The sequence below is a fragment of the Sceloporus undulatus genome, chromosome 3 (genome assembly GCF_019175285.1).
Source record: "Sceloporus undulatus isolate JIND9_A2432 ecotype Alabama chromosome 3, SceUnd_v1.1, whole genome shotgun sequence".
NCBI lineage: Eukaryota > Metazoa > Chordata > Lepidosauria > Squamata > Phrynosomatidae > Sceloporus > Sceloporus undulatus.
Window position 1 is genome coordinate 227,964,355 of NC_056524.1, and position 69,574 is coordinate 228,033,928.

At 38.9% G+C, this 69,574-nt stretch overlaps 1 long non-coding RNA gene across 1 annotated transcript; it reads left to right on the plus strand.

Annotated features, from left to right (window-relative positions):
- Positions 1-29,115: 29,115 nt before the first annotated feature.
- On the plus strand, positions 29,116-58,069 carry LOC121927012. Its single transcript, XR_006103124.1, has 4 exons — positions 29,116-29,231; positions 36,830-36,962; positions 44,149-44,269; positions 57,397-58,069. It is a non-coding gene; the product is annotated as an uncharacterized LOC121927012 (long non-coding RNA).
- The last annotated feature ends 11,505 nt before the right edge of the window (positions 58,070-69,574 follow it).

The window sequence follows — 69,574 nt, forward strand, 5'->3', positions numbered from 1 at the left end:
TGTCTGCAGTGCTCACCTGGTCACAGGGTGCATTGAGAGAAGCATTTGTTAGGACAACCAGCACAGCACTGTCGGCATCATTTCCCAGCGCCTCAGTCTGAGGCACCTTGAAAAGCTTTTGGTTGTGGTGTTATCTGTCTTAAAAAGTAGCTTTTTTGTATGTGACTTCAACATACATGACTATGATGATAGAGTTCTATCATTGTGGTTATGTCTAAAGTTGCAGACTATTGGCCACAATTTTAAAATGTTTTTCACAAGTCATAAGAGGTGGCAGTGGTGGTGGTAAAGACAGCCAGAGTTTTGTTGTTGCTGTGGTTGTGCTTGTTTTTATGAACTGTTGTCAAGTTGGCTTTGACATATGGCAAAACTATGAATAAGAGAGTTTAAAGAAATCATGTTATTAACAGTCCTGCTCAGGTCACACTTACTTAGGGCTGATGCTGTCTTGATTGACTCAATTGACATATAACATCATCTTCATACTTTTCCTGTTTTAACATTATTGGTCAGTATTCTGTATCAGATTCTGAGAGCCAGAACAGACCAGCTCTAAAAGCTTGCTTCCCGGTAGCTTGGAGCTGTGGTGTTTATATGCTGCACACCCCTAAGACATCTTGAAGCCGGTCGGCTGCCTACATGGGGCCCAGCTTCAACACACTTCTGCGGTGTGGCATTTATACACCGTACGCTACCTGAGCACCTTAAAGCCAGCTTCTGGCCATAGCGTAGGCAGAAATCTTGCTTTTAGCTAACCCAAAACACCTTTTTTGGGTGAATTGAAGGCAGATTGGGGCCACAGCAGTAGTTAGGTTAATTCCTAACAGCGTTAGTTAGGTTAATTAAGTATACTTAATAAAATAAACTTTCCTAGCTCAATTGATTCTTAATAGAGACCAGTGACAGATTAATTCTAGATAACTTTTCCATATTCACAATTGCCACGGCATGACTATAGCCGAGACACACCAGCCAAAAGTGATGTGCCAGCGCCGAAACTAGGGTTCCAGAGCGTGCGGCAACCGCATGCTCCAGAACCCTAATCCATACGGGTGGAGGCATCATGGCAGCATCCTGTCCAACATCTGCATGTCACTGCTCATTGTGTACATCATGAGTGCGCCAATGGTGCACTTGTGACGTACACAACATGCATCCTTCTGCAATTAAAACGGGCAACTCTAGCCCACCATTTTGGGTCGGTCTCTACTGTACCCAAGATACTATTGCCTTGATCATAATCTCCTGCCACCATACTTTACTAGACATCAGCTGCATGGGGTGAATGAGGTCAATTGTGCCAGCAATTGGAGCATGGGTAGATGACATTTCCATCAGTTTGGGGGCAAGTGTGGGCTAGGAGAAGTACTCCCTTCCAGTACCAACTTTCTTTTATCCCCCCTCCCCTTTGCTGACAGTTTTCTTCACTGTCCTACTTATACATCCCTGTGTGTAAAATTATGCTGTGGATGATTGTTTTTATAAAAACATTTTTGTAAATACCAGAGATGGACCTCTATTTTTGGTATGGTTTCCCCCTTCTTTTGGTTCCCAAGGGGTTCCAGGGCAGATTCCAGGCTTCAGGTCTCTGAACTCACTGTACTTGTCCACCTCATCTAAAAGGATAGTAAAGGACATTATTGCATGCTGGAGTTTTAGGGCAGCCTATATCAAAGTGTAAAGATCAATCTATCCTAGAAGGGATGACACCTGTATATTTATACAATTAAAAAAAAACCACACTCAAGATAGCTACAAGTGAATAATCAGCAGCAACCATTTAATTGAAACATGCTTATGTAGCACATCTAATCTGCTTGGTCCATAATGCGATCAGCTGTGAGATCTGACTAGATGACCTTGACTCCCTGCTTTTGTGCTGTCATTTGGAAAAATTTACAAAGTAGGCATGTATTATATGCAGAATTGGATGAAAAACAATTTTATCAATTTGTAACTTAACCACTCACGGCAGTGTACATACTGAAAACATCCCAGCAGGATAATTCATAATATAAACATTGGTAAATAGCAACTATTGCTTAATCTGAAGGCTGCCTCTTTCTCTTTCAGCCCAGTAGGGGAGAAATGTAAACACCACTAATTGGAGAAAGTAGAGTGCCAGTGATTCACAAGCTGAACAGGGGACATTTTTTGTGGTAATAATGGAAGGCTAATTAATCTGAGTCTGCAATTGGACACCAGGTGGTCTGCCCTGCTCAAAAGGCTGCTATAGGGAAGAAGAAACTAGCATGTGGTGTTGATGATGATGATGATGTTATAGCTGGAAGCACTGGTAGGTTGAACCAAAACAAATGTTTTCCATGTTTGTTTCTGTTGTATTTAACAAGGTATTGGCTGAAAATGTAAAGACCAAGAAAATATCTCACTGATCTAATTTGAACATAACTCTAAATTATAGCTAGCTAGTGTGTTTTCCACCCTTCTTCTAGCATGGCTTCAAATAAGTCATATCCAACAGTGTTTTCCTCCATTTGTAAATTAGCCACAGCTTTCTGTTTTATTCAAATCTGTACAAACTGTACTTCATCTTAACTACAGTGAAAATATGGTGAAAAATACCAACTTCAATCTATAGTTTATGAAGGTGGATTGTTGCAATTAACCATAGTTAAGCTTTACCACAGTGTAGTTTGGTTGACACACAGAGGCCTAAGTTCTTTTATTTGTCCTGACTAAAGAAGAGCCATTCAATCTATTGGTTTTTCATGTGTGTTCATTCACCATTCAACAATTGATTCAGTGGGTGTATGCTACTTGGAACTAACCAAAAGGTTGCCAGACTGAAACAGGAACTGAAATGGAAACTATGGCAGGATCCAGATGGCGCTTTGCTCTGGCATGGCCACATACTAAGGTTGCGCAGGGGCAGAACGACTGCATGCCCCGCAACCCTAGTACATGGTGGCAGTGTAATAATGGCGGTGCCCTGTATACATGGGTGCCGCCATTGTTACGTAAGTGCCGCATGGCATCCACATGTTTCCGTGCTGCGCTTACATAACCAGTGTGCCAATGGCACACTTGTTACGCCGCCCCTGTGGCTTTAAAAGAACCCACTTTTCAAGGGCTCTTTTTCTGCTGGAGGGAAGCTGCGCGATTTGGTGGCTGTGGCTTCCCTCCAGAGGAAAAACAGGTGCCAGCAGGCTGCTGTTTTTCGGTGGTCTATACTGTGCCTTACATACTTCTCACAACAGTGCTGGGAGCTAGAGGGTCTTAATGGCTCCTTATGACAATTATATCATGATTTAGTGTGGATCAGGTCACTGTACATGATTCTTATTTTTCTTTACTGTCCATTTTAGTTGTATTTTGCAAAATCTTCTTTGAGTGCATTTAAGTGCTGCTTCCTTTTGTTGACAAAACAGCTTGAATATCCAGCCAGACTGTTGTGCTAATCGAAGGAAATTAGAACAGAACAAAATGATGGTGCCCTCTCTTATTTGTTCATATAGCTTAGAATTTGAAGGAACTTTTTGACCTTGAGTGTCACAACTTCTGTCCTCATGCACATTCTTAGAAGCTGCTTTTCTATGGTGGGTGGAGTTGAATCCAAAGTAAGTGGGTCCAGAGGAAAAAGTGAGAAAGACTTTCACAGACACAGGCAGGCTTTCACAATAACACAAACTTTCTTGTAGATACTATATGCATTTTGTGTTTAAAACATGGAGGAGTAAAATTATATTTCAGTCCATTTAACTTGCCATTGCAAACTGCTGTGAGAATAGTTGTGTGGAAAAGTGATAGATAAATGTCATATATTTTGCACTGCTGCCATTCATCTCAGGATACTGGTTCAGGGGGTTGTGCCTTTTGCCTTCAGAAGGACATTGACATAATACTCTCATACTTATTTCTGATTTGATTTACAACATCAATTTGTAAGGCAGTTGATGAGTTTAAATAACACATATTTTATTCCTTCTGGGATGTAAAAGATTAAGCCAATGAAGAGTAGCTATCCAGGAACAATTACCAAATGATAAATCACTTCATCCTATAGTATTTCATGGATGTAAAAGGAAGATTTAAATTAAAATGTCATGCCATGGCTCTGTGAACAGGGCTCTCGTCATCTATCATGAAAAATAATTTTGCTTTTTGTGGGAGGAGAAAAGTGAATAGTGCTATGTTTATAGATATTTTACAGTTACCTTCCACTTAAGACTAGAAATTGGAGATTTGCAGTAGCAGTGAGCTGAAATAGCGTCATGTGTTATGAACATTTTTGTCTCCTCAAGCCCCCCAAAACCTCTTGTTGTAGGCAACAAAATATTTGCCTAGTACAGGGCATCAAGCCAAAAATAGTGCTGCCTACTTTCTGGTCTTCTTGTTGATTGAAGCAGTTAGCCAAACAGTTCCACCTACCTGTCTTTGTCCACTGCAGAGAAAGGTGGTGGCTTGGTCACTTGTTTGGCCCAAGGCAAAGTAGTCTAACCATCACATTTCACAACCATATTCCTTATCCTGGATCTTGGGAGAAGGTAGGATGGCTACACACTCACTGGGATAATTCCTACCTACCTATCTCACTCCAAGACCTTACATACACCGCATATAAGACAGACCACGTCTCATTTTGGGGATGAAAGCAGAAATATGGAAGCCTCTGTCGACAAATGTGTGTCCATTTCTGAGGCAATCAGTGTTGTACCATTCCAGTTATTTATAATGTATAGTTGGAAAGTAATATTTATGTGGATGTACATTCTAATGTGCATCAACATTTCATTTCATTGCAAGGTAGATGGATGGTGCTCTGATTCAAATGTGCAAAGCTACATTTTGTCCAATACGTTATGTATTATTGCTATTTCATGATCATTAATAGTCAATCCTATAAAGGAGATAAGCTTTATTACTGTTTAATTATCTCTTTTTTAAAAATGTAAAGAATGACAATCAGTGGAGGAAGAAGCGGAAAAGGAAGATCTGGGACAGATGGACACAGGTTGTAAAAAAACATAAGAGGTGGTTTGACATGAAGGACTCAGAGGATTGTTAGTGTACAGAGGACATAATATTGCTACACCTCCAGAGAAATAAATGTTGATGTAATTTCCTCAGAACTGCAAACATGCCACAATGAGACACTTATAAATGTTCTCTGACTCTCTGCTGATGACTGGGTTTAAAGATTGACTGTGGTGGTTCAACTGAACATCTCCTGAGAGGCTCCCAGGAGACCAAATGAAGCAACATTATACATGAGCTGTAAAATTACATAAATTCTTTAAATCTTGCCCCTGTCATCTTGCTCCTAAAAACCTATTTCTGAGTTGTGCACTTCCTTTTAAACTTCTTAGTTTTATTAAGAAGGAGAAAGGATAAACGGACAAAGCAGAGAAGGTCAGAGCAAACTATGTGCAAGAAGCTGCGAGTCACCACAAGAACCACAACCAAATTTTTAAAGTGCCTTTTTCTTTTCTTCTGGAGATTTATGTTAAAAAGAAGAACCTAATATGGAACAAGAACTATATCCAGCTACAGATTCTAAAGCTCTCAAAATGTAAAGAAATCTAAAGCAATGAACTGTAAGTAAACACAAATAGCTACTAAGAGGAAAGTGTCATAAGCTGCATGGAAGGACATAAAACTGTAATGGAAATACCAAAGAAGTGGTAAAGACATGTATAATAAGATGGTCCCAGAATATATATAAAACAATAAATTTAGATCAGTGGTAGAAAATGTGGAACAAGACCTAAAAGAAAATAACTATAAGATGTTTCTTAAATGGCATCTATCATTGCATAGAACTGCCAACATGTATAAAGATGTGAGGAACAATTGTTGTAAATGCTCCAAGAATCTAGGACTTTATTATCATATGTGGTGGATGTGTCCCAAATCTAAAAAAAATGGGTATTAATTTATAAAGTAATAGGGGAGGAGTTAAAGTTACATATGCCATTTAAATCAGAGGTTGTACTATTAGGAATGATTGGCGATAAGATAGAAAAAACAGATGGTAAACTTTTATTTGCTGACAGTTTCATGAATACCTACACAAAACTGTGGAAAAATGAAGAGATTCCAACTGCTGAGTTTTGTTTAATGGAAATATATGAGATGATTGAGTTAAATAAACATACTGGTTGAATGATGAACTATGGAAACCCTTTGGAAAAGACTGGACTATAACAATATGAAAAAAGTTTGTGGATACATGGTGGTTATGGGCTTTAGAGAATAAAAACAAAAGAATTAAAGAATTAAGAATTATAGAAGAAAGGAATTTATATTTAAGGGGGGTATAGAACCCAGCCATGTAACGCTCCCCCCACAGACATATATAAGCGAAGGCTCTGCCCACCATTATTTTATTATCATATTATTGTTTTTAGATTTTATTGTTTGAAATTTTTAATGGATAGAATTGTTTAATCCTTTTCTAAGGGGGGTTTGTATATATTGTATTTTTTAAAGGTTGTACACCACTTTGATTGTGGTAACAAAAAGTGGGATATAAATTAAAGTTTTATTTATTATTTATAAAAGCAAGTCGTGGTGAAATAAACACTTATTTGTGTAACGAGGTGCAAAAAACATGGGTATATGTATAGATAGCTATAAACAAATAAAAAAAATGCTATAACCAAGATTCAGAAGTTTATAAATGGTTATTTTATATATAGAATCATAGAATCATAGAGTTGGAAGAGACCACTAGGGCCATCCAGTCCAACCCCCTGCCATGCAGGAAATCCAAATCAAAGCATCCCTGACAGATGGCCATCCAGCCTCTGGATATATGTGTATAGGTAAAGCACATATTTGGGTTCAATCATACAATTGAACAATTAATATTTAATAATGAGATTACACATGCAAAAGGGTTGACAGACGGAGAGAAGAAACTGGGCTATTCCAAGGTTTTTCCGATTCTGCTGTAACCCGTTGTATGGCTAGCCCCCTCTAAAGGCTGGCTGAACACCCATGGGCAGCTGAACCACATGGCATCAAGTGGTATCATTTTGTTATTTTCCCCTCCCCCAAGCATGCACCCAATTCTATGAACACACTGCCTGTGACTGCCAATTATCCCCCTTATCCTGCCCAGCTGCCATCCTATTGGATGCCACACGTGACCAGCTACAGTGCATCAGTGCACCCAGTGACACACTGGCAAAGCACAATTATGGAAGCCCCCCGTACATCCCTCTTTCCCCCTTCACCCAATGGTCCCCTGTTGGACTATTTAGTTTGTTTATGTTTTTATTACATCGGATGCATTACTGGTGACCTGCCGTGCTTGTCATAATTTTGCTTCATGGGATATGTGCTGGCTTGCTGGTGTGATGGGTCAATGGCGCATTTGGCCACTCATACAACAGTATGCTTAAGAAAAAGAAAAACACTAGCTGTGTCTCATTGGGCCCAGGGTGCATGTTCCGAACTGCTTCTTTAAGCTGCTTGGGCCTTCTTACATTCCTGCATTTATATAGTACAATTTATTTGTCAGTGTGGTGACACACATTTTCCATATTAGAGTGAAGCAAAAAGGCATTATTTTGTTCTGTCATAGTCCTGTCATTGAAGTGGGATTGTCCTGGCATTTTGTATTAATAGGAGTTCACATTAATACAATTCCATTTCAATGACAGGATCAGTGATAGATGTATGAAAGGCTTTCATGCTATCACACTCACAGATGGTATAAGGATAGGAGAGTGACCCTGTCCCATCTCCATATGATCATCTCAAAAGTGAAACTGCTATTTTTTGTTCATGCAGACAACTCCAAAATATATCAAAAGCAAACACGTTTAGGAAGGAAGTCAGATTTGTATAGGTTCTAGGTTATGTGCATGTTTCACTGAATTTTCATATAATTTTGTTGTGGTAATGTGATGTTTATATGTACTTTATTAATAATTGTGTCATATAGATATCCGTTAAACATAATAATAAAAAAATAGAATTTTCTGTCACTGTAGTGCTATCCAGAGTGCTGTGAGTGTGAACTGATACGGTGTAAACCCAGCTGAAACAGATGGAACATTTCACAGATAGACAGAACAAAACTATTATGCATCAAAGAATTAGTACAGGTCAGCGTGATGGGGTTGTGAATAAAGGATTTATTCATCTGCTTCAAATTCCATGGCTTTCCAAATTTATTAGCATCTCCAGGATCAGCGATCATATTAATCCAAACTGGAATGAAATGTCGACTTCGATGGAACTGATCAAATTTGTTAAAGACACAAGAAGTCTGGGATGGTATTGCAAATTCTGAGCCACTTTATGATTGATATAGAATTGCCAGTGGCAATTACGTGAAGGAATCATACAGGCTGAAAACACAATAGTTCTAATTGGTTGGGTGGTGTTTATTTCTTTTAGTTAGTTTTTTTTTAATTGTGTGTTTAACCAATGTATCTTTATCTGTTAAATCCTTTTGTTTATATCTTAATTTTATTTTTGTGGGTTTTTTTTTAAACTTTGTGCAAGTGTATATAATTTGTTATGATGGAAAACTACTAGAACCCTACTAAGAAGCAAATCTATGGATAGCCACCTAACACAGTCACTGTCACAGGAAAATGGAGTGTCACTTTATAAAGAATCACACCACTGGTCTAACTAGCTTTCAGACAAATCCCAGTCCTATCTACAGAAATCAAAGATGGAATCTGAAAGTTTATGCATGCAAAGCATGCACTCTATTTTGAGCTAAAATCCACTCCTGTTTCCTGTCTTTAATGTGATAATTGCATTTGACAAATGAAATCAGCATCTTTGTGTGAACTGGCCTAAGATATGGATGAAAGAGTTTTCTTTTTACAGATAACATTTTTCTTCATACAGATCCTAATTTCTCTCTGAAATCTATGCCCTATTCCCACAAGTCAGAGTTTTCACTTTTTTTCTCCTCTATATAAGTTGTCACTGAAAATATCTTACTGCAAGGTTCCATGCTGTTAGGCTATAAATCATTTAAGGGTTTTTTTTCACCCACTTGTATTTTCCTTAATTAATCATGAAAGCTGAACTTCTGTATCATAATTGTCTTGGCAATCAGTTACCCTCTAGGTGTCCTATTGGCTGATTGTTGTGCGCCTCAAAATACGATCTTCAAAGCCCCATTTCATGGCTTCCTCAGACTTTGAAAGTATGACTGAAAAAATAGCTTGTGCCCAAGAGCTTTAGCAAAATCTAGCCCTCAGAGGCTTTATTTTGTTTCTCCATTGATTCTAATTAACTTTGCACTGAATTGCAAATGCAATCCTGGGTAAAAAACCAAAATAATATAAATCTGCCAGACTGGTTTCAGTGGCCTTAATAGACATGTGCTGTTCATATCTTCCTTCAAGTAAGTGTGCAAATAGGTTAGAAGAGGGGATAAATTTGCTTCTCTATTCTAACTGTTAAGAATCTGAAAAGTTGCAGTGAAGTAAGCGTAAGGAACTAATACATCATGATAACTGATGTCATTTTAACACCTGCCATAACTCTCAAGCTCTGAAATATGTCATACGGTCTTTGGAACAAGTTAATCATTGCAACTTGATATAAAATAATGATGCTTTTATGAAGATGAAGCAATTATCATTTATATTTGTTTTCTAGTGCTACAGAAGATTTCCCCCCCCCATTCCATCATTCTCCCCAAAAGTAGTCCTAAAAGAATAACTCATTTCCCATAATTAATCCACAGTTCATCCTATATGAAGGTTCTGAGAGGTGATTACTTGATATTATAATATTATGTGTGACGTTAATAGGAGTTGCTGTAATGTTTGTTCCATTGATTCTCCTAAACATGACATTTCATAACAGCTTCTTTATTAGGGGGGACATGTTATTTGCTTTCTTGCACCATACTGTAAACATTCCAGTGTATTAGGCCCTATCAGAAATCTGCTGGAATCCAGTGGATCCATTTTTGCTCAGAAACAGAGCCTTTACCATATGATGGCAGGATCAATGTTGAAAATAATTGTATTAATGTTTCACAATGAGGATATTGCTAATATGTAATAAAAAGTCATGTCCTAGCAGTAAAGTTGCCATTTATCCTGGCAAACCTGAAAAGTCTGAGATTGAAGGGACTAAAAAAATGTTCTGCCCGTTGAGCTGGTAAAAACAGTAAATCCTGGATTTCTACTTCATCACAGGCAGATGGGAAGGTTAAAATGTGGCAGTGGCAATGAAGCAAAAAACTATGCAAGAAGTCTGGCACTTGTGGGAGCCTGCAGGCTCCAATTGCTAATTCACAAGAATAGCATTGCTACCTTATTCTTCCAATCCCTCCCATCTGCCCTGCCAGGTCCAGAAGGCAGGAAATGAAAGGAGACAAATGGAGATGGCCTTGTGTTGTGTGGTGATTGTGTCAGTGGTGTGAGCCTAGGACTAGGCAGCATGGTGGAACTTCTCTTCCACACAGCCTCAGGAGAGTAAAAGGAGTCCCTTTACTGGCTGGAGCGGCTTGGAAACCTCCCTCTCTTCACACCAGCTAGGCAGAAAAATAAGAAAAGAAAAATAGAGCTCTTAACTTGGTATTGATACTGAGGTTGACACATAATGGTTAATAATAATAATAAGATTTATTTATATTCCACCTTTTCCTTGTTTGTTAAAAAGTGCAACGATTAATGTGTTGAATTTGCATAATCAGATTGCAAATAAATAATATGTAGAATTATACATAATTTGCATCGTGTGCAAATTAGAAGCCCAAATATAAGGGACTGGGGTATGACAATCCTACCTAGAAGACTGAGCTGTCAGTCATACTGACTGGGGTGGTTTTGTTTCCTTTGCTTTTGGCCAGGAGGAATCTTTCTGTTCTAAGGATACAGACTAGGACTGTGCAAGAGACCTCTAACTTGGTTGAGAGAACAATTCACCTATTTTGATTTGGCCCTGATTCAGTTCAGGGCAATTTGTACATGATCCAATCTGAGTCAGATTGAAAACTGAATTTAAATTTGTTGACCGATTTTTTGTTTTGGATCCCATTGACTTGCACTAGAAATTCAGATACCCCCTGCTTAACATCACCATATGTGTGTTGTTGATTTGTTTTGTTTTGCTTTGTGTATTTTTTGCTGGCCTCACGGGAAGTGGATGCCAGGGGTAAAATGTGCATGACAAAGTGAAGAAGGGTGGATCCAGAGGCTATTTAAGGCTCTGTCACACCTCCTTTTTCTCTTTTGCACCAGGATTTTGACTTACCTTCCTGCCTCTAACACAGTGTGAGCTTTGCTGGTTGCTGTGGGGCTAGATGGGCATTTTTTCCTTTTCCCCAGGTTTTTTGCATACCCCCACATTGTCATTTGGAGACTTTGACAATTGAAAAAGGCTAGTGTCTTCAATAGCCAGTTACTTGTCAGATAGTTGGAGGCGATATAGGATTTGGTGGAGACCTACAGCATCCTTTTGGTAAAGGAAAGACTTCTAAGATTGTAATTTAAGTCCTGTAACTAAGGTGGGGGAAGAGGTTATCCTTCATTCTGACCTGAGGGTTAAACTTTCACTTCAAGTCCTGTGACTTGTGGTGGGGAATCTCATGCTGGCCTTCCAGCTGCTCACTGAATGAAGAGCAATCCAGTTTTTTGGTTATCCTTGAAGCTCAGTTGTTTCACCCAGGAGAATTTGTGGAAGAGGTCTGGAGGAGGACCACCCGCTTCAACTAGACTGCCCCCACTTTTTTTGAAGCTCTTTATGAGAGAAGCATAAATAAGATAGATTTAAATAAAGTGCCCTATGTTACAACCCATATCTATCTCTGGTCTAGTTATTTCCTGGGTTGGGCAGCAAACAACAATGGCCGTCATATGTGTTTGTTTTTTAGATATTTGCATGAAACCTGGAGATGCAGTAGACCCCTCAGATGGACTTAAGCCTGATGAGTTTGAGACAGATAGGCCAGAAGGGATTCTGTTAGCCATCTTTAAATCAACTTTGGTACGGGACAGACAACTTTGCCGTGTGGTCACTAACCCTAAAATCAGCACCAGCACAGTGCATTTGCATGGTCTGTACCATGCCTTTAACAGTTAAAAATAAACTGTTGTGGGCTATAGAATATTTTTTGTTTTTCACATATGTTGACATCTGGTGAAGTCATGTGCATTCCATCTTTTCACCAGCTTTTTTAAAAATTAAATAATTTTATTGTTTACAAAAGGAAAAACACAATTACATCACAATTCTACTTTAAAACACAAGCTAAAATACAGATTTACAAAACCGAGGTCTCATTCAAAACTCCAAACCAAAATCTTCTGTGGTGCTGTGGTGGAACATGAGCATGAGAATTGGAGTTAATATATTCTATAAGTGGTAAATACTTTTTCTTGAACTGGTTACAGTTCCTTGCCTCAGAGGTTCTCCTGACATCATCTGTAAGATTGTCCATTAAGCATCCTTCCCAGAACTTCATCCACCATTGATCCATGGACAGATGACCTGTTTTCTAGTTTCTGGCAATAATTAATCTAGCTATAGCAACTGAAAAGGATATAAATTCTTTATGATAGAGATGTTTATTATCAAATTGAAATATTGACAAGAGAAGCAACTCCGGGGTGGGTTGAACGTTTTGCTTAGTGATGTCTGACATCAATTGAACAATCTGTGTCCAGAATTGTTGGACAACTGGACACTCCAACCACATGTGTAGATATGTACCTCTTGCCCCACAACCCCTCCAGCACAAAGAAGATGTCTTCCTTGTCATTCATGCTAGCTGGACAGGGGTCAGGTACCATCTGTATACCACTTTCAATGTGTTTTCCCATAGGACAGATGACTTAGACGTATAAGGAGGACATGACCATATTTGGTGCCATTCTGCATCTGAAATAATTGACTGTATATCAAACTCCCACTCTGTTTTATAGAAAGTACCCCTCCCATAGGAGTTTTCAACCATCCAGTTATACAGTGCAGCTGACCCTCCCTTCACTGGTGGACTTGGGACTTTTCACCAGATTCAAACCAAAACCAAAGCCAGCTTCTTCTTTTTTAAGGGACATAGAAAGATAAAGAAAATGCCACTACTTGATAAAAATTATCGACAGAAGAAAAATAAGACTAGTAGACACATACACAAATAAAAAATAAATATAAATAGTAAGGACGTGTGTATATGCATGTGTATATGGGCCTTCAGGTTGCCTGTTGACTTATGGAAACCCCATGAATATCATAGGGTTTTCTTATGCAACGAATACTCAGATGTGGTTTTGTAGTTCCTTCCTCTGAAATACAGCCTCAGTTACTGTGCTGGATTTTGTTTCTGTGTTGGTGCTGTCCCTCAAGCTGGTTTTGTCCATGTACCCAGACACATAATTTTATCCTTCATGCACTATAGTACCCACTGATATTGTTATATCTCTCTACCCACTCCTTGAATAAAGTATTAAAATATTAAGATATAGGATCTTATCACATGAACGATAAGATGTAGATATAAGATATAAGATAAGACATAAGACATTGATAAGATATAGGAGCTTATCTCATGAACTTTAAAACCAGCTCAAGCCTCCTGGAAGTGGGGATTATCGCATGCTAAATTGCCACCTAATCACTGCCACCATCAACCCAGGTCCAAGCCAGGTCACAATCATGCTCCACCAGCACTTTTTAGAAGTTGGAAGCTTTCTGGCTTCTAAAAAGTGCTGGCGAAGCGTGACTGGGACCCGGGCTGATGGTGGCCAATGATTAGGTGGCGATTTAGCATGTGATAATCCCCACCTCCATTTCGTGTCCCAGCTCTAGCCCGGGAGGCTTGAGACGGTTTTAAAGTTCATACGATAAACTACATAGTTTGCCATCTGTTTATCTAAATGCCAAGAGGGTGGATTAGTGTTATAACCACTGTTATATTTCATTATAAGTAGAGTTTTGTTTTTATCTTTAAAAAAAAAAAATTGAAAATCCAGGTTGAGGTACAGGTATAGAAGATCTGCTAGCCTTTTTATATAAGAGAAGCAACTCTAAAGGCTGCAAAAAACAACAATAAGAAAGAACAATTTATTCATGGAGCTGTGATATGCTACAACAGCACTCAAAACGCTTGGCTTCTATAAAAGAGGCTGTATCAAGATTCTTTTATTCTGTGGAAATGCTTGTAAATAATATTTGGACATTCTTAGCTGTACTACACCACACAAACTGAGATATTTATGCTAGCTTCAGTTCTGACCAAATCCTATTATGCAAGCCTCTGTGAACTTACACATTTTTCATTTAGCTGTGTAAGCCCTTTTAATAAACAGACCTGTAAGAAAGAACTTTCAAAATGAATACGCTTCTAAGCTTCTTATTCAGGGTGTGAATATTATAGGGTCTTTTCCTTGCTACTATATGACAAAAACAGCAAAATCAGTATTGAGCACAAATTCAGTTTATGGCCATGTATTCCAAAGAAATTACCCAGTGTTATTCAAATGAATGATAACTGATTCATAATTTAGTAGGCAAATTCCTGACATGGAGGCAAGATGCACTGGATGACTGCCAACACACTAGAGGCTATCTATATTGTTGCCACTACTGGAAGCTGCAGATGTGGGTTTTACTCTTTAATGCAAGAAGGTGCTGGAGAAGCTGCTTGTACCATAGACCCTTGATGTATGAACAGTACAGCATTACAGGAAGATAAGGTTTCAGGTCAACCCGCAAGATGCATCTGTGGGCTTTTTCAGCTGGGTCTTCTCTGCTTTAGTGTTCTAGTTGTGGAACATTCTCCACATAGGGGGCTGATTGGGGTCACTGATGTTACCATTCCCATGCCAAGGAAAAACATGGCTTTTTACCAAAACCTTTGGGGTTTAATTGATTTTATGCAAATGTGCATGGTTTTAAACTGTCTTGTTTTAACTTGTCAAACTGTTTAATATGCTTTTAGTTTGTAGCAGACATGGATTCTTCTCCTGCTTTCATGAAAATACATTCATACTTACTGGACGTTTTCTAGTTTCTTCAAAAGAAGGGCCACCAGTTTCAACTCATTTTAGCTATTCAATAGTCCACTCATAATGATGTCACAGAATTTCACCAGGGGTTATGACAAAAACAGCCACCACTAAAACCGAGCTGCACTTTGGTAGATAAGTTTCTGTGTAATGATGATGCAATGTTCTGGAATATATTCTAGTGCAAAATAGCTGAGATCCTAGAAGAAAACTACCATGGAGTATGTCAGGAAGAAATGGATAATTAAGATGCTTGGATTTTTAAAAAAATTATATTGCAGAGTTTCCCTTCCAGGTAAGAATGTCTTTCTTATATTTCCTGTTGAAAGGGAAAGAGGGAATGATGAGATCCACCTTAATGCATGATTATTAAATCACTTCTGAGAGACATGACATGAGCAAAGGGTTGTCTGGGCTGTATGATGGATTGACAGTGAATTGTCTGGAGAAGAGTTTTGTTGATGTGATACAAACAACCTTAGCTCGAGGCCCTGGGTGGATTTATAATTTGGTAATTTCATTTTATAGACATGGGGAGTAGAAACCCCATTCCTGTATGTTGCTCTCCACATCAACAGAACATCTCAGGTAAGGCCTAACCTCTTGAGACCACACAACTGACATGTGAGGATGCTGTCAATGATTAGCTTGCTATTTACATCTTGCAGATTGAGTTATATATACCAGTGGAAATAATTAGCTTTGTCAGAGGGTGTCTCTGGCATAAGAAATCGGCTCAGTTGCATTTAGCAAATCTGTTTTGACTTGAGTATTTCATAAAGGGAGGAAGTCAGCATTGCAGAATAACAGCTTCCTAATTTTCTAGCTGTCCTGCAAGAGTCCCTCAGGGGGGAATTCTGCAAGCAATACTCACGGTATAGTTTTAGATTAATTGAATTTGAGGGATTGCAATCCCCAAACAGGGATTCAAAGTGAATCAACTTTACTAATGCTGTAAATACTGAAGTGTGTGTGTATTCTTTGTCTCTTTCTCCCTTTCTTTGGTACAAAGATAGCATGAAATAACATGCTACATATTTCATTTTGTCTTCAGGTCACTAGATACATATGGAATCTATATATCAGGATACATTATTGTTGTGTGTCTTCAAGTAATTTCTGATTTGAGGTGACTCTAAGGTGAACCTATCATGTTGTTTTCTTGGCAATATTTGTTAAGGGGAGGGTCTGTCTTTTCCTTACTCTGAGGCTGAGAGAGTGTGGCTTTGTCAAGGTCATCCAGTGCATTTCCAGGATTGATTTGATTTCACACCCTGGTCTCCAGAGTCATACCACTACACCACACTGGCTCTATTAGGATGCATAATCCAGTAAAATTTGCTCAGTACCATAGAAATAATGTTAAATGAAATTAGTATTACAAAGTAACTATACATTATGCTGATCTGCCTAATGCACTGTCTAATGTTGATGTTTTTATGATGTGTATTTTAGATATGATTGGCATTGTATGGACATTTCTGGTTGTAATCCCACTTTGATCCATTGGGAGAAGTGGGAAAATACAAATAAACTTATTATTATTATTATTATTATTTATTATTAACAACTTAAGCTAATAAAGTTATTAAATAAAATATAAGTAGTACGGCACTGTGAAGGGTCTCTGTGGTCCTCCTCCATTCCTGCTGAGCTGGATGGGAGACCACCTTTTTTAAATCGAAAAACAAACCTTGTTGCCACCACCCAATCAATTCTCCCCCACTCACCATCTTAGCAAAGCATCAGGACTTTGCTGGGGGATACCACTGATGCCTTCCCTTGCAAACAAAGTTGCTTATAGCTCTGCTTAAATAACCTGGCTTACTTCATATGAATTCAAGACTAAATCGAGAGGCAGCCAGATCCTACTGCAAGGATTTTGCTGCCAAAGCTACTGGGCAAGTATAGCCCAGCTGCAGCCCCAGGTGAGCTCTGGTGGCCTTATTTGAAAGCTGAGAGCTTTCTGACTTGGAAAAATGGCTACCAGAGCTCGCCTGGGACCCGAGCTGCAGCCAGGCTGTATGTCTGGCAGCTTCAACAGCAAAACCCTTGTGACAGGACCCAGCTGCCTCCTGATTTAGGCTTCAATTTGGATGAGGTAAACCAAGTTATTTAAGTGGAGTGATAAGCTCCTACAGAAAGAACTATGTGAAAAGGAGTGTAAGAGGCAGAATACTTTAAAGAAAAGCTTTATTCTAACTAAAAAAAAATTCTAGAACAAAAGGGTAGAGATTATTGCATGGAGAAATACTCCCGATATAAATGTGAGATTGAAAATTCAAAATCGGCCACATTACTGCACTACAGTCTTTTAGTGCTGCTATTCCACTTTTACTGTTCTGACTGCCTCCTGTTATATTCTGAGGCTTGTAGTTCAGTAAGGCTGAGAATTCTAAATGCCCCTCCTTAAACTGCAAATCCTAGAATGCAACAGGAGGCAGCCAGAGCAGTTAAAATGAAATAACAGCACTATAAGAGTGTAGCGTAGTAATCTAGTGGGTGTCATCGCACACCCTGGCGGCCGGACAAGTGCAACCTGGATGCAGCCGGGCCCCCAGCCATGCTTATCTGGCCAAATTTCAAAAATGGCAAGCTCCAGTTTTCAAAAAGCTATGGGATAAGTGTGTCTGGGGTCTGGGCTGCATCTGGATTGTGCTCTCCCAGCATGTGCAATAACACCTGATTTTGAGTTTTCAATCCCGCATATATATTGGGAGTATTTCCCCATTTCATTATCTCTGACATCTCTATATGCAGGACCAACTTGTCCTATAGGCACAAAAAGAAAGGGTAAGTCACAGAGTACAATCATTTCAGCCAAACTAATAGAACAAATCAAAAATCCTATTTTATACTAACAAGAGTTAATTTTGTTTATGGCCTGATTATGACCAGGAATCACTACCATAGTAGCCATTCAGCTATTAACCAGGGTAGATGGGGTAGATGGTAATCTTCCCACTTTTGAACTTGTAACATTGTATTTCAAACAGAATGGGGAATTGTTCCTTTGAGGTTACCTGTTTTTTGTGGATGGAAGTAACCTCACAAAACCCTCTCATGCATCTTCCAAGGACTGATAAATATGTTCCTCTGACTGCAGTGCTTCACACATCCCACTCTGACATGACAGTCTCATCTTACATGCCGTATATCTTGTCCTGAACTACTACTGGCCAAGAAAAAGATGTTCTACTGGTACATTATTTCTGACAGCATTTGAAAGTTTAAAGGAACTTGTAAAATTCCATGTCTGCATTAATTTTATTTGCATAGAATGATCACAACCTCACTGATCTTCAGCTGAAGATTGCCATCTGAATATACCAAAGTCAATGCTCTATATAGTAGAGGATCGAACCCAATATATTGCTGATATTGATCAGCTTCATCAAATGTTAACATTACAAGGAATCTGGTAGTTTCTACAATAATAAAAAATTGGAACAGTCAATACTAATAGAAACACAAATTTAAGTGCAAAATTTAGGGGGGGGGCTTTTCAAAGACACTTCAAAGAGTGGGTAACAATGGTGTTATTTTCAGTGGAATTGAATGAATGTCTCCTCAAATTAAAATGCACTGACTTTAGTTGGACTTACTCCCAGGCATCTGCAGCATTACTCTTGTAAATGAGCTGCATCACATGCTACACTTTGACAATTTCTAATATGACTCAAGGGAAAATAATTAGGAAGGATGTTGGTGCCAGTTGTTCACATCTCTTAATCATACTTTATAGCTTTGAGGGAAAATGATTTGTCATAATTTCCTTGATATGGCAGATATAATGCATAGTGTTCCTTACTGTAAGAAGCAGGTCTGTTTTCTTTCAAGTATTTGTCTTTCTTTTAAATGCTCCTGCTATTATTGCTGAGTCTACAAATGAATCAATATTTATTGGCAGAGATTCTGTGATTCAAAACAGAGGCTGCTATCATTTTGAATCTGTAGAGGTATATTTCATTGTGAATCACTGAATGTTTTTCAGCAATCATACTAATTTTAATAAATCAATGGATAGGTCATTTTTGCCACAAGTTGAAATCTGAAAATAAAAAGCTTTGTACTTACTTAACTGGAATATTTAGATATTTATTAGCTTTAAACCAGTATATGGAATTAACTTTAATCCAAATTATTATTATCTTCTTCATCACCAGAATCATAATCATCAATGTTTTCATATCCCATCTCTTTCCCAGTTCAGGACTCAAGGCAGTTTATAAGAGTTAAAAGAAATACAATTAAAAAACTCACAACATACACACATTAAAAATGTAATTAAACTACCAAAAATTGAACCCTAAATGCCTGCTTAGAGTCAGTAATGGGCTGGATGAGGAAAAACAAACTCAGCTTGAATCCAGAGAAAACAGAAGTACTAGTGATAGGTTCCCCTGCCCGGGGAAGGAAATTTGTCCACCGGTCCTGAAGGGGGTCACACTTCCCCTGAAGGACTCAATTCGCAGTTTGGGGGTGCTTCTGGACTCGTCCCTGCAATTGTCATCCCAAGTTGATGCGATGGTCAGAAGCACCTGTTATCAACTTCGGTTGATACGCCAACTGCGACCCTACCTGGGCCAAAGGGATCTTGAAACAGTGGTACATACTCTGGTAACCTCCCCGTTTGGATTTCTGTAATTCACTCTACATGGAGCAAACCTTGTACCAAACTCGGAAGCTTCAATCAGTACAAAACATGGCCGCCAGATTGGTCACCGGTCGTTCCAGGTTTGACCACATAACACCAATCTTAAAAGATCTTCACTGGCTGCCTATTCGCTTCCGAACACAATACAAGGTGTTGGTAATTACCTATAAAGCCCTACATGGCTTGGGCCCGAGTTACTTGAAGGACCACATCTCCCCATATAATCCACCCCGCACTCTCAGAACAACCAGGAAGAACTTGCTCGAAGTCCCTGCTTTGAGATATGTTACTACTTCTCAGAGGGCCTTTTCAGTAATGACCTCCAAGCATTGGAATAGTCTTCCTGAGGAGCTCCGTCTCATTACCTCCCTTGAACTGTTTAAAAAGAGACTTAAAAACCTTTTTCTTTAACCAAGCATTCCCCCATGTACAGTGAAGTTATGTTCATTCCCCTTTCTCCCTCTCACTACATACACCTATGAATTGGATTTTAATTGTATATTGTAATTAATGTAATGTGGTTTTAATTTTACGTTGTTTTAATAATTTTACTATATACACCGCTTTGATCACTGCGGAAAAGCAGTATAGAAATAATTATTATTATTATTATTATTATTATTATTATTATTATTAATCATTAAAAGATTTATTTAGATATTGATTAGGCTTTCAAGCAATTATATAAATGTTAATATAAATGAGTGTAGAGTGTCTAAAATTGATTTTGTCTAAATGTTTACTGTATATATTCATGTATAAGTCGAAATTTTAGTCAAATTGACATACTGTAACCTGTACTCAGGCAAGAAGGATACTTCAGAACAGAATATAGAGCAACAGAATGGTTTCTAGATGGCAAGGGGGTCAGGCAAGGCTTCATTCTACAACCTAACTGTTAACGTCTAGTCTGAATATATCATAGATAAATTAGAATTTGACTCACAGGAAGGAGTGGTGAAAATTGGAGGAAGAAACATTGACAAATTAAGATATGAGATGACACTGGAATACTAGCACAAAATAGAAAACACTTGGAATGACTGTTGACAAAAGTACAAGAAGGAATAGGTGTTCCCCAGCATTTGAATGTCCTGATGAATACATAACCAGTACTCACAATAAGAAGCTGTTAGAACAGAATACAGAGAAAAGGAATGCTATCTAAGAGTGAAGCAAGGCTGACCTATCACTCTATTAGTTTAACTTGCACACTGAACATATCATATATAAAGCAGGATTAGACTCAGAGGAAGGAGTGTGAAAATTAGACGAATAAGCAGTCTTCTTCTAGCAGAAGACCAGAACTTGGAAGGAAGTAGACAACATTTTAAAGTGTAAAAATATATAACTGAATATCAATGTGAGGATTGCCCATGCATTATATATCCAGTTTCTATAGAATTCTTGCTGCTTGGATTTGTAGCACTAGCTTATGAATGATAATTATCTCCTTTTCTGTTTCCTGCAAGGAGAACATATACAATAGACATCACACTCACATTCACCTCTGTTAAATCATATAGGTATCCTGTGATGCAGTTACAGATTTGCAACTGCTCTGTATTCACTAGTACTGTACATTCGTGATTCTGGCACTATTGCCACAATAATAAATGTTCCCACCACCATCACCACTACAGCCAGCAGCTGCACTGAGCAACAGAGTTCTGCTCTGCTGTTGATTGGGATTCAGAAGGATGACACTTCCAGCAAACAAGGTTGTGGCAATCAGAAGCAGGACCTCTTTTACACTTCATCATTGCATCCTTACTCACTAGCAGGAGAGAACTGGAAATGTCATCCTGCTGAATTCCAACTGGCAACAACACATAGCCTAGTGAGGCTGCTGGTCATTAAGTTAGGTTTGGGGATTTGGGCCAGGAGATATTACATAGTTACACATTCATAATCATGTAGGTAGTATAGGATCTTAGTCATGATAGCCAAGATCCACTGAAATCAAAGTGGGTGCTCAGATAGCCTGAGACATATATAGTGATATTTTTTTTAGCCTCTTGGACTGAGAGATACCTTTGTTGCTTGAGATCGCCTTGGTCTAGTGATCCTCCCAATCAGTGGGTCTTAGAAAGTTTCTTAGCAGTGGGCAACTACAACAGCCATGATTAAATGACTTCATTTAGAATATCCACAATGACTGTATTATATTGGCCTGGGGCACTGTGGGAGACTTAAATAATACATGGACACAGTTGTCCTGCACTGCTTAAACTTAAGCCAGAAGACATTTGGTGGGAGCCATAAGGCAAGTTTTGTCAGTGGGTCCAAGATGACACAGGTGGCTCATGCCAGCCCTGCATAGAAGCCTGATGCATCAAAGGATATTATGTCAAAAAGACATTATATTTCAGAATTGTAGGTCTTTATTATTCCATTTCTAAAGAAAGCCTTCAGTGCAGGTGTTTATGCTATTTATGGAAGTATCCATATAGCATTAAAAATAGGAAGTATCCATATAGCATTAAAAACAGGGAAAGTCAAAGTAAGAAACTTCCTACATAATTTAGAACATGCCCTGGCCCTGCTCCTACCCTCAGGCTGTTACCGTTCAGGTGAATGCCCAATTACATTAATTGTGAATGTCCAAATTGTAATGATGTTAGGAATAAATGTCCAGATAGAACAAATGATTCATTACAGTGAAGGTTTGCAGGAAACACTGTTGCTGACAAATATAGGCTTATTGAATATATACAAGTCACATGAATTATATTCACAGTTCTACAGAAGTCAATATGCAAGTATTACCCATATTTCAAAAATATTAGTTCTAGCAACAGTAGAGCTCAAGGTTAGTTGCTTAGTTTCCAGTGTAGCCATACAAAGACCTCTTATCCTTGTGTATGGATGAAATGTCAGCCACACATTAGGGTAAAAAGAGCATTATTTATTTGATCCTCTTTGGAGCAAAGATAGTTATGCCCCACTTCACTTAAGCAGATTCTGTTTTAATAGTGACAGCTTTGCTAATAAGTCCATCTAAAATTAACAAAACAAAATAAATAGGAAGGATCTTGTTTTTTATCATATGTAAATAATTATCTGTCCAGTTGAAAACTGACATATAGCATTTTAAATGACTGTCATTAATACATTTCTAACCTTGCATCTACACTATAGAAATAATGCAGTTTGATACCACTTTAAGTATTGCAGCTTCATTGTATGGAATCCTGGTATCTGTAGTTTTACAAGGTCTTTTTCTTTTCCCGTGAGTGCTGGTGCCTAACAAAACTACAAATCACAGGATTCTGTAGGATGGAGCTATGACAGTTAGAGTGGTGTCAACATGCATTATTTCTACACCCAATATCTATGTAGATTATCACTCAGAGGATAAGGACTAAAGCGGATTGCTCCCGTCCTTATCCTAGCCTATTCACGCAGTCATATGAAAGATTACCTCACATGGCACTCTTCTCCTATTCTTCTGCTGTCCATGAAGTGTAACAGACTCATCATTTGGTATTAACAGGAGTTTCCATTAATACCAAATGACAGCTCCATTACACATCACGGACAGGAGAAGAATGGGATAAGCACACGGTGTGTGATAATCTTTCCCCCAATCACATGAATAGGACGGGACAAGGATGAGAGCAATCTGCTTTGCTCTTGTCCTTATTCTCCATGTGATAATCGCCACAGTGTATATACACCCTATATTAAAATCTTGTTTGAACAGGGCCATAGTGTAAAGTACAGTCTTACTTTTTTTTAATAAGTGACTGTAATATTTGGTGTTAATACAAAAGCTGATTTGAGTAACTCAGCTTCATTTTTATGATTTTGTACATGAGTTATAACAATTTCTTGCAGCTTATATACGACAGGTAGATGATAGATAAGAGTTTATTTTTAAAGTGTCTCAAAGTGAAGACTCAAAATTTTAATGATTCTAAAATATGATTGATTACCATATTTTTCATATCATATAAAAACATGTCATACCATACATTGTTAACTTTAGAAAACTTTAGCCAAGTAATTAAAGTCAGCCCTCTGTATACATGGATTCTGCATCTAGGGATTCAATAAACTACAGCTTGAAAATGCTTTTTAAAAATCCAAAAAGCAAACTTTGATTTGGGTATTTTATATAAGGGATACCATTTTACTACATCACTGTTTACAATGGGACTTGAGTATCCTTTGATTTTGGTATCGACAGGAAGTCCTGGAACCAAGGTACAGCAGATACCAAGGGCCCAATGTACTGGTATATTCAGTATTTTTTTTAAAATCACAGAAATATGAGTTTAAAATCTCTCCCTCAATCAATGTGTTTCTTTTCTTCGCAACATTACACGTTTCAGTTAATTCATAGACAATCATTGTTCTCATTTCTCCTCAATGAACTGCTTGGCAATTTTTGGTGTCAAATTTATCCAATTAAAGGGACAAAAATCTACATAAGGCAGGTGAGCATGGTTGCTGGCTCAGTAATTGCTCTGCATTAAAGCAAGCAAACATTTAGTGTAAACATTACTTTACAAAAAGAGCAGTGCATTGTATCTATAGTTCTTCATGAAATGTGGTGTTTGCATTGGCTTTATCACTAATGACCTTGTTTGGATGTTTAAGAACTTTCTTTGATAAAAAATAAATGGAGGAAAACAGCTTTTATGAATAATTTAGGCTTGACCTCAACTTTGCATTAGTGACACAAAAGAAAGTAGATCATTGTTAAAAATAATCTACTTAATGCCATATTGATGAAGTGATATAACTTACTAATTGACCCTGTTTTTCATTACACACTTTATGTAGCTCAAGATTGATTAAGTGATAATTGCATTTGATGTAGAACTTATGAACGGGAACAAATGTCTCATCAGATGAAAAATGATGAGATTGCAGGTTGAATCGTTGACTGATTCCATGAAGCATTTATCTCTAAGTTTCCCACATTTACAGAGATTACTGTTTTGATTAGAAAAATCACAATATTTCGGTGGTTTCAGAACCACCTTCAGTTTAAGCTTCAAGCAGCATGGAACTACACAAACATTTTAAAAAAATAAACTTCACAAAATGATTGCAAGTCTATGGATACATCCGCACTGCAGAAAACACCACTTTAGCTGCTGTGGCTCAATGCTGTGGAATCTTGGGAATTGTGGTTTGTTGTGGCACCAGATGTCTCTTACAGAGAAGTCTACATGTCTACAAAAATACAATTCCCAGACTTCCACAGCATTAAGCCAAGGTGGAAGAGGCAACAAGGGGGTCAGCTATTTTAGATCTGATCCTAACCAACAAGGATGACTTGGCTAATGAAGTGCAAGTGGTGGGATCCTTAGGTGGAAGTGACCGTGTTCTCCTGGAGTTTGTTATACAGTGGAAAGGAGAAGCCAGGCATAGTCAGACATGCATCCTAGACTTCAGGAGAGCGGATTTCAGTAAACTTAGAGAAATGCTGGGGGTGATCCCATGGTCAGGAATACTAAAAGAGAAGGGAGTTCAAGATGGGTGGGAGTTTCACAAAAGGGCGATACTGAAGGCACAAATTAAAACAGTTCCAGTGAGAAAGAAAAATGGGAGGTGTTGCAAGAACCCAGGATGGATGAAAAAGGAATTTTCAGCTCAGCTAAATTTTAAACGGAACATGTATAAGAAATGGAAAAATGGGGAAATCACCAAAGAGGAATTCAAACAAATAGCTAGCAAGTGTAGAGATAAGGTCAGAAAAGCTAAAGCACAGAATGAACTCAGGCTTGCTAGAGAGGTTAAGAACAACAAAAAGGGCTTTTTTGGATATGTCCACAGCAAAAGGAAGAAGAAGGAAATGGTAGAGCCACTGCGTGGAGAAGATGTCAAAATGCTAACAGAAGACAGAGAAAAGGCAGAATTACTCAACACTTTCTTTCCTCAGTCTTCTCAGAAAAAGCAAAGGGTGCTCAACCTGAGGATAATGGAGCAGAGGACAGAATAGGGGAATTTCAGCACAAAATAAGTAAAGAGATAGTACAGGAATTCCTTGTTAATCTAAATGAATTTAAGTCACCAGGACCAGATGAGCTACATCCAAGGGTATTAAAAGAACTGGCAAATGTAATATCAGAGCCATTGGCAATAGTCTTTGAAAACTCCTGGAGAACAGGAGAAGTCCCAGCAGACTGGAGGAGGGCAAACGTTGTCCCCATCTTCAAAAAGGGGAAGAAAGAGGATCCAAACAATTATCGTCCAGTCAGTCTGACATCAGTACTAGGAAAGATTCTAGAACAGATCATTAAACAGAGAGTCTGTGAACATCTAGAAGGCAATGGCATAATCACAAAAAGTCAACATGGGTTTCAGAGAAAGTCATGCCAGACAAACCTGATCTCTTTTTTTGATAAAATCACCAGCTTGGTAGATGAAGGGAATGCAGTGGATATAGTATATCTTGATTTCAGTAAGGCCTTTGACAAGGTTTCCCATGACATTCTTGCAAACAAGCTTGTAAAATGTGGGCTAGACAAGGCAACTGTTAAGTAGATTTGTAACTGGTTGACCGGACGAACCCAAAGGGTGCTCAACAATGGCACCTTTTCATCCTGGAGAGAAGTGACCAGTGGGGTCCCACAGGGCTCTGTCCTGGGCCCAGTACTGTTCAACATCTTTATCAATGACTTGGAGGAAAAAATTGGGGGAATACTTATCAAATTTGCAGATGACACCAAATTAGGAGGAATAACTAATACTCCAGAGGACAGGATCAAAATTCAAAATGACCTGAATAGATTAGAAAGCTGGGCCTCAGCTAACAAAATGAACTTCAACAGGGAGAAATGTAAGGTACTGCACTTAGGGCGAAAAAATGAAATGCACAGATATAGGATGGGGGGCACCTGGCTTAAGGAGACAACATGTGAAAGGGATCTAGGAGTCCAAGTAGACCACAAGTTGAACATGACTCAACAGTGCGAAGCAGCAGCTAACAAGGCCAATGCGATTTTAGGCTGCATCAATAGAAGTATAGGGTCTAGATCAAGGGAAGTAATAGTGCCACTATATTCTGCTCTTGTCAGGCCCCACCTGGAATATTGTGTCCAGTTCTGGGCGCCACAGTTCAAAAAGGACATTGAGAAACTGGAGCGTGTCCAAAGGAGGGCGACTAAAATGGTGAAGGGTCTGGAAACCAAGCCCTATGAGGAACGCCTTAGGGAGCTGGGTATGTTTAGCCTGGAGAAAAGGTTAAGAGGTGATATGATAGCCCCGTTTAAATATTTGAAGGGATGTCATATTGAGGAGGGAGCAAGCTTGTTTTCTGCTGCTCCAGCGACTAGGACCTGGAGCAATGGATGCAAGCTGCAAGAAAAGAGATTCCACCTCAACATTAGGAGGAACATCTTGAGAGTAAGGGCTGTTCGACAGTGGAACACACTTCCTCGGAGTGTAGTGGAGTCTCCCTCCTTGGAGGTCTTCAAACAGAGGCTGGATGGCCATCAGTCGGGGATGCTTTGATCTGGATTTCCTGCATGGCAGGGGGTTGGACTGGATGGCCCTTGCGGTCTCTTCCAACTCTATGATTCTATGATTCTATGATAGTTAAAGTGGTGTCAAACATAATTATAAAGTCGAAGGCTTTCATGGCAAGCAGCCACCCAAAGGAAAGGTGTTTTTACCATACATCAAAGGAGTCACAGACAGAATAGGCAAAGTGGTGAGGAAGCACAACCTTCAAATGGTTTACAAACCGACGAAGAAAATCTAGCAAATGCTTCGTTCAGCCAAGGACCAGAGAGACCCTCTCACAGCTGCTGGAGTTTACCGCATACTATGCAGCTGTGGACAAGTCTACATAGGGACCACCGAACACAGTTTGCAAACCAGAATCAAGGAACACAAGATACACTGCAGACTGGGCCAGCTAGAAAAATCAGCAGTAGCAGAACATGCCGCAAACCATCCTGGGCATAAAATACTGTTTGAAAACACTGAAGTTCTGGACCATGCCAACTATTACCATGTCAGGATGCACAGGGAAGCCATAGAAATCCACAAACACCTGGACAATTTCAACCGGAAAGAAGAAACCCTTAAAGTGAACAAAATTTGGCTACCAGTCCCGAGGAATAGCAAAATAAGGACTCAGCAAATGCAAATGGGAAATCACTCAGAGTCAGGGGCTTTCCCAACAGATAATGATCACCAATTAGCAGACATTAACCCTCGTTTGCATTAGCCTCCCAGGCTGAGGCCAGCCATCAGCACAGAACAATACACATGCAAATCACTCCTGCATTCCCAGGCTCACAAAGTATATATACACCCAATTTTTTCAAGGCAAAGCATTCTCTGAAGATGCCAGCCACAGATGCTGGTGAAACGTCAGGAAGAAACTCTGCTAGAACATGGCCACATAGCCTGAAAAACCCACAAAAAAAACTAAACATAATTATTTTTGCAATGCGAATGCAGCCTAGAGTCTGGAGCTTCCTTGGAGCAAGACCCATTGATATTATTGAGGCTTACTTTTGAGCACACATACATAGGATTGCACCAAAAACTATGAAAATGGTAGATTGTAACAAATATATTTAGGAAAGATAGGAAGAGAAATATATCAAGATGCTGGAGAATAGCTTTATATTCAACAAACGTGTCTTGGAACATAAGTCAGGCACAATGTATTGTAAAAAGGATGTACTTCAGATGATGATGAAAGAGAAGATGCATTTGTGCTAGTATTCTTGATTGCAAAAAGCATGAGTGGGGCACGCTGTACAAGAATCCTTTTCTTCACGGGCAAGGAAATGGGATGTGTTTGCTGAATATCTTGAAATGTTTTGTTTAAAAACACACATTTTTTAAAAATCTGGCATTTACTCTAGTCAGGCAAGCAACTTATAGAATGGATGGCTATTTCATTCTGAAAACTCCCATTCATTTGTGGAAGCTAGTAGAAATAAAGTGAAATAGACATACAAATTGTGCACAGCTCATTGAAACACTGGCATGCATTTAAAGAGACATGGACCATATCCCTGTTCAGGTGTTCTACTGCTCCCATCACATAATGAGTACAGAATAACAACATGCTTATTGCTCCAGGCCTTTTTGTAAAGACCCTGTCACCTATACTGCCCCCTCCAGACTTTGCAGGAGAAAAAACTAGAGAGCCTGTTCTCCTACTTAGCTGCTTCATTTAGGCTCTTTGTGCTATGTAGGTCCTTCACTAAACTTGATTCTACCTCACTTGTGGGCTGGACTGCATGAATAGAATAGGACCCCTGGCAACCTCAAACTATCACCCTCAAAAACATGGGGGGGGGAGGGGACATTCAGTGGGAAATGAGAATGAGAAAGAATGCAGAGCCAATTAGTACATCCTCATTTCCTCTCATGCCTTTCTAATTAGACAACTGAACAGAACTCATGTGCTTTTCAGATGTGGCCTTGAAATGAAGCAATAACTGCCCACAGCAAGGATGGAAGACCTGTAGCTCACCTGAGTTTCTGGATTACAGTTCTCAGCATTACTGAGCATGCTGGATGGAAGTTGGGGTCCACCAACATCTAGATGGCCACCATTCTATTTGTACCTTCATCAGTGGGACATGCCTCAGAAAAATGACTCTCGCCTTATGTATAAAGGGATTATCTAAAAGGTGATTAAGATATCATTTTATTTATTGTTGATTGTGCATATTATTGTTCAGAACTCTTCATTATTCTTGTCCACATTATGAGGCACTGAGACAAATATACAGATGTTTGTTCAGTATCATCTAGTGAGTCCATGTGCGAGAATAGCTTTAGCCCTATGTTTCCAAGACAATTTACTCATTGTACAGCACATCTATTTATTGCAAAGATAAGAAAATTTGCAGTGCTGATATTCTTCACAGCTGCAGTACAGGAACCCTGTGCTCCTCTGTGGTTATTCATGATAGCTGTATGCCAGTCTTTTCTGGTTCAGAATGTGAATATAAATTAAAGAATTCAGTCTCAATTCAACTAAAATTCACATTGTGAAACCTGAACTCATTGTAAACACTAGCCTTTCTCCTAAATCATTGTCCCTTTCATCTTAATATCTACAACTGATGTAGTAAAAAGTACTGCCTTAAATAAATAGATAAGGGCATAGCAACAGCAATAATAATAACAAAAACAGCATGAATAGAGAGATTCAAAATAGCTCAGGGGGCTATTAAGATGCAGCTTATAAGAGACTAGTATAGGTCAGTTGACACATACAAATTTTATAAACAGTGCTAGTCAGGTGTTTCACCTTCTTGAACCAGAGCTGTCTGGCTGATGAAGCTTAAAAATGATGTCTGTACAGTCATATCCCAGAGGAATATATGAACTCTGTCAAACCTAAGAGGTGTATGTGTTATGGGGATATTTAAAAATAAGCTCTCACAGAAAGAAACTTATTTTCACATTGTCAAAAACATCTGAAACTTAAAACAGTTTTAACAACATTTAAAATCTTTGAATGTTTCCTAGATTTTTTTAAAAAACACTTAAAAATAGAACACAATTCTATCCAAAAACACAGCATTTTGTCTGACAAAATCCTTCTCTAAATAAATGCTGATCATAAAGCCTATGAATCTTTTTCAATGATCTTCTATTAAAACAGAACCACCATAGACAAGCCTAGCTATATGGATAATATCATTATATTGTATAGCTCCCACACTCCACTGGACTTGATTGCAGTTCTATGCCAGAAGAATGTCAGGTGTTATAATTTTCCTGTTTTTCTGCTAGCGTTATGGATTCAAATGGATGTTGTGGTTGTTGTTAACTGCCCTTGATTTCACTTTGATTCAGGCTGAATGAAATACCTCCAAGACCCCCTGTCCACAATCTCTCTGCTCAGGTCCTGCAAGCTCAGGGCTATGGTCTCCTTGATTGAGTCTATCCACGTGACATTCAGTCTTCCTCTCTTTCTACTGCCCTCCACTTTTCCTAGCATATATTGTCTTTTCAAGTGAGTCATACCTTCTCATGGTATGCCCAAAATACAACAACCTCAATTTAGTCAACTTGGATTCAGGGTTGATCTGCTCCAGGACCCATTTGTTTGTCTTTTTGGCTGTCTATGGTAACCTCAGCACTCTTCTCCACATCTCAAATGGATTTATTTTCTTTCTGGGGCTCGACAGACCGTCCCAAAGGGGCGGCAGGATGCTGGAATGCCACCTCTTTCCTAGCCAGATCAGGGCTGTGGCAACCTCATGCTATGGCCCCAATCTGGCCTTTTGAGGGTCCAAAAAGGAGCCACAAAATGTGGCTCCTTTTTGTGCACTCAGATGGACTCCATAGCTGTGGCAGTGTGGTGATATGGTGCTCCTTCAACACTGTGTCATTTGGACACAGCACCAGAGGAGCTTCATGATGACATGCACCATGTGGAGTGGTGCACTGTATCATGGCGCCCTGAGAGCGGAGTCAGGTTGTACGTCATCTGGATGCGACGCCCTGACTCCACGCCCAGGCTGGCCTTTCAGGCTGGTCTGTACAGGGCCTCTATCAACTTTCTTCACTGTCCAGCTTTCCATCCATAAACAGTGATGGGAAATACAATGGCTTGGATGATGCTAACTTTAGTGGTCAGTGAAATATCTTTGCAATTCAACAACTTGTTTAGTGTTTTCATAGCTGTTTTTCCCAGTACTAGTCTTCTGATTTCTTGACTCCAATCTCCATTTGATTAACAATTGATCCAAGGTATTGGGAGTTTTTAACTATTTCCATTTGAATACACAGGGCATGTTTAAATTGGAAGAATGAAAAGTGCAGACTGGAGAAAAGAATATCAACAATCTGAGATATGGAGATACCATACTACTAGTAGAAAACAATAAATACTTGGAATCAAATGAGTACACATTTCATATTGTAAAGTTTCTCTAGGAGAAAGTGAATCACAATTGCAATGTGTGGGGTTGTACAGACCGATATCAAAGGCTATCCTGGAGGCACAGTGGGGGCATGGCATCTGCACTATGCATTACCTGACTCCACCCCATGCCAGTGTGATGCTGCTCCCCCACCACCACATGGCCGACTGCATCATGGTGCTACTCTAGCTCTACACCCAGCTGACACAGTACCAAAGGAACACTGAAAAGCCACGGCACCTGCAGCTATGGCACCCTTTCTGTGGTGAAAAAAGGAGCTGCTTTTTGTGGCTCCTTTTTGCACCATGGAAAGGCCAGATTGGCACATGTGATTGCTGCAGCCCCAATCTGGCAAAGAAATAGGAGGCTGCAAGCCACCCTTCGGGGTGATCTGTTCAGCCCCTGTATCAACAATGTGTAGGAAAAAACCAGATAATTACTCAACAAAATTAGCTTAGTGCTGATTTACCTTAACAACACTTCAAAATACTTGTGTGGATCTGTCAAATCTAGTTAAACTGGAGTCAAAGTAAGGGCTTAGACTATTTCTAAAACTAGTTTACCTGCTAAAATATTATTGAAGAAATGTGAAGTTACATGGGGGAAACGTATCCCACCATATTGTTGTTCAATATTTCTCAGTATGTGTCTCCTGACTTGTTGTAGGTACAGAAAAAAACATTTTTGGCTTTTTTTTTAATTGCTTGAATAGTGTACATTACTCAAGTCAGTCAACAGTTATAGCTAACATCAAAGCCTGACCTTATTGGTAGGAGTTTCTTTGCTGCATGTAAAATGGAGTGGCCATATATTTATTAGGAGAAAGTGATGCTCCTCAGGCAATAATAAATCAGTAGATGAAAAAGTAGCAGAATTAATAACATATAAGAAGAAGAAGACGGGTGAGATTTTCTGTTGGGTAAGCAAAAAATCTCAGTTTAAGTTCTGTGAAGATTTCTTTCTTTATATTTCTTTGTAAAGTTTTATTCAAGCATAAACTTTCAAAAAGTGATATGCAACAAGATAAAGTTTTGCAAACCTCTGTTTCTAGAAAGGTGTTTTTTTAAAAAAGAAAGAAAGAAAAAAAAAAACAAAATAAAAGAAACAAACTCAAAACTAAGATCTTTTATTTATTTATTTTCCAAAATCCAGCTATTGTGTGGTTTTTATGGTTTTAATCTGTTGTAGTTCTTGTATAGTCTTGGTCTGTTCTTGTTGGGTTTCTTTGTTTGTATGGAGGGTGGGTTTGCACTTTGTTGGGATATTGTTGTAACCATTGTCTTGTGGAATTTTTAATGTTGGAAACCGCTGTGATCTGTATTGGAATAGCGGTATACAAATAAATATTATTATTATTATTATTATTATTATTATTATTATTAAAATAAGTTTAATTTTATTTGAAATAAAAATATTTACTTTGGCAATATCATCAAAAATCATTACATTGAAAAAAAATCTATTTCTCATTTTCTTTCTCCCTCTTATTTGTGAAGGAAACAATGCGTTGTTGTTGTGTGTCTCCAAGTCATTTTTTTACTTATGGCTATCCTTAGATGAACCTATGACAGGGTTTTCTTGGCATGTTTCTTTAGAAATTTGCCACTGCCATCTTCTGAGGCTGAAAGAGTGTAACTTGCCCAAATGACCTTAGCAGATTAAATTGCTGGCCAAAACTAACTAAATGAGTTTCCACAGGGAGAAACATAAAGTACTACATTAGGCAGAAAAATGAAATGCACAGATATAGGATGGGTGACACCTGGCTTGACAACAGTTCATGAAAAATAGATCTAGGAGTCTCAATAGACCACAAGCTGAGCCAACAGTGTGATGTTGGTAATTAAAAATGCCAATGCTATTCTAGGGTCCATCAAAATGAGTACAATGTCTAGGGTGAGGGAAGTGATAGTGTCACTTTATTCTTCTTTGATCAGACCTCACCTGGGGTACTGCAACCAGTTCTAGGCACCACAGTTCAGGAGGAATATTAAGAAGCTGAAAGATGTCCCAAGGGGGGTGAAATTGCAAAAGGTCTGGAAAGCATGCCCTATGAGGAGTGGCTTAGGAAGATGGGTATGATAGGCCGAGAGAAGAGAAGGTTGAGAAGTGTCATGATTGCTATGTTTAAATACTTGAAAGGGTGTTTTATTGAAGATGGAGAGCATTTGTTTTTTAGCTGCTCCAGAAAATAGGAGCCTTATCACATGACAAAAGTAATCCGACATGCAGCAAGAAAGAAGCTGCTTTCTGTTTACCTCACCAGATGCCCTCAAAGCATTTCCATTCACTTCCAGAGGGAGACGGTCATAAAAGTGTGCCTTTTGTTTTACTGGGAAAATCCATTTGACAAAAGGCACGTTTTTATGATGGTCTCCCTCTGGAAGAAAAATGAAAATGTTATGGGGTCATGCAGAAAAGAAAGCAGAAAACTGCTTCTCTCACTACATCTTGGCTTACTCTTCCCATGTGATAAAGCTCTTTGACTTATATCAATGAGTTCAACCTACAAGAAAAGAGATTCCACGTAAACATTAGGGAGACTTTCCTGATGGTAAGAATGGTTTGACAGTGGAATATGCTGCCTCGGAGTGTGGTGGGGTCTCCTTCTTTGGAGGTTTGTAAACAGAGGCTGAATGTCCATCTGTCAGGAGAGCTTTGATTGCGTAGTGAAAATGGCAGGGAGTTGGACTGGATGACCTTTAAGGTTTCTTCAAACTCTGATTCTATGATTTCAGGCCAAAATTTGCTCAGAACTAAATTAGGCATTGAGTAATTATATGCATGTATCCTATGTGTTTGATTTCACTTGCCACCATGGTCCACATGTCATTAAATGAAATGTTCTTTCCATATTGCTATGTGACTTAACTTTAGTTTTATATCCATGTTTTTTCTACAGACATCCTCTGAGGCACAGGTAGCTGATGTTACATCTTATCTGCATATATCTATTAGTAAAAAGTACTTTTTCATAAAAGAACTCATGATATTCATATCATTAATAGGTAAATGTGTAGCAGCTGTAGATGCAAAGTGTTACACAAATATTAGGGTTAGCTACAAGAAGTGAATCCTGAGCTATAAACTTGAACCTTTTCAGAATGAGATATTTTATTACCATTATCTTTGCTTCAGTAATGTAATAAATGTATGTGATAGCCCAAGCATGAAATTGCTAAGGGCAACAGACATTAACGAATCAGTAAAGCTGGTGCCTAGAGGAAATAACCAAGATGAACTTGCCTATCTTGAAACATCTCTTCCATCACTGACAGAGTACACCGTTACTTCAAGTGCTTGGAGTGCAAGGGAAATGCAACGCTAAATTGCTTTGGGGTTTTTGACCAAATGAGTTGTTTGCCAAGAAAACTTAATTTATAAGCACAAAGAACAGAAGTGTACTCCGATGGAGTGTTCATTTTCACTCTTTGTAGGACCATGGGAAAGACATTGTCACATTGTAGGATCATTTATTTGTGTGGCGTCTACTATAATTTTCTTCACTCACAGAGCCAGAGGGAAAATGTTTGCTTTAAATGACCCAGTATATAACACACAAAGATGTTGTTCTTCCCACTAACTGAACCAATGTAACTCATTACTTTATCCATGCTTTTATTCTACTGTTCATATGATAACTAGAAGCTGGCTATTTGTTCACTTGTGAGCCATGCTACATGGAATTATCAACAACAATGGCCGTGATTTCAACAACATCCCTTCTCCCCGGCACCACCCTACTTGAAAATTTATGTTGCGCTTTGAAAGTTTGCTTTATGGTGCTTTGCTATTGACAAATTTGTTGAGGAGGAAAAGAAGGTGTTTTATGCAGTGTGGCTGTTGTCTACTTAGTAGCCCAGTGCTGTTCACTCAGACTTCTGGTATCAGTCCAAGATCTTATTTCATCTCCTGCTACTTGAATCTTTTTTTAAAAAAATAAGCCATAAATATAATCTTGAACCTTTTGCATACAAATCATTTCCTCTGTCATTGATCTATGTCCTATTCTCAAAATGTCATCCAACTGAGAGAAGGTAGTAATTGCCTGAACACCAAGGCTTCTCCTTCTATGAAATGTAACATTCCTGTGGTATCATGATATCAGCTTCCAGAGGTGAGGGTGTCTATATTGAAGTAAAAGGAATTTCATCAGCAAAATTACCTTAAAACAACCACAAAGACCAAAATCCAAAAGGGCCTCCCTCAGCAGAACCAAGAGTGAGTGAGTTTTCTCTACGCACTGCATCCCTTGCTGCACTCCAAAAACTTACTCCACATGGGCCAGAAACCATCTGAAGAATTTTTCTGGTTGGCACAAAGAGGCAGAGGTAGAAATTTCCTTTCTGTACATCACTGTGATATTGGATGTGGGCCAATAAGTATCTGTGACATTTGGAAATACTAATAGATTTATTATTGCATAAACAGTCATAAACTTTATGGTCCATAAAATGTTATCCTCAGCTGGCAACTATATAATTTGGATTCAAATGGGATGGAATGCAAGAAAGTGCACTCTACGTTTCTTGCTCTCTCACAGACTCACTCCACTCAACAGACTATAATATACACTCAAAGTGCTACAACAATACAAAATTAGGCCAATGGAAATTCTCAATTATCAGCAGAAGAATGTAGCCAACAAAGACTATCTTTCAACTGTTCCAATTTGGCATTGGATCCTGTATGACCTTGGAAGCTAACCATGATTAGCTCTGGTTAGTACTTGTTTGGGAGACTAGCAACAAATAAACAGCTGTAGACTATACTTCAGGGAAAGGAACTGGCAAAACCACCTCTGAGCATTACTTGTCTAAGAAAATCCTATTAAATGAATGAAGTTGCCATAAATTAACAGGCAACGTGAAGAACAGGTACACTACAGTTCTACTTGTCTTAGCAGCCCATAGATGACAAGTAGGTCCCCCCTGCTTCCCTCATTAAGCCAATAAAGCTGCCATGAATGTTTATGAAGTTTAATTTTTAATAGAATAGGATAAAATAATAGAGTAATCACAAGGGCCATCTAGCCCAACCCTCTGACATGCAGAAACACACAGTCAAAGCACTCCCAACCGATGATCATCCAACTTCTGTTTAAAAACCTCTGAAGAAGGAAATTCCACCACATTCCAATGCAGTGTATTCTATTGTTGAACAGGAAGTTCATCAGAAAGATCTTTCTAATGTTTAGTTTGAATATCTTTTTCTGTAGTTTGAATCCATCGCTCCATGTCCTAGGACTCTGGAGCAGCAGAAAACAAGCTTGTTCCATCCTCAATATGACATCCCTTCAAATATTGAAACATGGCTATTATCTCATCCCTTAACTTTCTCTTCTCCAGGCTCAACATACTCAGCTCCTTAAGCATCTACTCCTACAACATGGTTTCCAGACCTTTCATCATTTTGGTCACGCTTCAGCTTGTCAACATCCTTCTTGAATTGTGCTGCCCAGAACTGGACACAATATTCCAGGTAAGGTATGACCACTATTACCTTCACTTGATTATTTCCTTAATTGAGTCTATCTATTAGGAATATGGTCTTCTCCTTTCCTACTGTCTTCTACCCTACCAAATATTGTTGTCTTTTCTAGTAAATCATATCTTGTCATGATATGGCCAATGTATGACAGTCTCAGTTTGGTCATCTTGGCATCTAGGGAGAGTACCGGCTTCATTTGCTTTAGGATCCATTTATCTGTCTTTTTACCGATTCACAGTATCCATAGAATACCAGCACCAAATCTTATCCAGCACTACATTTAAAATGAGTTGATTTTCTTCCTATCAACTTTCTTCACTGTTCAGCTTTCAGAACCATAAACAGAATTTGGAAATATGATGGCACAAACAATTCTAACTTTAGTATTCAAGGAAGATTTCAGGACCTTGACTTGTTCCTTCATAGCTGCTCCTCCAAGTCCTAGTTGTCTTCTGATTTCTTGACTGAATCTCCATTCTGATTAATGATTGAACCAAGGTATGGCAAATCTTGAGCTATTTCAGTGTCTTCATCATCTACTTTAAACTTATGTAAACTATCTATAGTCATTATTTTTGTTTTCTCAATATTCAGCTATAAACCTGCCTTTGCATTTTCTTCCTTGAATTTCTTCAATAATCATTTCAAGTCATTGCAATATCAATGACTAATAGTATGGTGTATACTCACCAAACTTCCTTGCAAATTGGAAAACATTCCATTTCTCGATATTCTGTTATAGCAGTAGCGTCTTGTCCTGAGTACAGGTTATGCATTAAGACAGAAAATGGCCATATGTTGAGGATGCTTTGATTGTGATTTCCTGCATGGCAGGGGGTTGGACTGGATGGCCCTTGTGGTCTCTTCCAACTCTATGATTCTATGATTCTTGGATTCTAGGATGCTAATAGAATGTTGTGGTACACACATTTCTTTATGAATGATCCATGGTTTTTCATGATATATATATAATCAAGATTGTGGTTTTGCAGTAATCTATTATCTATAAATCTATAATTCATAAATCTATAAATCTATAATCTGTGAAGCACATGCTGATACTAGGTATGTGGCATTGTGAAGAATGCAAGATGGTAGTAGAACTGCCATCCAGTTATTGTTTTCCTTTTTAAAAGGAAAGGAAAGGGGAAATGGAAGAGATACTGTGCTTCTACCACTGCCCAAGTTCTGCTGTAATTCAGATGAAGCATCGAAAAGTTTCTCTTCCCCTTGGGGCTTAAAAAGGTGAAATGTTTCTTCCAGTTTCTCTCCTTACATATAACTAGATGAATTTTGAGAGGCCATTTACTCATAACTATAGCATTTTATTACTCTCAACATGCTAAGTTAATGTGGGCTGCCTTTCAGAAACTGAGCATGCATGGGTTTATGCCATGCATCTCAATTTTATAATCTGATTGATGCAGTCATGCTGGCGCAGAAGGGCTTCTTTAAAGAAAGCCAAACAAGCCCCTGTGTAATCAACATACCATTTATTCTTTCAGTACTAACAAAACTCAAAATCTCTGACTAGCTTCTATTAAGATTATGTTGCACAAGTAATATAATGCTAATCCCCTATATAGCAGATTTTGTAGCAGTTTGTAAAAGTCTTATCTAGATTTTAATATGAGAATAAAATCCCTCAATTCATTGCTTCTGGAGAAAATAAATTCCACACAAGAAAGAAAGTGGGTCAGTTTGATAGTCTGCCACGCTGCTCATAATCTTTAATTTCTGATCCAGAAATTCCACTGATCTGCTGCAGAACAACATAAATCCAATCCTTGCCTTCTAAATAATGTGTAGATCTATGTTAGCTTGGAAGGGAACAATTAAGAATGCCTTTCCAGGCAGAGATTAAACATTAATTGTAAGTCAGAACTCTAGTGGTAAAAATGTGAAGCCTTTTCAATAGAATCCATAAATAATTGACAAAATTAAATCAGTACAAATAAAATGCTGACAACTGCTAAACTAAAACTGTACTGTGCTATAAAATTGGCCCTTTCTCCCCTAGACAATTCTGATTATGTGGGACTTTTATCTAATTGGATTTTTTTTTCACCATCCCTACAAGAGATTGTCATTTCAGCCCTTTATGTTGTAGCTAAATCTGAATTCACAAGGTGCTGCTGATATTTATAGATGAAGAAATATTTCATTACTCTTACCAACATGTTTTGGAGCTTTAGCAAATCTAGTTTCAGGGAACAGATTTTCTTTCAAGGTGTTCTATATAACCATTGGGAAGGAAGGAGATCTAGACATAGCTGATCAATGAGCGCACAGTGCTGCAAAGAAGTTTATTAATGGTAGGAAAAGAGTAAGGCAATAGAAGATTAGCCCTAAAGGCCATATTTTGGACTCCTACAGTCTGTGCAATATAAAAAATAATATGAGGAATGTTCAAATGTTCAGATTTTGCACATTCCATTTGTTGTTGTTGTTGTTGTTAACTGCCTTCGAGTCAATACAGACCCATGGTGACCCTGTGGGTGAGAAACCTCCAAGACTCCTTATCCTTCATTGCTTTGCATAGATTTTTAAAATTCATACCCGTGACCTCCCTAATAGAGTCCATCCATCTGGCATGTTGTCTTCCTCTCTTTTTACATTCCCCTCACTTTTCTTAATTTTATTGTCTTTTCTAATGAGTCATGCCTTCTTAATAATCTTGGCTTTCAGTGAAATTTCAGTTTTGATCTGTTTTAGGACCCATTTGTTAGCCTTTTTGGCTGTCCATAGTATCCTCAGCACTCTTTTCCAGCACCACATAATAATAATAATAATAATAATAATAATAATAATAATAATAATAATAATAATAAATTATTTATTTATTTATATACCACTATTCCAAATTAGATCACAGCGGTGTACAGCAAGAAGTGATACAATATAAAAACCCGACATAACACGTATTACCGACAAAATAGTAACAACATCCCATTAGAAGTTACAAACTATAAAACTTACAGATAATTAAAACCACAAAAACAAAGCTAGCTGGATAAAAACATTCGTATATCAAGGAGAGAACAGCATAACATTAGGACACATGGGGGAAAGTTTGTCGGAAAAGAAAGGTCTTAAGTTTCTTCCTAAAAAGATCTAGGGAGGTGACAGAGCGGAGCTCGTCAGGAAGGGAGTTCCAGATTTGTGGGGCCGCGGTAGAAAATGCCCTTTGTGAGGACGAGATATATCTCGTCTTAGGAACCCTCAACAAATGCTTCCCGACCGATCTGAGAGTGCGGGGCGGATTATATGGGGAGAGGCGGTCCTCCAAGTACCCTGGGCCCAAGCCATTTAGGGCTTTATAGGTAATAACCAACACCTTGTATTGCTCCCGGAAGCGAATAGGCAGCCAATGTAGATCTTGCAGGATAGGTGTTATATGGCTAATCCTGGAGCATCCAGTGACCAACCTAGCTGCCATATTCTGTACTAATTGGAGCTTCCGGGTTTGGTACAAGGGTTGCTCCATGTAGAGCGCATTACAGAAATCCAACCGAGAGGTTACCAGAGCATGTACCACTGTTTCAAGGTCCCCCATCTTTCTTCACTATCCAGCTCTCACCATCTATGGTAATAGGGAATACAATGGCTTGAATTATTATAACTTTAGTGTTCAGCTATATATATCTTTACACTTTAGGACTTTGTGTTGTTCCTTCATAGCTGATTTCTTGACTGCAGTCTCCATTCTGGTCAATGTCTGATCCAAGGTATGGGAAATCTTTAACTGTTTCAATTTCCTTGTCATCTAGGTTGAATTTATGTAAATCCTCTGTGGTCATTATTTTTGTTTTCTTTAAATTTAACATTAGGCCTGCCTTTGCACTTTCTTCTTTGACTTTTTTTAGTGATTGTTCTAAATCTGTGGTGATTATCACATGGGAGACACAGCGTCCTTCTCCTGTCCTTTTTCCATCCTTAAATTCTGCTAATCGTGTCATCAGGGGCCAAAGATTATCACACACCGCATGCTTCTCCTGTCCTTCTCCCAAGTGTAAAGTCTAATGAAGCCATCCCCTCATGATTCTCCCATCGGTAAAGTGTAATGGAATCATGATTTAGTATTAATAGGAGAAGATGTCACTGATTTCATTGCAAATATGTAACTAAGTATCATCTCCAAGGTCCCCTTAACAGCCAGCAACCATTTCAAGTGATTATTCTGCAGGTGGTAAGGGTACAGCAGGATGATGTTTCCAGTCCTCTCTCACCAGTGATCTGTGGTGAGACAAGGAATTGTACCAGGGGACCTGGTTCTGATTCTCGGAGCCTCATTCCCTTGTGGGACAGAACTGGAGACGCCTTGCTGCTTCCCAGTTGCCAGCAGAACAGACCTACGTCACTTGGAACAGCTCCTAGCTATTAAGTAGGTTTTCAGGCATTTATTATTGCAATAGTGCCATGGTAATGGATACATAGTGTTACTTAGTATGGAGCAGTTATGGATCTGTAACTCTATATTATGAATCTGTAACTGCAAATCAGAATGCCAGCCAATACCTTTTGGAAACACTGTCTGAGAAGAAAGAGTTTACTTTGCCACTTGACATTTAAATAACAAGCTAGTTGTAATGTATATTCAGCCCTGACACGTCTAGTTTCCTTCTGCAATATCCATGCAATCCAGTACTAAGCAAAAGTACAGAGATGTGTATGTTACCATACGTAAGCAAAGTCAAACTTCTCAGTGTATAATTTTTAATTGGAAAAGGAGACACAAGAGGAGAAAAATCCAAGACTTTTTGTTTAGAAAGTGTCACTTTATTCACACTGCCCTAAATTATGCTCTTAATGAGACCTAGACCTTCCAGTAGAAGTAGTTTATTTTACTCTCATATGACATTTGAGGGAAATTACTGTGGCCAAACATGCCGCTGAAATTCATGTGAGGGGAAGTTCTGAAAATTTTACTAACTTTCTAAGATTAGCCTAAAGCTGCCATCCTCAATTGTCTACCACACACTGGCAGGTTTTAAACTGGAAATGGCAATTTGGGGAAGAAGAGAGCATCTTATTATGGTTGAAGTCTGTATATGAAGAGGTTCTTTTTCTTTTCTTTTTTTGAAAAGGTTTCATCCATGGTATGATAAATGTATTTATCATAAATTTTAATATTTAATACTAACTCAGCCTTTTTCATTGCTTATGCAGTTAGAGTCTGGAAATCTTGTAGTTACCTGGTAAAATTACCTGCCAATCCACCAAGTCAGGATGGACAAGAAAGAGAGAACAGACTATCAGAATGACTGCTGACCCCCCAGCTCTTTGTAGAAGTGTTAATGTTCACCTATTTTCTTCTCATTACAACTTTAATTTTTCTCCCCAATGTGAAGAAAACAAATATTTCTTCAGTTTCAAGATGGTATTTACACATTCCAAAGTGTTACAAGAAATTATTCTGCTCAGAAATATACATATGGATTTTTTTGGGTCAGAATTGTGAGATTTTGTGCAAAAATCCCCCACTCTTTCCAAGCAGTCATTGTCACGACCACTTTATTCTCCACCACTAAGTTCCTACGATGATAGCACCCTAGGCCTTTTCATCCTGCCGCTGCCACTTAATAGTCACGAACACCTCTACTTTTAACACTATTCCTCTTATTAATCTGTGATCCTGCCACCACTTTGTTACTGCCACTTTATCCCCAAAATAAGTTTTGAATTGTTAGTAGCATGGTAAATATTCAGTTTCCAGACAAGTCTTTCTTGAACAACAATAAAACTTTATTTAAACAGTTTTTGACAATGTTTTATGTATGCTGCTTTATACACTTGTCACAGTTTCCTTTATACTCTCTCTAAAGAAAACTGGTTACTTTCATTTAAAACTCAAACAATCTTTTTATTATGTTCTCTTCTCAAACTTATCTCTATCCTAGCCAACCGGGCTAACAAAATTCTACAGATTATCCTACCCCAGCAACACACACTCTCTCAGAGTTCTGGATGTGTACCAGTAGACTTTTGGACTCTACCCCTAACCGTCCTGGTCTCACACTGGAACCCTCACTACAACTTTCCCCTCTGGACTTAACTGAAACCCTATCTAACTTCCAAATGTCACCAACAGACCATTTATCAGCTTCAGCTTTCGATTTGATTGGCTGCCTCCAGCTCACATTTGATTGATTGTTGCTTGGCTGGCCCATCTCAGTCAGCTCTCCACAGTTGTGTGTGAAATTTTGTTTGTTGAAGGTCTCTCTTTTCTACTGCAACAAAAATTTGGCACAGCAACAATCTTGCACAGAAAACAGCAACCATGTATAATAAAATATTGTGCCTGTTTTACGTGCAAGATTTGTGAATGTTTTTTTTTTCTTGTAAGATTTTGTTATTCAAACATGTTGCTTTATGCCCAAGATTTTTGTTGTGCAAGACTACTGGGAAATGTCACATAGGAAGCAGCAATCTTGCACAAAAAATACATGTGCTGCCCAGGAGAAATGTTTTCTGTGTATACCCCCACAATTTTTATACACTAAACCCCTTTGAATAATCTCTTGAAGCACTTTGGGACATGCAAAACTGCAGTTTCTGACCTTTAATTTAGAACAAACTTGTTACCTATATAACACCAGTTTTAAAGGAATTGCACTGGATGCTAATACAGCAGACCCTTGTTATATGCTGGGGTTTGGTTCCAAGATCCCCCGTGTATAATAAAATCCATGTATGCTCAAGTCCCATTAAATATAATGACATAGCAAAATTGTGTCCCTTATAAAAAATGGAAAATCAAGGTTTGATATTTGAAATTTATACCTTTTTTTGAACATTTTCAAACCGTGTATGCTTGAATCTGTGTATAAAAAATCAGTGTATAAGAAGGGCCAACTGTATGTCTTCGGTCTGAATTAAAAGTGGTGATGATGACATTTAATGTCCTAAGCAGCTTGGGACCAGATATTGAAGGAGTTCTTCTCTATATATGCACCTGCCCAAAGTTTAAGGTATGCTAAAGAGGCTCTTTTGTATGTCCCATCAGTCACGTCAATATGTTGTGGGTGAATAAAATGGTGAAAGTTCTGGAATCCATGCCCTATGAAGAAAGGCTTAGGGAGTAGGACATGTTTAGCTTTGGGAAAAGAAGGTTAAGAGGTGCTGTTTAACTATTTGAAAGGATATACTCAAGATGGAACAAATTTGTTTTTTACAGCTCCGGAAAATATGACCTGGAGCAATGGATTCATACTACAGGAAAAGAGATTCCCCTCAACATTTGGAAGAACTTCCTGATAATAAGAGCTGTTCGAGAGTGGATTATGTTGCCTCGGAAGGTTGTTGAGTCTTCTTATTTGGTTTTTTTTTTTTAAACAGAGGCTGGATGGCCATCTGCTGGGGGTGCTTTGAATGTGTGTATTCCTTTATGGCACGGAATTGGACTTGATGGCCAGTGAGGTCTCTTCTAACTCTATAATTTTATGATTCTATTATCACTGTTAAATCACCTAAAACATCATTAAAAATGTTCAGCATTTCCAGATCTCTCTAAAAAAGCATGAATAGGAATTAGGGAAGTAAGGAAAGCTGACTTGGGGGGGAAAAGCCATGGTGTCTGAATGTTAGAAGCTTTAAGAAAAAATTTAATGGAAGCGTCTTTGGTCATTTAATCTAGGTTATAGTAGAAGGTCCAGACCTCCAGCCTGGCCACCCACCATCTTACATTGACAGTGCTTCCTATTGCCAATCAATGTTCATATCATAGCACATAAGCACCATATTACATTTTCCAAATTCAATGCATATCTGAAAGTTCAGCAAGTGCTTGTTGGATAAAAAGCTGCTAAGGGCCTGGTAAAGTCTGCCATCAGCTCTCAGGGATATCCCTGGTGAGGGGGTTTGAAGACATAGCCACCAAATCAGATGTCTGCCTCCTGAAATAAACTTTTTCTTGCAGTTCCCAAATTCCTAATGTTACTGAGAGTGAGACACTGAAAGCCATTCATACCTAGAACATATTTGCTGTGTTTGCATTCTCTTTGTAACTTTGTCTGCCTCTTTTTTTCAGATACCTAACCTATATTTCTAAATGCTTAACTGATATTTTAAGCTACTGTAATGCTAGAACTTCAGAGACTCAAGGAAAATCTCATCGGGAGGGTGAGGGATAAAATCCTTATTTGTGACCTCATTTAGCCTCATCTCTCACCTCACTTTTGTCAGCTCAAACTGGTGATATTAGTCAAGGTGCCAGTTGTGCATGTATGAGAAGTACAAAAAATACTGTTAAATGAAACCTAAAGAATCACTCTTCCCCCACCCCTGAATACAGCTCACTGGAGACTAAAACTGTTCAACAGCTACAGAAAAAAATAATTATAAAAATGAATACCTGCATGATCTCCTTAGAGATTATAATATTCTGTGGAGGTCATCTGAAGTAAGCAAAAACCCTCAATAAGAGCAATTCTGCTGGCTGCTCGAAGATGGTATACTACAACATTTTATTACAGCCCTTGCTTAAAATGGATTTACAAAAGCTTTCTTGAAACCACAAAAGCTGTTACCTATGAAAGTACATTATATGACATAACAGCCCTTGAACTGACAGTGGAGTACATCTTTATATTGTGATAGACTGACACCACTATTTTATTGTTATCATAATATCTTTTTCCCCTTGTGATGCTAAATGGAATATAGTATTATCATAGAAAAAAATCCATTGCTTCAGTTTGTAAAGAATAAAGAACATTCATTTCATCCTGATGATAAGGTTAGTTTCAATTAATCATGCTGTTATTCAGTTAATGATATTCCTACAGATAAATCAATGTTGTCTAAAAGCTGGACCAAAGAACACGAAAGTCTTTTTACTGTACTCCTTTCTGACACTGAATGATCATGCAGCAACAACAATTGTAGGCTTCAGACCTTGAACTAATGAGTAAATAGTATAATATCTCAATATGAAAGCATGATACTCATTCCCACTATAAAAATGATGCAGTCATACAGGAGAAGCTCTATTGTCCTGCCCTCAAACCGGGAAGTGAACTGGTCATTATTGGATTTGAAAATAATTATAGAACATCAGATTTTAAAGGGGGTGTCATTAGGTGGGTTATGTTTCTCAAAGACATAATTGGTCCCCCTGATTTAGGACTTTGGAGGAACACTTCCACTTTTTCTATGATCTCTGTTTTAAGCTAGTGTGTGTACCAAGGAAAAATCCAGCACCGCTGTGCCAGAGGATTAAAAGGCTATGGCTGGCATACTTTATTGCAGTTACAGAGTCACAATCAAGAATTATGGATCTGTAACTGCTCTGCACTGAGTAAGACAACCTGGAGTGAAACAGACAGCTGAGAAGGAGCACCCTCTGGCCACTCCAGCCATGATCAGGCTAGGACCACAGGAACCGCATACCCATTCCCAAAATGGGCCACTGCTGCAGGGCCCAAGCCATGCCACCCAGGAGTCAGTTTAAACAGACTCCTTTTTTATCTGGTCCTTTGGAGGAGTTCAGCCTTGCTGTGGCTTCTGGCTACTTTGGGGGCATGCATCATGTAAATGCCATGCACCCAAAGTGGCTGGAAGCCACTTCTTTTGGTTCATGTGTTTCAGGCTGTAGTCACTATGGTGTTACTATTGCCATGATAACAAATGCACCTGCAAGCCTGCCTTAACTGCTGACAGCCATATCAGGAGAAGGAGATCTCATCAACTGCTAACTGGGCCACAAGGAGGATAATATTTCCAGCCCTCTCCTACCAACCAGTGAGGAAGTCAGAAATAGGATCCCTGTTGCAATTCTTCATCATGCCTTGCTGGCTGATCAGGGGTTGATGAAAATATCATCCTTCTTACATCCTGATCAATAGCTGAACATATGTTTTTTGCCCAGTGCAGCTTCTGGCTGTTAAGCTCGTCTGTGAGGGGTCAGACACACATAACTAAGTAGCTGATGTAGGGTATCAGTGTGGTCTTATTGTCTACATACTACAGTACCATGGTGTGGTACTTCAGAAAATTATTATGTAACTCTGAATCATTTAAGTTGTAACAGCATGCATTATATGATGAGCAAATTAATCATACAGTAATCCTGTCTAAATGAATGTTTTCAAATATAATTCTTTCCTTATAGGCCCATGTCTATCATGTGGCATCAATCCTTCCCTTTCTACTGAATTTTTATTTTTATTTTGCCCTTAAGATATTACTACTAAACTTTAAGTACCTTTCTTGTGGCAGTTCTGCTTGCTTCCTACAGTACAATAAAACTAAAATGTATCCTTTTCCATAGAGTGAAATGGAATATATAGCTTTCTTTAGCTTGCTACATTTTAGCTGGATCCATCCCCAATTTGTTTCCTTTGTAGTAGAGGGGGAAAAACTTGATCTGTCTTTCTACTGGACCACACTTCCCACCAGTTTTCTACATAAACATACACTGCAAGCAAGTTATCTCAACCATGGATATGGATCACCTTTCAGATAATGTTTCTCAGAGTGGTCATCCTCAGGCTATATTAGGTTCATGGGAGACCTTTTAGATGTCCCATTCAATCAAGACTAACAAAATCCACTGGAATTGAAAGCAAACAGGATCCCAACAATTATCGTCCAGTTAGTCTGACATCAGTACCAGGAAAGATTCTAGAGCAAATCATTAAACAGAGAGTCTCTGAACATCTAGAAGGCAATTCCATAATTACAAAGAGTCATCATGGGTTTCAGAGAAAGAAATCATGCCAGACAAATCTTATCTCTTTCTTTGATAAAAATATCAACTAGGTAGACAAAGGGAATGCTGTGGATATAGTATATCTTGATTTCAGTAAGGCCTTTGATAAGGTTTCCCATGACATTCTTGCAAACAATGTGGGCTACACAAGGTAACTGTTACATGGATTTGTAATTGGTTGACTGGCCAAACCCAAAGAGTGCTCAACAATGGCTCCTTTTCATCCTGGAGAGAAGTGACCAGTGGAGTCCCACAGGGTTCTGTCCTGGGCCCAGTGCTATTCAACATCTTCATCAATGACTTGGAGGACAAAATTGGGGGCATACTTATCAAATTGGCAGATGAAACCAAACTAGGAAGACTATTTTGCTTAGAAAGCTTCTTAAGAGGACAGGATCAAAATTCCTCAGAGGACAGGATCAAAATTCAGAAGGATCTTAATAGATTAGTAAGCTGGGCCAAAGTTAGCAAAATGAATTTCAACACGGAGAAATGTAAGGTACTGCACTTAGGCAGAAAAATGAAATGCACAGATATAGGATGAGCGACACCTGGTTGAACAAGACAACATGTGAAAGGATCTGGGAGTCCAAGTAGACCTCAAGTTGAACATGAGTCAACAGTGTGATGCGGCAGCTAACAAGGCCAATGCGATTTTAGAATGCATTTGTAGAAGTATAGTGTCTAGATCATGGAAAGTAATAGTGCCACTCTATTCTGCTCTGGTCAGGCCCCACCTGGAATATTGTGTCCAGTTCTGGGCACCTCAATTCAAAAAGGATGTGGAGGCGGGTGACTAAAATGGTGAAGGGTCTGGAAATCATGCCCTATGAGGAACAACTTAGGGAGCTGGGGATGTTTAGCCTGGAGAAGAGCAGGTTAAGAGGTGATATGATAGCCCTGTTTAAATATTTGAAGGGATGTCATATTGATGAGGGAGCAAGCTTGTTTTCTGCTGCTCTAGAGACTAGGACCCAGAGCAATGGATGCAAGCTCCAGGAAAAGAGATTCCACCTCAACATTAGGAAGAACTTCCTAACAGAGAGTAGTGGAGTCTCTTTCATTGGAGGTCTTTAAACAGAGGCTGGATGGTCATCTGTCGGGGATGCTTTGATTGAGATTTCCTGCATGGCAGGGGGTTGGACTGGATGGCCCTTGTGGTCTCTTCCAACTCTATTATTCTATGATTCATAAATGTTTACACTTCACCAGAATGGCAAAGGATGAGTGTGACACTTACCTTATATGGAAGGAGGTAGACAGACAGACAAAGGGGGGCAAAAAGAACTATTTTATGTTTGGTTGTAAAACAAAGAAGTTCATTTCACTTTTTAGTATTCCTTTTCATCTTTTATAATGACATTTTGCATTGTGGAAGAGGTTTGGAGGGTTACTGGGGGATAATGTCAACTCCTCCCTCACCCACCTCCTGCTATAAGATGAGAAGAATCCTGTCCAGGAAATGGCTGTTGGCTATGTAAAGCCTACTCACCTCCAGGTCATCTCCAAGAACAACTTAAAGTGTGCTAATTTACCAAATGCACTTTGGTCTTACTGTCATATATTTTAAACGTATACAATGATTTTAGTAGTAATGCAGCAGTCACCAATGTTTCACAGGTTCCAAAAAGGACATACATGCACATAAACTGTGTGTATGTTACTAATAGGATGATAACCATAGTATTTTCCAAACAGTATATACTGTGAACAATGACCAGTTATATATGTGAACAAATGTTTACCTGTCAAATCATTAGATCCTTAGTAAGGGGGCACTTTTTCCTTCTTACCTTCCAATGTCCTTGAGAGCTAAACATTTGTATATTCTCGTGACTGTATTTGTGCCATCTGTCATTTTCTGTTTTCTGGTTCTATTCTCAGCATCTTTACTCAAAATTACCAACTAATTGATTATGCTCAGTCCAGTAGCAGCATTGCTTATTTTTTCACCCAACTTTTCACCTACTTAAAAAAAAAATCTTTTAAAAAAGAAAATTATGTTAACAACACTTCTTCATTTTCATTGAGATAGGCACAAAAGGATTAAGACTGAACAACTGAAGATCAGAAACATCAAATATCCTTATCTTATTATTCCCACCCCAATTAACAAAAAGATAACTTCCTCATAGCATCATGGGGGTCAGGAGAAGGTGGCATGGCCACATTGTTTTTATGAGGTATTCTTATTTTATGGTCTTTTTTCAAGTTTTGCAAGCACATTTGAAAAAAAAATGTGGGGAGGGAAAAATAGGTGTAATGTGTTATATAATTAAACTATTAACAGAAAAAATCATTATGGAATGAATCAAACATCAATTATCAAATACCGAACAGGGTGAGGGAAGGGTGGGGGGAGAAAACCTTAATATGTTTTCCTGTCATGCCATTTTCTTGTTAACTTATCTTCACAAGCTTGTGTAATTTCATTGCCCTTCAAAATACTTTTTTTTAAATATCTGCTAGCATATCAGTTTCCTAAAACTGCTGTGATGTTTTTGTAGTGAGTCTTTTCCTGTAACAGAATTTAGCCATCCATTTCTTCATACTACTTAACCATTTAATTATTGTAACATACCACCAAGCACAGTAAACATCAGATTTTTATGATGGAACATCAACAGCCCTGTTTTAGTACCCACTAGGAAACCAAACATCAATAGGGCTGTCATGAAAAAAACAGATATAAAAATATGCTTCTAGCACATTGGCTAACCACATGTAGATTTACAATATGTTGTTTACACTGGCATAAAAAGGTCTTGTTTTCCTTTCCTCATAACCATTTAGTGTGACAGCTGAACTACAGAAACTGGTAATAGGCAAACTTCCCTGACCTAAGTTGAAAGTCAGCTCGGCATTTGTGAGCTTTCTTGGGAAACATTCTTTTTGAGGTGAGGGGGGAATAATTTAAGAATTTGTTCTAGCTCCTAATGTTAATGAAGTCTTTAAACTTTTTCTTTTCTTTTCTTTCAAAATATGAATACATTTTGGTTGCTACAGAAGATGCTATTCTTGGAGACTTTCTAAATTGTTTTTAATTGAATTGCATTTTAATATTAGAAAATTGTTTGTGTTTTGATATTTTGATGGTACTTGTACGCATTTTAATTATGTTGGTTGTGACTTGCCTTGAATCCTAGCTTTGGTAGGAAGGACTATAAATCAAAACAATAAATAATTTTCAGTAGCTCCTTAAAACGCCATCTCTTTTTCATCCATATGCTTATTTACAGATCAGTCTGAATGTTGCCTTAACTCCATTCCCAACCAGACCCACGGTTACATGGGCTAGGATTCATAACTTACACAAAGCCTCAGAGTCAGACTATTTTGTTTAGAAAGCTTCCTAAATCTAATATTTACTGTGTGTTCCAACTGGAGGAGACCTGTGAATCAATGAGGTCTATTCTAGTAAGGAATACCTATTTCATTTAGGCTTTAAATTTGGCCAGGAATGTTATGGTTTCAAGGCTCAGAACCTTCCCTGCACTATGTTTTCTCCTAGTAGTCCATGGACACCATTTTTGAAGCTGTTAAAAATGAAGATTTGGTGGAATTTTTGTGTTTACTGCCTCAGTCTTGGATAGGAGATGAAAAGTTAAGGAACACCTTGAACCATATTAAAAAATACATGGAAGTGCCTTCATTCCCTTTTTTAAAATCCATGCCATAGCTCTACAAAAAAGTCACCTAAGTACTTGCTAATTAGCTTACTTGCTGTTCACCGCTATGATCTTTGGAATAGCGGTATATAAATAAAAATAAAAATAAAAACAAAATCCAGTGAGTGATAGAAAATGCAAAATCAGAAAGTTAAACATTTATTAGAGTGAAAAGGTGGTTTTTAAGTAGATAGTTCTACAAGGGGATTCTGGGGAGAAAATATTTGAATGCTAAGGAGCGGAAAGAAAGATGCAGAATCGTCAAGAAATTTAGAATGTGATTATGGATGATAAATCCAGTAGAGTCAAAAAGTAGAGTCGAAAAACATGAACAAATGTAGGGGACAAGGAATAACAAACTCTAATGAGGAATGGAATAGATGGAATTCAGAGACAATAGCCACATTAGTGTCGAATATCAATATGCAAAAGGATCTTGGAGCATCTTTAAGACTGTGCAAAAGAAATTGTAGCATAAATTGTAGCAGTTTACAAAAAAGTATGCTAGAATTTCTTTTACACAGTTAATCTCAATGGTGCTACAAGATCCCTTTGCATGCTAGAATAGATGGACTGAGCTGAAGAATTCAAAACAGAAGAAAATTGAGAAAAGAAACAGGAAGACTGAATAACTATCGGAATACAGTGGTACCCCGGGATACGAATGCGCCGCCTTACGAAATTTCCGGGTTACGAAAAAAATCCATTGAAAAAAACTGTTCCGGGTTACGAAGGTTATTTCGGGTTACGAAAAATTTTTGGTGCTTTTCGGCGCTTTTTCGCACGAAATCGCGGCTTTCGCTATTAGCGCCTATGGCTTTTTCAGCTTACGAAGATTTTCGGGTTACGAACGCGGCGGCGGAACGAATTAAATTCGTAACCCAGGGTACCACTGTATTGCCATAGTTATCACTAGTGTGAGGAATAATGAGAGTGAACAAAATATTTTGTTATACTGACACATGGAAAATTAAAAACAAGAGTGAAAGTATTTAGCAACTCAGTGCATATGTCATTTTTAAAAAAGGAATCTAAAGGGGGGGGGGGGGAAAAAACCCCGAAGCTACAGATTGAATCTCCCTCATCCAAAATTCCTAGGACCAGAGATTTTGGGGATTTTTATGCTTTTTGGATTTTGGAATATTTGCATATACATAAGGACATATCTTGGAGATGGGACGCAAGTCTAAACACTAAATTCATTTATGTTTTATAGACATCTTATACACATAGCATGGATGTAATAGATACATAATATTTTAAATAATGTGTGCGTGAATTTGTGTACCTTGAACCATCAGAAAGCAAAGGGGTCACTATTGCAGCCCTCCATGTGGACAATGTTAGATGTTGGAATATTTCAAATTTGGCATTCCAGACAAGAGAGAATCAACTTGTGTCATGTGTCAAAAAGTCAGTAGGATTATCTAACATAAGAGTCAAAGAAATGGGAATGAACTGAATACCTTGTCCAGAATTGACAACTCATGGCCCTCTTGATGTTGTTGTATTCTAAGTCCTGTCAGTCCTAGCCAGCATAGCCAATGACAAGTAATGATGAGAGTCATTAGATCTGGAGAGACATCCATTGTCCACTTTTCATTTAAGTTGCAAGTTCTACAATGTCCTTCCTTCTTATAGTTTAAACTTCAAGATGCCTTTAGTATACAGAGTACAAGGTCTTCTTGGATCAAATCAATGGTTCTAGTCTTTAGAGACTAGCTTTCTTGTTGGAAGAATTTGATTTTGCTTGAAGTTACAATTACGTCCACTTGTTACCAAGAACCTGGTATCTTATTTTCAGTTCATTATAGTGTTCTCCATATGTTTTCATAAATATGCAAAATACTGCAAATATTTAAAACTCCCGTTATTGTTTGGTTTGTATACATGGAAAAAAGAATTCACAAAGGTACTAAGTCTAGGAAAACAGTATATGCATATTTGAACAATGAAACACTTCAATACAACAAATGAAGTAAAACAAAGAAAATCAATGTTGCCATAGGACGCTGACCATTATTTGCTCTGAATCACTTTTCCTTGCCCATTCTGTTTCCTCTAATTCCTACACTAAACTACAGTGATGACTTTGGCCCATACAAACAGTGCAGACTATTAGGAGATCTTTAATCTCTTAACACACAGGCTTGTAATTATGTGTTGCTAGTAGCTTGAGGTTATTTTTTATTTTTTATCACAAAAGACAAGAATCAAAACAGCTACTCTTTGATGAGGAGGCACTGCTTGAAAAGCAGATTCTAAGCCACACCAGTTCAATTCAAATTGTGAATGCCTAAAGTCATATAAAGTGAATGACATACAAATTATCTACTGTGATTTGGAACAGCAACATCAATTAAGTAACAATAAAAATGAATCAAAAAGATCAGCCGGCAAGTCAGAGTTTTCAAATTATGTCCCTATACTCTAGTTTTGGCTACAAATTCCAGCCTGAGGTACTTCCAGCTGCCAAACAAACTGCTTAAACTCTGTCAGACAAAAAAAGAAAACGAAAACGCTTCAGCCAATAAACGTCCTGCCATTGCAAACACTTGTTACAGTGGTTAAATGTGCCTCTGCATCAAATGTTCAGTAACCACTGTTCTACTCACAAACATTTTTTATAGAAATGGTGTTTGGAAGGCCATCCTAACTTTACTATAGAACAACACGTGTGAATTTGTGTCTCTTTGTGTGTGTGTGCCAACCAATATGTAGATGGTGGTCTGTGAAGCTCACCAGCATACTTATTTCCCTGATGTATATTTGCTGAAATCTGTTTCTATCCACTGTTTCTCCACAATGCTCAGTAAGAGATCAATATCAATGTTTGCTTCTTTGTTATGATCAAAAGTCAATAAGATACATTTTTGTTCTTGTGTACTGTACTGTAGAGAATATATAACTACATTTATGAACAAGTCTATTATGAACCCCTCATAGCCTCAAGTCAATATTTAAAAGGGGATTTGTGAAAATTATGGAAAAGGTGGTTTTTTTTTCTTCCAGTATATACATTTTAGTTATAAAGTGCTGCCTCCTCCTTGTCTAACAGTAACTGCATAAGAGTGTAGTAAAAGTGTCCTTAATTCTGGGTCGTATGTGCATTATTAAGTAAAACAAAATGTTTTTTTTAAAAAACAAACAAACAAACAAACATGTTGTTCAAGATTCGTTAATCCTGATGTGTTATTTCATATGTGTCATATGAAATTTAAAAAAAAAAAACACAAAAAGAGGAAATGAGCCTGTGCAGCTGTTATAAAGTGAGAAATCACCAGTCCTTCCTCTGTTTGCAAAGCTTGCAAATATCTCAGCAGTCCTTCACTCCAGGCTTGGAGAAAGTTCAGGTGTTGGTAGAGCAGAAGCAACTATATTCAGTCATTCAAGATAAGGGAACCCTGAACATGTTCAAAAAAGAAGCAGGGTAGTCCTAGTCACTCTCCAGGTGCAGACATAATCTGAAGAGCTCTGTATCCTCTATGTATGATTAGATATCTTGAGGTGTTTCCCACCCCCCAGTTTCTGGATTGTGTGGTGGAAGGTTACACAAGTGGAAAAGCCCCATTTTTAGCCTCTCAAGAAAAGAGAAATAACAGAAGGGCTAAAACTTCTCCTTATCCCAAACACCTAAATAGGGCTAGTGTCTCCAGATGAACTTCTCAGTGGCTGCTCCAGGCTTTGGAACTGCCTCCTTAAAGGGGCCAGAGTGGCTCCCTCCTTGCTGTCCTTCCATCAGCAAGTGAAACCCTTTGCATTTCAAGAGGCTTGTAGAAGTAGAACATAAGGGCTTTTAGCACTGTGGTTTCTTCTGACTTTAATTCAATGTTTTAAAAATTGTTTTAATTCTGTGGATAGTTTAATTTGCATTTTACAAACATTTTTGTACGTTTTTACTTATATTTTTGCATGTCTTGTCATCTATTTGCTTTAATTTTTGCAAGCTAGCTTCAGATATAGTTTTGGAAGAAAGGCAGGAAGTAAATGAAATACTACTACTGATACGAATTGCAAGAGTCAAAACAATTCCAAATGGACTGGAAAAATGACTGAATAAAAATGCCATAGAGAGCACAATTACAAAAAGTGACATTACTTTTGCAGAGTCAGATTATTATTTGTTATTGACTTTGGTTGGAAACCTGTTCAGTATTTACAATGTGCTATGCCAAAGTTAGAATATCTTCAATATTGCAGTTCACATTTACGGTCATGGCCTCATTGCATTCCCCACAAATGCTTCCAAAAACCTACTTTAGAATGCAGGCATATACACCAACCAAAGGAGTTCTGAGGTGCCAGAGAGTGGAACACTGAATGATATGTCCATCCTCTTCCCACCAGTAAGGATCACTGTGTGAAGACATTGTGACAGAACCCAGCAGGGGTCCTTGCTGTTGTTTTACTCCAGGGGTAGGCAACCTTTTTGAGCTGGGGGCCAGGTTGCTGTCCCTCAGACAACTGGGGGGCTGGAGGCAAAAAATAAATAAATAAATATTTTTTTAAAAATTAAATAATTAAATAAACCGGGACAAATGTAGGACAAAATTTTGAAATGGAGGGCGTTTTTCATAAAAGCTGGAGGACATGCGAAAAAAATTGTTGATTTTTTTAAAAATGTTAATATAAATGCATGTTTCTGAGGCTTCTACAGACAATTGCTCCCCCTTGCCCCCTCGCGCGAGAGGCCAAAGGCCCCGGCGGCAATCGGCAGCAGGACCGGGCTGGGGCCGGTCCCAAGGCCTCACCGGACTGGATTCGGCCCACAGGCCGTAGGTTGCCTACCCCTGTTTTACTCACTGCACTTTGCCAGTGAGAGGAGGCTGGCTGTATCATCCTTCAGTGCTCTACTCTCCAGCATCTTAGAGCTATTTTGATTGCTGTGGATGCCTGACTTCTAAGATGAGTTTTGAGAAGTCAGATTGGGAGATGTGGCTACAGCAATGGAGCACCATCATCATAGCCATGTCTTTTGATGCAGAATCTTCGTCTTTATTTATTTATACCCTGTCTTCCCACTCTGAGGAGGACTCATACTGACTTACTTATTGAAATGATTACAATATAGTTAAAAATCTACAAAATGTCAATATTAAAATAGATTTATACTATTAACATTTAAACAATTTAAAGCATACACTTTAAAAGATGTTTTTACCCATGGCTGGAAATTAGTAAGGGACTCATGTCAATATAAGTGGACTTATGTCAGTGACGGACATAACTGAGCAGTTTTGCAATGTCCATATTCAGCAAGGAGCTACCATGATGTTACTAAGAAGCTTACCGCACTATTCCTCTTGGTCTGTTCTGAGAATGGAATGGAAGGAGAAGGAACGAGTGCAGAACGAGTGGGGGAAGGATTTTACCGCACACACCAGTCCCTCATTCGTTCCGTTCCCCCTTTCTTCGGTTCTCAATCCGTTCCAGAGGGGGGAATTTTTGAGAACTGTTCAGAACAGTTCTCAAAAAGCATTCCCTCTGGAATGGAATGGGAAGAGAAGAGAGGGGGAATGGAACAAATGAGGGACTGGTGTTTGCGGTAAAATCCGTCCCCCACTCGTTCCGTTTCCTGCCGGGCCGTTCTGAAAACGGTCCTGAAGACCTGTGCAGTAAGCTCCTATGTAAGGAAGCCAGTGAAGTGACAATACACATCAGGACCACTGCATATGAGACTCATCAGAAGATTGGCTAGGGAGTGCTGTTGCACACTGAAACTATCTAACACACATTACAATGCACTAGCAAGTGTCCTACTACTCATCCTCACAATTCACTAACAGGGTTTCTTGACACCTCTAGTATGTAGCTAAGTATACAGTGTAGACCATAATAGAGAATACTTGCCAGGGATTAATAACTGTTATTGAATCTCTGTGTGACAGCAATACTCATGGACTAGTCATATAGGAAAGAAGGATTGGGAAGGGACAGGAAGACTGTGCTCCTATGATGTCCAAAGAATTATATTATAGGCAATCATTATAGTTTATATGCACCATTTGCAGCGCTGTTGGAAATAAATGGATTTGGTGTTTTCAAGGTTCACTTGATGCACTACAGAAACCTACAAAGCCAGTTTAAATGGAGAAGTGAGAGAGAGACCGGAGAACAGCTGAGAAGGAAATGGAGGACAGACACCGAAGGCAGAGAGAGGCAGAGGACACCGGAGAAGTGAGAGAGACACCAGAGAACAGCTGAGAAGGAGATGGAGGGCAGATGCCAAAGGGAGAGAGAGGCAGCAGCCTGAGGCAGAGAACAATGGAGAAAAGCCGAGAAGGAGATGGAGGACAGATGCTGAAGAGCGAGAGAGGCAGCAGCCTGAGGCAGAGGACACCGGAGAACAGCTGAGAAGGAGACGGAGGACAGACACCGAGACAGGAGAGGAAGAAGTAGCTTGAGGCAGAGAATACTGAAGAACAGCAGAGAAAGAGATAGGCTAGTAACGTCAAGGCAGAGGAGGAAAAAATAATAGGAGATAAAGATAAAAGATTAGGTAAAAAGGATAAAAAGAAAATGGCATTTAGCACAAAGCTTAGATCACACACTCAGCTAAATACAGGAGTAACTAGCTCTAGAGGAAGATTAACAGAATCAAAACAAACAGACTTAAATGTCATAATACTGCAAGAATTAAGACAATTCAAAAAAGACTTTAAGTAAAAGATAAGGGAAGAGATGAGAGGGGAATTAAATGATAATAGAGAAGAAATAAGAGCAGATTTTCAGAAGGAAATGAAGGGAATATCTAAAAAGATAGATAAATTGACCAGTGAAATTACAGGAATAAAGACAGATGTAGAAGAATTATCAACTAAAACAAAAGAGCTAGAAAATAGAACAGAATGGATTATCAGAGAACAACAGATAGCACATCAAAATAACCTCCTACAAGACAGCAAAAATAGAGATCTATTAAATTAAGATGAGCAATTATTAGAAAGGATTATACCAATACTAGCACAGTATGTAGATATGCCAGAGGGAAAGATAGATTTACAGATAGAAAAATCTTTAGAATACACTCTAAAATAGCTAAGGAAAGGAAAATCCCAAGAGATATTGCCATCTGCTTCACAAATGCTAGAATAAGAAATAGAATATGTCAACAAAGCTACTCCCACATTCTAATGATTGATGAAAAAGAGACTGAAAATTTTAAAGACAAGTCCCCTCAAATTTTGCAAAAAAACGAGAATACAAATTCCTTACAGAAATATTACAAAGGAATGACATAAGGTATAGATGGGAAAAACTAGAAGGCATGACAGTTACATATAAACAAAGGACATATAGAATAGACAGTATAGACAAAGCCAAAGATTTCCTCCCCCCCCCAAAAAAAAAAAGGATTCAGGAGAAAGAGGAGATAAAGAAGAAGGTAAAAGGAATGCTGGGGGGGGGGGACCCAATGCATCTGGAGTTAGAAGAAGCACATCCGTTAGAAAGAGATGAAGGATCAGATACAAGTAATATAGATCAGGAAGAAGAAGAAAACTACTGTAATCAGAAGAAGAAATCTTAGAGGGGAGAGAGGGAGTGAAAAATGAAACTTAAAATTGGTTCGTTGAATGTTAGAGAACTAAATAAGACTCATAAAAGGAAATTTCTATTTCATTATTTTGGAAAGAATCAATTTGACATTTTGTGTTTACAAGAAGCAAAAATCAGGGTAAATGGAGGCCATGACAAGACACAAAAAATGAACAGGTGTATAATGGTCAATAATAACCCTACATTACTGCCTTCAGGCTTCTCGGTTGTTATTATGTGTACACAGACTTCAACTGTAGTGAATAAAACAGAGAAATATAAACGACATGATTTGGCAGATGCAAGCACATGGCATTTCGAATTAACTAGCAGGATATCTGATAACATTCTGTATCAGGGTTTATGGTTAAAACCCTGTTTTCCTCCTGTTAAAGACATCTTGTTCAGGTCATATAAACAGAGTACCTTCTGGAACCAGCTCACAAAAGTAAGCTGATTGAAGGACAAGCTGTACTTTTCATAAGTCTCATGGGTTTTCCCCCGTCACTGAAAAATGTCAGGTTTTTTTTCCTGTAGGGTTTATAGGTACTATAATTCAGTCTGGATCATTTAACACAACTATCACGACATGTTCCAGAATCTGTAATGTTAATATATCCAATTTGCAATAAAAATAGGAGTTATATTATTTCCCCTCCTTTTTAGTAATTTGTTAAGGGGGAAAAAAGTAGCTAGACAATCAGAATAAATAAAACAAAAATATGTAGAAGTGAAATTGCTAAAGACATTAAAGACCTAGAAAGGGTAAATTGTATGGGAATGCCAAACAAATGTGTTATGAACTATGAACCAGGTCTCAAAAATAGGAAAGCAAGGATTCAGAACTGCATCCTTACCTACAAAGCACTTCCAAGTATTCACAAGGCTGAATCTTCTTTCTTTCTTTCTTTCTTTCTTTCTTTCTTTCTTTCTTTTTGCCACCATAACCTCACTAGGTAATGTGAATTGATCAACATGCATCCTGATGCTGTGCTTTGATATCTCCATGATTAGAGGCCAGGTTTAAATGTGGCTTGGTGATGAGTTCTGAGCTGAGGTACACGTTGAGGGCAGAATCAGAGGTGACAAAGCTGAGCTGCCCCCTCACAAGGCTTCTGTGAAGTTGGATTGTGACTCAGTTCACCTGCCCTATGTGCAGTGTGAGCTTTGCTGATCACTTCAGAGCTGGTTAGAAATTTTCTCCCCTTTCCCAGGTTTCCCCCCACTACCCCACACTGTATTCTGTCAGTTGGATAAGGTGGGCCAATAAATAGCTTGTCCTTTGGCAAGTAGTTGTGGAAGAATACAGTGGGACCTTGTTATCTGCTGGAGTTGGTTCCAGGATCTCCTATGGATAACAAAATCTGTGGATTCTCAAGTCCCATTAAATATAATGGCAGAGCAAAATGGTGCCTCTTATGTAAAATGAAAAATCAAGGTTCGCAATTTGGAATATATGTTTTGGGATATTTTCAGGCCATAGATGCTTGAATCTGTGAATAAAAAATCTGTGAATAAGGAGGGCCAACTGTATAATAATTCAGTGTACACCTTAGCACACTTTTGATGAAGGGTTGGGTTCTGAAATGGCCTCAACAAGTCAAGGAATCTGAGGTTCAGGAAGGAGTCTGCCCTTGGGGCTGACTTGGGGGTTTGCTCTGTCTTACAGAGTTGTGGGACTTCAGAGTGAGTGCCATAGGTTGCCTTCCAAAATGGCTGGCCAGGGGACGATCCATTTCCTTTGGATTGCCCTCGGGGTCTGGTTTTCACCCAGAGGAAAGCTGAAAGATTGGTCACAGGGTGACACCTAGCTTCAGTTGGGCCAAGTTCAGGTTGCTCTCTTGCTCTCTTCCAGGTTTCATTCATTAAATGGGTTATGAGTAAAATAAAATGACCCTTGTTTAACCCAAAGTCTCACTGCATGGTTTGTCATCAATGTTCCACAGTGTCTCTAAACTTTAGGAGGGATTGGGATGAATTGGGGAGAGACCCATTGGGACGAAGTTGCTCAGAACCAATCTTCTGATCTGTGTGTCAGTACAGTGCTTTGAATCTTAATTAAGGTTACTTTGTCTATCCCTTGTTGATATAATAATACTATGATGGTTTATTGTTTATTTATTTACTTACTTCAACCCTAAAGGCTGAACAGCTTACAGCTTATTCAGACGGTCCCCTGCCTTCCCTGTACCAAGACAGATGGACTCCAGCCCTCCAGGAGGGCCCTTGTTCTTGCTCTGGCTAGCCCTGATGGAGTTGGGCCTGTCTTTTCACTCCCTCCCAGGCTGGATGATGTCAGATGGATGGGAGGGAGGGAGGGTCTCAGCTTTCTCTTTGAAATAATAAGAATTCTTATTCAATTGATTTGCAAAATTAAACCCGAGCCGGTGTGATGTAGTGATTTGAGCACTAGACTACTGTTCTGGAAACCCAGAGTTCAAATCCGTGTTCAGTCATGGAAACCCATTGCATGACCTTGGGCAAGTTGCACTCTCTCAGCCTCAGAGGAAAGGGAAAGGAAAAGGCCCTCTGAACAATTCTTGCCAAGAAAACCTCATGATAGGATCTTCTTAGTGTCACCATATGTCAGAAAATACTTGCATGCATGCAGTAACAACAATAAATCTGAAGTAGTCATAATGCTTATATAAATGTTGAGATGTCTATAATCCCCAGTTTAATTATAAAATGTGTAGAACTTAAATCTTCAGAAATTAAAAATAAAGCTTTTTATTGATATCTTGATGCTGTCAATGCTAATAGCAGATTGGGGTGAACTGAACAGAGAAATTCCATTCTAGAATTCTTCCAAGATTGCAACACCTCATTTGTTATACTGTAGTTAATTCTGATCACAAATTCCTATTTTGGAATATAGCTGATATAATTTTGCACATGTACTTTCCCCCAGCTCTATTCCAATGCCCCTGGGAATGAGATTGACTCATGTTGTGGTATTGTTCCCTCTATTTTGAGAATAGAAAGAAATAACGCCAGGCTGCCTGGGTAGTTCTGTCCTTGCTATTCTGTGTTTTTTTTATATTAAAAATAACAACTCTCACCCCATTTAAAAGTAAACTACCACCAACCACCCTATAAGATTCTTACAATCTTCCATCAGCTCCTCAGCTGGAAAAAACAATCTTTGCCAAATATGTCAGCCACAAGGGAAAGAAAATTCCAAAGGAAAATCTGGAATTATTTGGGGGTGGGGGGGGAGAGCAGTAATCTCTAGGGAGAACATCAAACCAATACAATGTTTTTATTGTATATACTTGACTATAAGTCCACCCCATGTATAAGTCAAGAGCAGGTTTTTGGGGCCAAAATTATGAATTTTGATATGACTCATGAATAAGTGGAGGCTAAAACTTAGGGGCCTATAACAAAGGATCTAAAAAATGAAGCAAAAGAAAACAATGCCAAAGAATTTACAAAATTCCAGCAAGCATAACTGTTTATACTCACACTAAAGGCTGGATGGATAAGAGAGTAGAGGGAGGTCAGTGCTTCCAGAACAGATTGCACTATTGCCTTTCACCAGGAGAATAGTTCCTGTTTTTAAGTAAGAGTTAAGGTATAATACTTACATTGACCCTTGGATAAGTCAACTAAGGTTTTTTGGGTCAATTTTTTAACTTAAATTTCTAGACTTATACATGAGTATATGTAGTATTTATTTCTCATTGTTCATTTTAATATTTATTGTTCAGTTTGAATAAACATAAGGAACTTGTTGGAGTAGAAAGAAATTTCCCCTTATCTGTGGCCTGTTTTCTATTTAACAGAAGCCTGCACATGAACACCTCTGAAGTACACAACAAGCCCTCAGCCAAACTTAAGGTCTGCCAATACTGATAAAAATGGCCTGCTTGAATGAACCTCTGTAAAGCAGAGACCATCTATGAATACATCTTAATTGGCTTCATCTCAAAAGAAAAGTCTGCTTTTGTATGGATGGAGCAGTTGTATGGATAGAGCTGTGTATTTAAGTAGGCATTTGTTTACTCACATGTAGGATCAGGGGTTGCGAGTGCTGATGTAAATGTGGAGGTAAGGCCTACTTCTGAACAGTCCTAACAGATTTCCAAATCTTCACATGTTCATCGAAAAGGTCTCTATGGACTTCTGTAATAGTGTTCAGATCAGTGTAATTACAGAGGTCCTGTGATTAGGTAATCAGTATAAGTGCTGCCGGCTCCTTAACAAGCATCTTCTGAAACTTTAACTAGGCCAATCAAATACCAACTGAAATGCCAGACAGAAAATCTGAAGAATAAAGAATGGGTGGATCTGACTTCTATGGATAGGATTTCTTTCATAGAAAGTACTTCACTGAATTTTCAAGATCTTTTCTTCCCTGCTACGTCATGGCTTATCCCATTCAAGAGGACTCTTCAGTATTTTCACCTATCTTGTGCAGCAGCAGCAAGGATGCATATGTGGCCATTTGGCACCTGTTGTCATGCCCAGCCTGGAGGACGGCTTGGAGGACTCAGAGGATGAGCTAGAGCCCCTGGGACCTGAACCTGTAATGGAGGAGCCAGAGCCCCTGGGGCTTGAACCTGTAATGGAGGAGCCAGAGGCTGGCCCTAGTTCTGCTGGAGCAGAGTCTGTGGCCCCTCCAGAGGTTCAGCAGTCAAGTTTGCCTGGTGCCGAGGCTGTGGACATGGAGGAGGATCTGGGCAGTGTGCCTACCTTCAAGGAGCGTCGAACAGAAAGAGAGGGCCTTCGAAGATCTCGGAGGCTTTATCAGAAGCGTGTTCGTAATCAGACACAGCTGAGGGCCGGCTCCTTGCCTTCTTAAGCACCTGGAGCATGTGTGGATATCTGACTCTTTTAGAGGAAAGACTCTGTCTCTGGCTCCTTTGGCTTCTTGTCTTGATTACCCGGAAACCTTGACCTTGGACTGCTTTATCGACCTGCCTATCTGTTACCCTAAACCTCGGACCGTCTGACAATTCTCTTGGTAATCCCTTTTGGTAGAATTACTGTGAATCTCCAGGACTGTGTAGCTTACACTGACTTTGCTGTGCTGGGAGGGGGTTTGTTTGTTTGAGAACTAGCTGCCTTATCAGCCCTTTGGCTGCTTTCCCGGACACCTGTAGGAAACCACAGAAAGCTCCTAGGAAGTTGCATGCAGTCCACATGCAATCCTTTTGGGGACTTACATCTATGGCTTGAAACAAATGGGCCAATAAAGCAGCTTCCAGACACTAAAGGGGCATATGACACTTGCTCCTGAAACAGCTGGAAGCCACTCTCAGGCTGGCTAATGCTGCTTGAAGCTATGGGGGAAAGGAGTGGCAAAAAGCCACTTCTGCCAGCAGACTATTTGAGATTATGGCAGCAGCTGCTTCATAACTGCTGTATCTGGTCGCCATAGTCCTGGAGCAATCAGACCCATTGTGGCCTCTGACCACTCCTTTTGCCCTGTCTGCTTCACTCCTTAGTAAATAGACTTACGTCTGTAGAAATTACAATCAGATAATTTGGTAATATTTATATTCAATAAAATATTGCTGTTCAGTTGTACTTCTGTACTTGCCTACAAAATATATTCTGCTTGGCATATCTGCTGTGACTTAGCAAAATGTTATATGTATTTATTAGTGCCACAGCACACAAGCATGTTGCAAGTATGTGTTGGTTCTAGAGTCAGAAATATATGCTCCAAAACCTATAACCTATAGATATATGTCTCAGTATCTCTTCCTGCTGCAAGAAATATTTTGCTCTGTATCAGCTATATACAGTTTTCATTCTATTCAAGAAGTTGTTGTTTATCAGTTTTGGAACATATGGTGAAGCAATTATATGCCGTTTCATATGATTCACAGAGGGAAGGCACAAGAACAGTCAGCCCACATCACACCAGCCCCAAACTGTGGTATGAATTGGTCTCTTTCTTATCATTAAGCAAGGAGCTCTGTATACATAACAGAATGAATGAATGAATGAATGCCAATTTGATGAACTATACCCTGGAATCTTATCTCAGGAAATATGGATTGTCTCAGTGGGTGTGTGAAGTTATTAACTGAAATAGTAACCCTTTCTCCTAGACAAGTACTAGGTTGATTTCTAGGAAACAAAAATCACAAAAGTAGTATGTGCTGAGTAAATTGAATTAGAGTAAGCAAGTATGCTATGACAGAATGTTATAGGATGGATATTAGTCAGCCCTGACATTTGCTGAATTATGTCTTCATAGATTATGGCAAAAGATATGTGAACAAGTGCATTACCATTTTTATTTTGCTGCACTACACTGCCATTTTTAGTGAGAAGTGAAATTACTGTCAGACCCTATAGAGCAAAGACATCTTCTTTGTCTCCTGTTTCATCGAAGTGTCATGATTAGGCCCTTTCCAATCTGTCTCTTAGTTTCATTAGGTGTGACATACATTTCTCACTAATGTCAGAGGCTAAAATGCTTTTTGAATTCAGCAATCTTCCTTCCTCCACCTTGCCTGTTTTTTTCTCTTGGTGTCTTCTCTCCTGTGACCTAGAGGTCATTTTGTCCTTTTTCCAGCATCAAAAGAAGTGTGCTTGTTCCAAAATTTAAAACCATAGCATTTCATGACCACATGTACCTCTTTTTTCTTTTTGGATCTGACCTTTGTTTGTTCAGGTGAGAATGTTGACCCTCTTCAGAATGTGAGAATGTTGGCCCTCTTTAGAGGCAATGATTTAAAAAGATAACATGTCATTCAAATCTTCTTCAAAAAGATATTCATTTTAGTTTGCACCAGTATAAAAAGAAGAGAAGACAGCTTTTAAGAGTAACAAATTCATTTTAGCATAAGTGTTCATGAAATCCAGTCCACTTCTTTAGGCTCATAGAGTGAAACATTGGTAAATAGACAAATATACAAACATGGGGAAGGACGTAGTGGGATGGAGTGACAAGTAACTGTAGTCACAAAATGAAGTTAAAAGGACATGGTGAATGACTGGGATTACTGGAAATATATTGAAGCATTTCCTAAAGCTGTGGTTGATTCTAAAGATTATGAGAATGACAATGCATCTGATAGTCCTGATGAAAAAACTGTACTAAGAACAAGAGGCTACCATCACAACAGAACTCAGAAAAAACAGATTGGTTCCCAGTTGTCAAAGAGGTCAGGCAAAAATTCATTCTATCACCCTATCTGTTCAACATGTATGCAGAAAATATCATAAGGAAAGCAAGTTTAGACTCAGAAAGAGCAAAGATGGGAAGAACACCAACAATCTTAGATATGTGGATGACACCATATTACTAGCAGAAAACATCACAGACTTAGAACAATTACTAAAGGAGATAAAAGAAGAAAGTGCAAAGGCAGCCTTGGGGCTGAATATAAAGAAAAGAAAAATAATGACCACAAAATAAATGCATAAGCTCAACCTGGACAATGAAGAAATTGAAATGGTTAGAGAATTCCTATACCTAGGACCAAACATTAAACACAATGGTGACTGGAGCCAAGAAATAGGAAGACTAGGGATTTAAAGGGCAGCAATGAAAGAACTAAGTAAGGGCCCGAACAGTCAGGCCAAAATAAGGCTGCTTCAGGTCACTTTGGAGGTATGCTGTTTAAATTACACACACATCTTAAGAGGCCAGAAGCTGTATCAAAGCTGCACTCTAGTCCTTAGGACTGGAGTGTGGCTTTGGCGCGGCTTCCGGACTCTTAAAATGCATGTGTCATTTAAACAGCATATCTCCAAAGTGACCCGAAGCAGCTTTATTTTGGCCTTTCTGTTCGGGCCCTAAGTTCCTAAAGAGTAACTGAGAACTAAAGTCAGAATCACCCAAGCCATTGTATTTCCCATCACCATGTGTGAATGTGAGAGCTGGAAAATGAAAAAGATGGATAGGGGAAAAAATCCACTCATTTCTGATGTGGTGCTGGAGAAGAGTGCTCAGGATACCATTCCAAATTACTGGTTGTTAATTTGCTGATTACTTTGTCTTCATGTATACTAGTTAGAATTATTTTAGAGATGTTTTAATCATGTAATGTTGTTTTATATTGTATGCCGTTTGGCAGATTATATTCTTTTTCTTATTTTATTTGACCCCCTACTATGTAAAGTGCTTTACTTTACAGAGATCTATAAATAAATGTTAATAATAATAAATGCTGTCTAACCCAGTGAATAATGAGACAAGACACAGAGAATTGGGTTATAAAACGGGCAACTTTATTTAACTCAACTTATTTAACTTTATTTCTTCGAGATCTGCAAAAAACCAGGGGGGAGAACTTTGTGCAGGAACAGCTGATGGATGATCTGCTCCCAGACCAATTCCTCAGCTTCCCCTGGGTGAAATCACCTGAGTCCCAAGAGCAATCCAGAAGTGGGTTGCTCCCTGGCAACCTGTATTCAGAATGCCAACCCAAGACTCCTGCACATTAATCACAAGACTTAAGTGAGGGCTTAAATCCCAGGCCAGCCCCAAAGCAAGTCTCTTCCCCTTTCTGTTTAGTCACAAACCTAAAAGTCAGTTCCAGAGACTTACCTTCACCCTTTAGGAGGGTGCCGAGGTGTTCACCTGGACCTCTCTCTCCCCTGCCTATGCGTGAAACCTATTCACCCCAGGTCCCCAACTAAACAGGCTGAGCCCCACCTCCACCTCTCTCAACAGTCACCAAGTGCACCATTGTCTTTTAAAATGCTGGTCTCTCCACTGCGAGGCCAGTAAATGCTTTTTCTCTGATAACAGCACTGGGGAGAAGCATTATAATCATGGACATCCAAAAACACAAACAAATGGGTTCCTAAGGAGATCAAACCCCTGGAAGCCAAGATGATGAAACTTTGGCCACATCATTAGAAGGCATGACTCACTTGAAAATACAATAATGCTTGGAAAGGTGGAGGGCAGTAGAAAGAGAGAAAGACCAAACACCAGATGGCTATACTCAGTCAGGGAGGTCATGGGCCTAAATCTACAGGATTTAAGCAGAGTAGCGGAGGATAGTGTGGCTTGGAGATGTCTCCAAGAGTCATCAAGAGTCAAGGTTGACTTTAGGGCTGGTTACAAGAACAACAATATCCTAAAAGCACCAGATCCTGTTTGATCTGGGAAGCTAAGCATCACCAGCCCTACTTAGTACTTGGATGGGAGACTACCAATGAATTCCAGGTGTCATGAAATTCATGAGGTCCCCATAAATCAAAAGTCAACTACAAGGCACATGGTATACGGAAGATCTGAGGAAAATGAAGCAGGTTGGACAACAACTAGAGCACGACTGGTGTGACGCTCGACTCCTATCTGACAGAACTCATCATAGGAAATTCCTTCATTCCTATAGAGAGGCGATACAGGCAGCGCAGAGATCTTTCTCCTCTGCACGTATTGCATCTGCCGAGTCCCGTCCAGCAGAGCTGTTTAGGGTGGTAAGGGAACTGACACAGGTTCCACCTGTGCAGAACCCTTTGCTTAACCCGACAACAGCCTGCTGTGATGTTTTTAACAACTACTTCGCAGATAAAATCTCTAGATAAGAGCCGACCTGGATGCCGGGATTGCAGCAGAATCGACTGATGAGGTGTCCAGTGAACCCGTTGTTGAGGTTAAACTGGATCGGTTTGAGCTTGTGAATACCGATGACGTGGACAAGATCCTTGGAAATGTGAAGAAGACAACATGTCCCCTCGATCCCTGCCCATCATGGCTGGCCGTCCAGGGGGGTGATGCCTTGATGGCATTTCTTAGAAATGTCATCAATGCATCCCTTAGGGAAAGTTGTGTTCCAACTTGCTTAAAGGAGGCCGTTGTTAGACCACTCCTGAAAAAAACCTTCCCTGGACCCACTGGATATGAAGAACTACAGACCTATATCCCATCTGCCATTTTTGAGCAAGGTGATCGAGAGGGCTGTCGCCCTTCAACTCCAAGTCATCTTGGATGAAACCGATTATCTAGACCCATTTCAAACTGGCTTCAGGACAGGATATGGGGTGGAGATTCCCATGGTTGCTATGGCTGACGATCTTCATCTAGGCAATGATAGAGGAAGCGTGACCTTGTTCGTGCTTCTAGACCTCTCAGCGGCCTTCAATACAAGAGATCACAACATCCTCTTGAAACACCTGGGAGAGTTAGGAATCGGTAGCACTGCACTCCAGTGGTTCCGGTCCTTCCTCTTGGGTAGATTCCAGAGGGTGATGCTCGGGGACAGTCACTCCTCGAAAACGGAGCTTAAATGTGGCGTCCCTCAAGGCGCCATACTGTCCTTGATGCTATTCAACATTTATATGAAGCCGCTGGGGGAAATCATTCACAGACATGAGGCAGGGTGATATCAGTACGCTGATGACACCCAAATATATTTCTCCATGTCCCAATCAGCAGCTATGACAACAGATGGCATTTCTCCCCGCAATCAATGTCTTGAAGCGGGAATGGGCTGGATGCGGAAAAACAAACTAAGGCTGAAATCAGACAAAATGGAGGTACTTACAGTAGGGGCCCCCAAACCAGGTATAGGGTTGCAACCTCCAGTCCTAGTTGGGGTCACGCTCTCCACAAAGGACTGTGTTCGCAGTCTGGGGGTGCTCCTAGACCCGTCGCTTCACATGACAAATCAGGTGAATGCGACGATCAGGAGCGCCTGTTGTCAGCTTCGGCTGATACGCTAGCTGCACCCTTTCCTGGAAGTAAAGGACCTAGAAACTGTTGTACA